Below are 72,089 nucleotides of genomic sequence, written 5' to 3'. Positions count from 1 at the left end.
TGATCATTCTATCTAAAGTAAATAAACTGTATGACTTGATTTCTCCCATACACATCAGAGGATATGACCCACCCTACTCAATTCAGCTTTTTCCAGTGTCTGCCTGAGTAGGCATCACCCCAGGGACCTCTGCCCGCCTACCAGCTACCCGTTTCCACAGGTGGAGTGAGAGTAAGAAAGAACAATTGTATGTGAGGGGGAAAAAAAAAAACTCTATTTTGTTATTTTGTATTTTCCAGCAGGCACGCATACCTGGGACATCTGCACTGAGGTGTCTCCTTTTGCCCCCAGGAAGACCATGGCCAGGGCAGAGGAGATGCTCAGCGGGGAGAAGAATACATTCCGCGAGTTGTCCTCTTCACCCAGCATTTTGAGTAAGGTGATGGCAAAAGTGCCATTTGCGTCACTGATATCATCCATCAGGAAGGTCTGAACCAAATGCAGAACAGAGGCACATCAACCAAACCCTCCTGAAGTCACACTGCCATCCATGCGCCCTCTGCAGACACTAGGTGTGCTAGGTGAATAACTGCAGCCCAAGATGCCTGAGCCCATGACGACCTCCTCTTACCTGGCAATAGGAACTTGGCAAATGTGATTTAATTGAGGATTCTGGATGTGGAGATTATCCTGGCTCAGACAGGTGAGTTGAGAGGAATCGCAGGGTTTTTATAAGAAGGAGTCAGGAGGATCAGCGTCAGAGATGAGACCTGAGGACAGGAGCAGCAGTCAGAGTGACGCAAGTCCACTGAGCAAGGAATGCAGCTGCCTCCAGAAGACGGAGAGGAAGGGGACAGATATCCCTGGGGCCTCCAGGAGGAGGGAGGGAGGGGAGAAGGAAGGGGAGAAGGGAAGGGAAGAAGAAAGTCAGGAAGGAAGGAAACAGCTCTGCGGCACCATTTTGGATTTATGACCTTTAGAACAATAAGATAATAAATTCATGTTGTTGTGGCCACTAACTTTGTAGGAAGGTGTTCTAGTGCCAATAGAAGACTAAGACACTATGGTGTGTGTGTTGGGGACAGGGGGCGTGTTCGTGTTTTCCATGAAATAGCCAATAGTGAGTGGCCCTTTCTCACTGGTACCATCCTTCAAAACAGGGCTGGGACACCCTCCAAGACCTGTGTGGTCCCTCCCTCCATGTAACAATGGTCAACAGGGGTCCTTGCGGGGCACTGCTCTCAGTGTTCCAGTGTGTCATCTTGCTGTGCCTGCCCTCTGATTCCAGAGCCTGAACCTTCATCAGTGCACAAATCCCCCTATGCCTGCTGCTTCTCTTCCAGTTCGTGGTCTCCAGCGAAATATACACAGAATCTTCTAAGAATCAAATATCTCCTTGTGAATAAAAATTGCATTTCTGTCATCATGTCTTGTGGAAATGGCTAGGTAAATTTCACCAAATTTGGAGGGTGTGTTTGGAATAACTGGACTTATAACAATGAACTACTGGGAAGATGAAAAATTTACTTTGAATCTGGGAGAGTTCAGAAAGATTCACTATTTTCCACAAGAGTTTTTAAAACTGAGTAGAGAAAGAACAGAACATAAAGAACTCAAATAAAATATAATATTATGTAATGTGAAAATATCATAATAAAATATTATATATAATAAGGAGATTTTTATAGACACACAATATGAAGCCCAAATCTCAAGTCATTGGGCAAACTGTACATTAGATATACTGATTTGGGATCTGTCTTGGCCAAGCTGACCTTAATGTTCCCCTCAGCTTGACTAAACAGTAATTAAGCTAAACTTGATTAAATAAGCACACTAGCCAATCCCCTTTCGCCTCTGGTCCCTAACATTCCTTAAAGAATTTGCTTTAGACAATCTGTAATTGTGCATCCTGTTAAGAGTTTCTTGGTTGTATGGAGGACTGACTTTCGCAAGGACCAGGATCCATCCCTTTGAAATGCAACCATTAGTGAAGGCAGGAGCCATATTCTGTGAAAGGCAGGAACCTAACTAAGTCAGGCACCTTACTCCAAAGGACAAAAACTTACTACTGGTTATTATTAGTTATTACAATTTCAGAATATTATTGTGTCCGGCATGGTTAATTTCTATTGAACCTTATCAAAATCTGGGCTATTCCATGAGATATCAAGTTCGTCCACTTGTCTCATTTCTCCTGAACTTCTTTGTTCTTACAACTAAGGAGAGTTTGGAAAAGGAAAGAACAAATCATGGCCCATGATCTCAGAACTCTACCAGCTTTCTTTTCCTGTTATACTATCCTTTTTTACATATGCATGTTTGTTTTTTACTCAAAAAAAATTTAAATCAAACAAGAAAATTAAGTCCCAGTTTGGAAGGTTAGCAGATAAGCAAAATGAAAAATACTGGAAGGTCCACCTGGAGATCCGAATCATCACAGGCACGTTCGTGTCTCTAACAGATGGGTCATCACTGGACCAAGAGGTGCCCTGGGTAGTAGCTTTGAACTTACTCCATTGGGACAGATCTTGCAGGTCTTCTGGGTCTCAGGGGCACAGAAAAAGGGGATCTAGGTGGGCGGTTCTGGGGGAAGGAGAAGAAGACCAGGTCACAGAGCATTTATACCAAAGCATCTCTAAGCTTCTCCTAAAGTATTTTTAAGAGGGATGTCTCCGGTTTTTTTTAAAGTGTGGTTGTAAGTTAGAAAGCGTAAGGTAACACTCTGTTAAGCAACAGCCCAAACCAGTACTGAGTTTTCAAGTCTGAAATAAACAGGTGAAAATGTCAACCAAGAACAGACAACGTGGCGTCCTGTGCACAACGGTGCTCTGTAGTCAGCAGGCCATTTATTGGAGAACACAAGGTCACCATTCCTCGCTGTTCTGCCATCAAGAAACTCCTGGGCACTCACGGTGAGGGCTGCAGAGTGGGGGAGGTGGTGCTGCTGCTGTGGGCAAGCCCCCAGCAAAGCAGCGTCCAGCCCCTCAGGGCCACCTCCAGCCCCGCACAGCCTCGCTTACACTTGATGACGCTTCAGAAATGAGGAGGCGGGAAGCAGTATTCTCACCGTGTAACACTGTGCCCACCAGCCATTGGCATCCAACGAATGGAAAGAGGAGAGAATTAGGTAAACTGAATGTGATAGAAATAAATTTGAACTTCATCCTACCTTAGCATGAGAGCTTTGGACTCAAGGTGAGGCAATCAAGATCTCAGGTTGGTGACTGTGTATGCATGCATGTATATATGTGTGTGTGTGATCATCTCGTTGAACAGGAAAAGGAAATGAATTAAACTATTGCAACAATCTCAAGTTTACATTTTAATTGCTCCTAATTATAAACTCCTACTAATTTTTTTTTTTTTTTTTTTTTTGCTTTGTCCTCATGATTCATTATCTGGTTGCTGAAGTAGCTTTGTCTCAGTCTTCACTGAAAACAAGCTTATGTATTTATTCATTATACCATCTTACATTTGAATAGACTTCATAGTCAATAATATATAGCCCTCCATATAGGTGCTGGTTTCAACTGATCTTATTTGATTCTACAACCATGTGACATAAATAGGACATGTATTGCTCCCCAAGTTTTATAGAGGCAGAGACCAAGACTCACAGTCCAACGTTCTTCCCTGTTTTACCTAGAGAAATTTTTCTTTATTTATAATTTTAGTTTTCTTTTTTTTTAATTGTAAACAAATGGGGTACAACTTGTTTCTCTGATAAACTCCTACTTCTGGTTTCTTCCATCTTTCCTCTTTCTTCATCGCAATTCCTCACCTCCATTCCTTCTTAACATCCAGGTGCTGGTCAGTAGTACAGCATTTCCCATCCATCTCTACCCCATAGCAGTCACAGACATACTGGCTCACCCACACACAAGTGCATGGTCCTGCTCGTGCCAACAGGTAGGCAGGTGCAGGGGCCAGGTAGCAGACTCACTTTCCTCCTCTTTTTTGGGGGTTCCAATCTCATCTGTACACTAAAGCTTTTGAAAAGGGTTGGAAACTGAAAAAAAAATGGACCTTTCCCAATACATCTAAAAGGAAGTTAATTTCAATATAATGCAAAATATTAGTCTTAAGTGCAAGTGCTACAATTAGACGGTCACAAAAACACAGCAAGGAAAAGTTTTGATTCTCAGTCAATAAAGTACACTGATATTAAGCTAGTTTTCCTTTCATAGCTGAACAAATGACAAGGATAATTACGTACTATCTACAGAAAACACAGGAAAAATGGCAGTAGACTCAGAAATAAGCCTTCTGCTTCTAAGTATGTGACATGGTTGTCCTCCTGGGACCCTTGAACACTGGAACTCTGCTCTCACAAACCCCTCCCCATCCACACATCCCACAGTGCTTGAATTCAAAAAGCACTTACATAGAAGCACCCTTGCATTCTTCGGGGGAAGGAAAAGAAACATAAAGGCAATACTCCCTGACCAGGAGCTCACAACTGAGAGGAGACACCCATACAGAAATGCAGGACTTGAAGTTGTCCATGTGCTCTCTAACTGGAAAAGTTTCCAAGTGCTTTTTGTCCCAAAAAGTGGAACAAATTCTTTATGGAAGCCTAGGAAGATTTGCAGAGAAGCTGTTCCGGATAATTGGGCAGTCGTTCTGTAGGTGGTAGAAAGGGGGATGTTGGGCTCCAAGGGTTGTAGGTGTGAAGAATGTGCAAGAAGAGCAGGGTTGTGTGGGTCCCAAAGAAGTGGATCTGCTGTGATAAAGGGAGGTGAGGCAAGGTGGACCTCCAGGCTGGGTTCAGAGTCTGAACTGGAGCTAGGGTCCGGAAAGCCACGCATGGTTTTTAAACAAATATCTTAAGGAGTAGGATGGGGTTTTAGAAAAATGACATGGCTCAATATTGAGTGTGGAAAAGGACAGGGGAACCTGGAAGACCACTACCACAGACCAGCGACTCCTGGTGAGGAGGAAACACCTATGCTGGAGAAGTGAGAGATGGAAGTACCAGCAGAGTGACTGTGCACAAAGGGAGGCGGAGCAGGAGGAGGCTAGGAGCATTTTGAGGTTCCCCACTGTTGCATTCATAGGAAGCTTACATGAGGAGACACCCTGGAATGGGGACAGCAATACATTCCACTGCAGAGGTGGGGAGCCTGCCATAGCAACTGGACCTGTAACAAGGACAGCCAGGGATGTTTGGACATACAGGTAGGACACGGTGAGAGGAGGCTGTGGTGCAAGAGGCTGGGAGTCACCAACATCCTGATTCCAGGAGTCTATGTGAATGGATGAAATTACTCCAAACTTGGTTAGTGGAGACACGAGAGGGCAAATTCACTTAATTATTTAATGGAAGGGGGGTCCGATATTTAAAGGTAGAAAAAAGAGACTGTGACCCAGCAATCAGGGATGCACCAGGAGAACTGGGAGGTGTGTCTGTGGGTGCTCCAGAACCGACAGCATCACTACACACAGCCTACTCCTAGTGGGAAGCCGGGAAGCTGCAGAGGAGGGAAAAGCAGCCTTTGGTCTCTGAGCACAGGAGTGGGGCAGAGCTAAAGGCTGAAGAGCGGCGTCCGGCAAGTGAGGAACTAACTGAAGTAACTAAAGGACTACTGAGGCTACTACCTAGGGGGAGGCAGGTGAAGAAGGATTGGGGCATGCGGTACCGGGGCTGGAACTCAGCGGTAAAGCGCTTGCCTGGTGTGCTGGTATGCACGAGGCACGAGTTCCATCCCCAATAAGTTTTTTTCAAGTAGAAGGGAAGTAATAAAGAAGATGAAAGATGGAAGGGTGGGAGGCAAGGAAGAAGGGAAGGATGGTACAACCTTTAAGTTGTAGGGCGGAGGAGACAGGCGTTTGTGCTGGAGATAGCACGGACCCAGCACCTCCCTGGAGCTGGCCCAAGGCGCCACAAAAACTGCAGGGACGCTCCCAGTCTGCGCGTAGTCCTGTGCGCGCCCGCGGCTCCTCCCACGCCTGCTGTCCCCGCCCACCCGGCCTGGGCCCAACGCCACCACTTGTGTCCCGCGCCACTCCCCGCCGCTGGCAAATCGCAGACCACCGCGTCAGCAGGAGAGGGTGGGGACACGACACTCCGGGAACAAGCAGGTGACCCGGGGCGGGTCTGCGCCCTGCGATCCCCTTGCCCGAGTTCCAGGCTCTCGGCCTCCGCCCAGCCTCAGGTTAGAGCCCGGCAGCGCGGACGCGGGTCTGCGGACCCCGGCGCGGCTGGTGCCAGGCGGACCCCTGCTGCTCCGCAGCCCGCTTCCCGGTTCCCTCCCGCCATCGATCTCCTGGAGCTGTCCTTTTCCCCATCCCTGCTCTCCCTTCGTCCCCTACCCAACTCCCACGGTCCACCGGACTCCAGGGCGTAAGGACTAGGGAAACCTGAGGATCGGAGCGCCTCCCCAGCCCGGTACCTTCGAGATTCCTGCTGCCGCTGCGGCTGCTGCTCCTACTGTGCCTGCTTTGTGGATGCTTCCCGTCCGCCTTGATCAGGGGCAAGGCTTCCGGCCCATGACTCAGAACCGATTGCATGTTGCTCAGGCCTGTGCAATCTGCCTCCGAAGGCCCCGTGCGGGACCCGGGGAGGAGCCCGCTCCGCCGGTCCCAGGCCTCGCAGATGGCTAGGGCGGTGTGGGGGGCCTGGTGCTGGGAGGGTGGCGGTGGAAGTCTTCTTCCAGCAGAGGATTGGTTTGTTTTCATGAGTTAGTACCTGCAGTATTAGTGTTTAGTGTGTGTATGCAAGAGTTAGAACTTAACTTTGAAAGTCAACCAAAACAAAACCAGAAGTTGAATTTGCTAGTCAGTGGGTTCCAAACTGGCCCAAAACACATCAACACAATGTTTGACACACACCTGATGGTTCTTCATGAATTTGAAAGTGATAATGTGCTTACTATTAATAGTATAAATGCTATAAGACACATAAACAGAAATTTAAAGCAATGAGAAAGAAAAAATATATATTTTATTACATTTTTGTACCACAAAAATTATTTTCAAATTTAATGAGAGCATTGCGATTAAATACATGTGTGCATATTGTTATCCTAGTTGAATGCTTTGAAATACACGTAATTTGCAGACCTGATATTAAGTTGACTTCTAAATTTGGAATGGTGGCCATCTTGGGAAAAACTTTTTGGGAAATGAATTTATTTCAGTGGAATAAAGGCAAAATTGGTTGTCTTTTCTAGATCTTGACACTTGATATTCGACTTATAAAATAGTTAATCAAAGAAATTTTGTTAAAGTCTAGGTAAAATCTATCCTCTTGAAAGCAAGTTGTTCTTGCAAACCAGTATTTTTAAATGTTGTATTTTTTAGGTTTTTGACAGTCTGAAGCCCACCAATTCTTTTTTGGTACTGGGAATTTAACCCAATGACACTCAACCACTGAGCCACATCCCCAGACCTTTTTATATTTTATTTTGAAACAGGGTCTAGGTAAGTTGTTTAGAGATTCACTAAGTCACTGAACCTGGCTTTGAACTTGTGATCCTCCTGCCTCAGCCTCCTAAGCAGCTAGAATTACAGGTGTGCACTACCGCACTCAGCTACCAATTCTCTTCTTTTTGGAAAGTCTTAGGAAGTCTAGAAATTCATATTTTCAAATTTTTAAGTATCCATCATTTTCTAGCAATAAAATGATGTAATCATGAAAAATATCTGAAGAGCCTGAAAATGACACTGCAGACTCTCTAAAAAGCAGTAAACTTCTCATTCAGAGATAAAATGCACCTTTACCTGGAAGGCTAAGTTATATGCAACATATATCAGTTATGTTTTCCAAAGCTATTTGCTAGATATTCTCAAAGGAATTTACCATCACAGAAAAGCTCAACATGTTGGAAACAGTAACCTTTCTAAAGAGAGAAAAAAATATATGTAAGTGTGTAATTAATTCCCTTTTTAAAGTACTCTCAGATGTGATAATAAGCATGCCTCCATGTTTTTCAAAAACTATTGTATGTGAAATGAGTACCTGTTGGCTACTTATAACAAGGTCTAAAAGTTCTGCTATTTAATGTTCTAGGTTGTTTTTAAAAGCAGCATGTATCCCTTGCAATACAAACGGCACTGTTCATTATAAAGCATGCTTCTCTGTTCCTGGATAGAGATTTAAAGAGCCAACGTACAGTTCAAACCAAGTATCCCAAATTCCAGAGTCTGTGTGACTCTGCTTCCACAGAGGAACTGGGAACCCTAACTAGGAATCAGAGGTAGACACTCAGGTTTAGAATGACACAGAACAATCTTGAAGAGCAATCCTTGCCACCACTGCCAGTGTGGTGGCTCACACCTGTAATCCCAGTGGCTTGGGGGGCTGAAGCAGGAAGATTGCAAGTTCAAAGTCCATCTCAGCAATTTAGTGAGGCCCAAAGCAACTTAGCAAGTCCCTGTATCTAAATAAAATATTTTAAAAAGGAATGGGGATGTGGCTCAGTGATTGAGCACCCCTAGGTTCAATCCCCAGTACCAATAAAATAGCCTCCTGCTTTTCAGCGGGGTCTTCCTTAGAAGCTCAGTTCTGACACATCTTTGGCAGAACACGAATGGGATACAGAGCACGCAGGCATCAGTTCTGGTCACAGAGCAGGTGGTGGCAGAAGGGAGGCCTTAACCTGAAACAGATGGCGCTCTAACCCTCTTTACTCCTCCTGTGGGGTTGTAGCCAGCAGGTCCCTTCAACATCTCCGCCCCTCTCTTCGATTTCATGGCATGATGTGGCTCCCTTAGTTGCCCTCACCCCTTTATCTTTGCTTTTGATACCTTGGACTGCTTCTCTACTTCTTTCATCGTCTGTTTGCCGGCAGGTAGTCAGGTTCCTCCAGGAAAAAAAAAAAAAATGTGAATTTACTGTTGTCTTTTTCTCACCTTCGATTCCCTCTTCACTTCACTGCATCTTGGCTTCCACCTGGCCTTCTCTGAAAATGCTCCTGATAAGGTCTCTAAACACCCACTAATTGACAAGGACAAAAGATATCTCCCAGGTCTTATTTCATTTTATTTATTGGGAGCCTTGCCTTCCGCCTCCCAGGATCTGCAGAGCACTCTTCTTGCCTGGTTTCTTGGCTTGTCTCCAGATTTCTCCTCTTTCATTCTAATCTCTCTTTTGTTCATACTACAATCTGCTCCTCTTATATGATCTCAGCTATATCCATAAACTCAAGTTCAAACTTTGATGAACCACTGGACACTCTCAGAAACCAGAGTGAGTCCTTTTCACATAAACTCCATGATCAAAAGTCCTGTGGTTTCCATCATCTGCATGTTTCTCCCATCCACTTTCTCATTCTCCACCTCCTTTGCACACGTGAGGTTCTTCTCACTGGTACTTTATGTGTCTTTGTTTCTCTCTCTTTTTAGAGCCATGGTAGAATATCTGTAGACTCTCCATATCCTCAGCGTATCTGTGTGCAAGATCTGGCCTGCTTCCTAGTCTTTCAAAATTCAGCTCAAATACTGTCTCTCCAGGGAGATTCCTGACCCCTCTAAATCAGGTTTGGTGTTTCTGCTCCTTAAAATCCCTATGCCCAGTGTGCACCCCAGATCAGAATCTCTCACCAGAGGGAAGCAGACTGCACTGTTTTCCAAAGCACTCCAGGTGTTTGCAGTGTGGCCACCTGCAAGCCAGTAAGCAGGCCTTCACCAGAAACCAAGTCTGCTGGCACCTTGACCTTGAACTTGCCAGTCTCCAACGCTGAGAAATGAACAATTATTATTTAAGACATTTAAATAACACTAAATCCATAGTATTTTGTTACAGCAGTCCCAGCAGTCTGAAACAACTTAATGCCCCACAACTGGACTTCAAACCTCTTTAAAGGTTTGATTGTCACAGGGACACACAATCTACTAGTGGCAGTAACTTGTCAGGGGTCAAAGCTAGTTTACAGAAGTTGCTGGAGAGTGTGCACAGGTGGAACTAGGCTGCAGACACAAAATGTCTGGTAGGGATAAAGTTAAGAGAGGTGGCATCTTGACCCAAAGAAATGGCCATCACATGGAGAAATCATAGCCTGAGAATGTGATGGGAACATCATCAACCAGTGGAGGCTGAGGAAAGCAGGCTTTGTAGGAACAGGCGGGAGAATGAACCCCAGTTCCTCTGGGGGGATGGGGTAGGCTTGTTTAACTGAAGTTGCAGGCTTCAAAGGGAGCCAGGCCAGAGACCAGGTGTACAGGTGGCAATTTGGGCAAGGAGCCTTTCCTGCTTGGCAGAAGGGGTGCTCACATCTGATGAGAGCAGGGGACAGCACGGCTAGGTCTTCAGGGCTCTGAGGGGCTCAGAGATGTTGAAGCAGTATGTGGGATTTCAGGCCTTACAATGCAGTAATAAAACATGCAGTAATAAGTCTTCAAAGACAACTTAACAAATAGCTAATTTGAAAACAAGTTCTTAGAGCACTATGCATATTGTCTGTGTGGTATGGTTTTCCTGGCTAAGGTCTTACTGTATCACGGGTCTATAATACATGTGAACACTACCGTTCATTTTCATAGTTCACTACGGATGTGCTCTGAAGGTCCCCAGGGAAGAGGAAGAAAGCTGCCTTTCTGCCTGAATGGGTAGAGCTCTCCCATTTACACCCTACCCTGCACATAACTGAGCTATCAGCAAGGCTGTGAAGAGGACACCCCTTTCCCAAGGAACCTGGTATCAGCCCACCGCCACTGACTGCTGTACTCAAAGGCTCTCTCTGCAGTGGAAGAAGCACTTAAACTGATTATTTGCCACCCTGAGTCCTCCCTCCAAGTCCAAGTGCTGGGAGGAGAAGGGGGAAGAAGGGGGGTGCAAAACCCAGCCATCTCTAATACTCCCTCCCTCTCCGGCCCACATTGTGAAGTCAGCATGTCCTCACAGGCCTCGGCCCCATGATCTCCCGCAGGCAGGTTGCTGGCTGGCATACAAAGGGAAAAGTGAATCAGCTACAGAATGAAAACAGGAACTGGGTCAATGAAGCTTGACGGCCCAGGACCCTACAGACTGCAAGGGGCTAGTGCTTCTCCTAGAACAGCACCTAACCAGCCCAGCGATCCCCCTTGTTGCTGAACACACAAATCACATTTCAAGCAAGTAGCACAAATGGCCACAGAAAGCTTAGCTTTATTTTTTTTTTTTGACATTTGAAATAAAACAGACATCTGATGTTTACCCACGAAGCTGCCTAAAACTACATTTCAGTGAACAAAATAGTTCTAATCATTTTTGCCTCCTGACAACTGTTTTTAAATTTTTAGAGAATATTTAGAAAATATTTTTAGAGATATTTATACATTTGAGTAGGTATGAGACCCACTAGTCCCTACAAACTATGATCAAAACAGAAATGCATGAGAGAAGTTGGATGGATTTCTCACTGGTCTGGGTTACCTGTTCTCTTAACCGCTCTGCTGGCTTCTGGAGAACTAGCAGAAAGCTAGGGAATGGGAGTGCCCTCTGCTCCCCACATCTCCTCCTGGCTCTTCATTTACTCTCTTTTCTCGTTATTAACAGGTCAAGATGTCCGTGCAACTGAGCACAGAAGAGAAGAAAGGAACATGTATCTTCTTGTGCCTGGGAGAATAGAAACATCACAAAAAGTGAAGACAGGAGTAGCTTGGCGCTTTGACAGTTGAAATGCAGGTTCATGGCGTTAGAGAGTTAGAATAACACCTAGACCCAAGCAGAGAGGTTGGGCTGAGTGTTCAGTGCCTCCTCTGCCCAAATGACCGCAAGATTCTTAGAGAATGATAATTTCAGACCCTGGGGCTGGAGTTATAGCTCAATGGTAGAGCACTTACCTAGCACACAGGAGGCCCTGGGATCAATCCTCAGATCACAAAAACAAAATAAAAATGTCAGACCTTAGAAAACATTTACATGCAAACACACACACACACACACACACACACACACACACACACACGTGCATGTCAAGGTTCTAAATGTGGAATTTTAAAATTGGGCCTCTATTATATGATGTATCACCACTGCACTGATAACATTACATTGGGCTGCAGGTACATTGTGAAGTGTTAGAGAAAAAGCAGATCAGAAAGAGAAAGACTGCTTCCAAGGTGCATTAGCATTTCCTGTGGAGAGAGGAATCGAAGAAAATGCCATCGGTTTTGCTGTGCTGCAGCCTCTGTGTCTTCCCAGTTACCTTCAAGAAAGACTTGTGCGCAACCTTGGACAAATACAGCTCTTTCTTAGATGACATTTCAGAGAAATCTGCTGCAACTCATCAAAGGCATCAGCCATGCCTAAATCACGAAGACATCTTCCATGTCACAATCTTCCTCCAGTCTGAACCTAGAGAGGAAAACCTGCACTTCTCTTTGATGTATCTTGCCAGGCCTTGTCCACTCCATGAGGTTCTCATAAGAGAATTCTTCCTCCATCTAGAAAAAGAGAGTTGGAGACTTTAAGGGCTTCTACCCTGTGCTGTGTGTCAGTGTAGCCATGAGTCCAATGTGGCTACTGAGCACTGAGAATAGTGGTTGGTGTAAAGGGAGACCTAAAGTTTTTATTTGTTTTTACTTTAAATCCATACCCACAGGTGGCCAGTGGCTGCCAGACTGCACAGCACACCCCTGGAGGAGGACACAGTCTTGCTCCACCATCCAAGCAGGAGATTGCTTTATGTTTCAATACCTTGATTCCTCAATTCCAGAAACTTAGTAAAAACCTCTGTCTGAGGGCCCAGACTTTTAAATAAAGATAGCTCGGACAGTATTTTGAGAGAATGGTTGTCCTCTTAATGTTACAGAAAGCACTTTAAGGCAGAAACTGTGACTCAGTTTCTCTCTCACTCGTATTTCCTCCCAATGAATCCACTACCATTCTTTTTTAAATTTAATTTCCAAAATTTTGCTGGTCTTCCTCTGTCTCCACTACAGCCTTTGTTCAGGCAGGCCTTGTCATGTTTGCTTGAAAGGCCACAGCTGTCTCCATCCTGATCCATCTCCAGTGCATCCATCGCAGCCACAGGGATTGGCCTTCTGAAAAGCTAACTACTAGCCTTTTAAAAGTCTCCATCAATTTCTCCACAACCTCACTACTCTGAGAATGGTCCTTGGACCAGGAACCTCAGCATCACCTGGGAGCCTGTTAGAAATGCATTCTCCAATCCCACCCCAGATCTCCTGAAACAGAACCTAATTTTAATAAGATCCCAAGATCCCCAGAGGATTCCTAGAATCCATGAAGCTTTGCCCCATGTAACTGCTTTTGGAAAGATAAAATTATGATGATTAAACAAAGTTGAAGAGGAGACAACTCACATTTGTCAATTGAAACAAGTCAATGAAACAATGTATTATACACATCATCTCCTCTAATCCTACAGCAGCTCTTATGTGTAGGCACTGTCATCATAGTCTATAGGAAGAAATAGCTGAAAGAAGAAAAAATACTAAATCGTAAAGCAGGACATTGAGCCTGATTTGCCCCCATCTAATCCTGTGACAAGATTTGTTTTCTAAAGTGCATTCAATACTCAGAATACCATCATACTATTGCTATAGTATGAAACTATAGCAATGGAAAAGGGTATATTACCCAATATGTTGGGAAAACCTTGGTGGAAGCAAATTTCTAAAGTTTGTTTCCTACAGGGCTTGTAAGACCCTTTAGTCCATATTGCATATACATTACATTTGACCATGCACATTTGACTCTTCAGATGTATATTTTGAACTGGCATTACCATTTTCAAGTCAGCATTTTTATCGGGAAGCTGGTGATCTTATCCAGCTCTTGTCTAACAGAGGGAAGCACTAGAATTTCAGTGCATATTTCTTTCACATAAAAAGAGATTTCTTAAACATCATTTGCACAGGTTTTCCTTCTATTCTATAAAGGAAGCTGGTAAACATTAAGTTGAAACACACTCTGTTTGATACTCTGGGCACATTCAACAGAGTTGACTATTTCCTGCCTTTGGATCACGCTCTTTTCTCCACCTGTCCAGTACCACATTGACCCTCTTTTACTGGCTCATCTCATTACCTTAGTTTCAAAATCCTGGGGCAATCAAGGCAGGCTCAATCCTCCACCTAAACTTCTCCTGGTGATAATCACAGGGATCAGGATATGTAGCCCACAATGCACCACTTTGGCATCAGAATTCTTTTGAGCAGAAGACACCTGAGATCCTTAATTCCCATCTGCCCCAAAGCACAGCCTCCTAAATGAACCCAAAAGAACTCAACTGTCATAAATTCCCTCCACAGGAGCAACTCTAGTGTGCTCTTCTCAGATAAATCTGCAGTACAAAAAAAAAAAAATTCTCAAATACTTCAAAATTAAACAATACACTTCTAAATAACAAGTGCATCAAAGAAGAAATCCCAAAAGGTACTTAAAAGCACTTTGAACTAAATGAAAATGAAGATTCACTGACAATACATAATGCTAGTGAAAATATGGAGCAACAGGAGTGCCCATTCATTGCAGGTGGGATACAAAAGGCTGTGTAGCCACTTTGGAAGACAGTCTGGCAGTTTCTTATAAAACTAAAAGTATCCTTATCATATGATGCAATAATCATACTTCTTTGTATTCTCCCAATGGAGTTGAAAAAGTCTGCATACAAATGGTTATAACAGCTCTATTCATATGTGTCCAAAGTGGAAACAACCAAGATGTATTTCAATAAATGAATGTGTAAGTAAACTGTGGTACATCCCAGCAATGGAATATCATTCAGCACTAACAAGGAATGAGCTAAGAAGTCATGAAAGACAAGACAGAAACATAAATGCATATTACTAAAAGAAAAAAGTCAATCGGAAAGGCTACATACTGTAACATTCCAACTGTCTGACACTCTGGAAAAGGAAAACTATAAAGGCAGTAAAAAGATCAGTAACTGCGGGGTGTTGGGGATGAGTGAGATGAACAGGCAGGAGAAAAGAGGATTTTTAAGGCATGAAAATACACTGTCTGATTCTATAATGCTTGATACATGTTATCATACATTACCCAAACTCACAGAACACACGAAAAGAGTGAATTATAATTTTAAAAAGTATAGATTATGGATGATGATGATGTGTCAATCAATTCACATCAGTTGTAACAAATATATCATTCTGGTGGGAGAGATTATTAATGGGAGAGACTATTAATACCTTGTACTTCAATTTTTTGTCATCTAAAACAAAGTTAAAAAAAATACTTTGAGATGTGGCAACCACAGAATGTTACTCTTGCAAATCAGTGAATTTGTTGAGGGAGGTTTAACACAGCACTTGCTATGGCTGCCTCTATATTTTAGAACAACAGACTAAAAATCAGTGTCTTTTTCCTGTGATGATGGAAGTGTTATAAATCTGCAATGTCCAAATGGTGTTAAAAAGGACCATTGAGCATCTGAAGTACAGCTACTGGAAACTGAGGAGCTTAAACATTAAATTTTATTTAAACTTTAATTAATTACATTGAAATTTTGATAACTACACATAGGGTCAGTGGCTACCATTCTGGATGTCTTAGACTACTATCAACTCTTGAAAAAAATTCAAACAATACTCAGTTAACCTATTCAATGAAATAATAATGATGTTAATGAACACCTATATTATGCCATATAAAAGCAGACAATTTGAGGGAAAATAAATGGATTGAAATGAGCAATTTGTTGATCATGCACTATGGAATGGCTTCCCAATCTTTCTCTCCAACTGCTTATAACTAGATTATTTAATTCCCCTTTTCAGAATTCATTTTTAAATTACAGGATTGTACACTTCTGCTTGAATATAGCATCAGAGAAGAAATACGACCAGTAGTTCTGAACACAACTTAGGAGATTTTACCAGCTCTAGGACCTTCTGGTCTCTTCCTGCCTCCATGTTCTTTGTGTGGAGTGGGGAAGGAGTAATGGCTGCCCCTCTCGGGAGTCCCTGATGAGTCACCACCACTACTACCCGTTTCTGGAACGTGACTGGAGTCTCAGTATGTTTCCAGGACTATACTAAGTGACCTGTACACATCATTTCATTCCATTCTTCCACAACTCGTGTTTTGCCAATGTGGTTATCTCTGTTTTCAATGCCTCAGAAATTTTTATAATTTCTCAATCTAAGAAAATAATGCAAAAGCAAATTGACTACCCTTATACTGATGGCTTGCTGTACCTCCAGCATCTTCCCAACTTGTAAACACATTTTAAGTTGCTAAAATAGACACTTGTTACTATTTTATGAGCTAGGACCAAACTAAATAAACATCTAATTATATATTGCTATTGGGTTCTTGAAACAATAAATAAATGAGAAAAAATTAACAAAGAAATCTCTATATCTTATATTCCAATATCAAAATAACATTCTAATTAACAATATCCACAAAAAGACAAAAAAAGAAAAGAAAATCAGGCAATTCTTTGTGTTTGATGGAAATTTGGGATAGTAACCTGGAAAGCAGATAAGATAGAAACAAAGAAAAATAGGTTGCAAAATCATGCTATCTTATATGAATCTCACCACTATTTGAACTTATGACTGATGACTTTCACTTTATACCAATTTATTCTGAAAAACTAGAACTTAAAGTGAGTTTGAAAAACAATGAAAAAATTGTATAAAATAATAGTATATATCCCAAACATATAATAACTTATAAATTATTAACAAAAAGGCACACAGCCCCATGGAAAATAGGCAAAGATTATATAAATAGGCAATTTACCCAAAAGATATAAATACTTGATATACATAAGTTCTTTGATCTGATTAATAATAATAATCAGAAAGGATAACAATAAATAGCATTGCTGATGGTGGATGAGAGTGAATACTAATACCCTGGTGAGAACATCAATGTGAAAAGCAATTTAGCAATATTTATTACATTTTCAAAGCCTCATTTTTTCCTTCCTCCCTTTTACAAATCCATCTTTGTTAGTAACATATGCACAAAATCACATACAAGAGTGTTATTGCTTGTAATGACCCTTCTGGATACAACCCTACACGCCCATTGATGGAAACTGCTTTATTATGTTACGGTACCTCCATACTTAGGCATATCAAACAACAGTTACAAAGAGGGATATTGATCCATGTGTGCTGGCATGGGTTGAATTTAAGGTAGATTATGAAGTGAAAAGAAACAAATTACCAACAATTTGTACAATATAATGATACTAGGTAGAAATAATTCCACAAAGTAAAATTTCTATATTTGAGGGAGGATACACATAAAATCCATAAAAGCTCTTTCACTGGGAACTGGGGTAATCGTGTTGGAAAGAAGTCAGTGAGGACTCTTGTTTTATCTACTTAATTTGCATTTACATTCAAGAAGTTGCTTGGATAGTTTTGCTTTATAAAAAAATGAAAGAGGTCATGAAAGTATTGCCAAAAAACACAGCCACTGCAATCAGCCAAAAATAAACCCAGAAAGATGTTCATTCCCTGAAAAACCAATCAAAATATTTACATGTGTAAAAAGCTAAGCAAGTGTCACAATGCACAAAAAATAACAATATCTGCACCACAATGACTAAAAATATTCCATTCTCATCACTACTTGGTTTGGGCTGATCATTGGACAATGCTATGTTCTGTGTTAGTTCTGTTACAAATAGCATCTCCCTGAAGCCTCAGAAAACCGTGCAAGGCCCATTTTACACATGATAAAACTGGAACAGAGGCTCTGTGAACTTTGGAGAGCTGAGTGCAGACTTGCTGTATAAATTCGCAGCCCACATTCTTCCTACCACTCCTGGTCACATCACTGTCTTCACTTCCTTACTGAAAAACGTGTGACTTACCAGGAGGAAGTCACAAGACTTTTCTCCAAAGAGCCTGCTGACCATTCTAAGCAGTTGCTGTCAGTTCTGTTAATTTCAGTGAGAAGCAACTGGAAACCTTGGTGAATACCCCACCTTCAGCTCTGACTTTACTATAAGAAGTGCATGAAATAAAAAATAAATTTTAACAAACAGAACAAAATAAATATTTTTAGTACTCCCTGACTTCAAGAAATGGGTACAACACTAAACTCAACACTCAGAACCCTACACATTATAACTGCTGTTTAAAAGATGATTCATCTAATTGAAGATGAGGCGTGTCTTAAAAAAAAAAAAAAAAAAAAAAACACTATCAGTCTGTCTTGTACTGCTATACAAGATACCTGAGACTGGGTAACTTATAGAGAACATGAATTTATCTCTCACAGTTCCAGAAGCCCAACATCAAGGTGCTGTCAGGTTCAGTGGTCTGGGGAGGGCTACATTCTCCAGAGGAGAGGAGCACTAAGTCCTCACATGTCTAAAGGCACAAGGGCAAACAAACTGAAGACTACACAAAGCACGTTAATCCCATGCATGAGGGAGAAGCCTTCATGGCCTAACGGTCTCTTAAGGAACCCACTGCTTAGTACTGTCACAGTGAAACATCTAAATCTTGGAGGAGACATATCCAAACTTTAACAGCTGCCCTACCTAGAACTCTTCCTGGCCTCCCTATAATCACTTCCTGCAGGAAACCAGAGTTCCCAGGTTTCTAATGCTTGCTATTTATGGTGACTGGCCTCATCTCGGCATACACATGCAGCTCCCAGCACCACAACCTGAAGTCTCCAGCTCCTCCCATTGGCTCTGGGCTGGCCCTGTAATTTGCCCTGAACAACAGAATGCAGGAATAGTGACACATTTCCAGGCTTAGTCTTTAAAAATTCTGGTAGCTTCCCCTTTCACTCTCTCATAACCTCACTACCATGGTGTGAGGAAGTCCAAGCTGACCCAAGAAAGGCCATGTGACAGGGCATCTTTGTTCCTTATAGAAGTGAGGCCCCAGCTTTCGGCCAGCACCAAGGTCCCGGGCATATGTGTGAGTAATGTATAAAGCCACTCCCCCGCCCACCAGGTACAACCATTTTGCCCGCCTCCCAACCACTTGTCAATCTGCACTCTGCCAGCCTCTTCCATTACAGGAATTTCCGGCCTCCCCACCGCCTGTCAATCTGCGCTCCAACCGCCTCTTACTTTACAGGAATTTCCGGCTTACTCTGCTGCCATTTTCCTGCTTCCCACGTTAGTCCTAACATGCTATTGGTTCATCAGTCAGCTTGCAAGAATTCTCCTCCGCTATTGGTTCCTTCCAGTCCCGAGATTCCAATATCTGGGAGAAGCCACACGCCATCTTTCTCTTTTGCCCCTTCTTTTTGCCCTGAGCGGACATGCCAATCATCGCATAAATAAAGTCTCTTGCGTGAGACCTCGTGTCTGCAGAGCATCTTTTCTGGGAGCTATTGGGGAGCCACAACCTAGCCAAGCAAGCGAGCGGCAGTTCAGCGGGATCCCAACCTGAGCTGCATTTTTCCCCTAACAGTGTGACAGCTACTTGGACTTCTAGTCCAGCTGCTGCAGCTCCCACGTGAGAGACCCTGGCCCATGAGAATGGCCAGCCAGTGATACCATGCTCCATCCTGCCAACTCCCCATCCTCGCCCCTGTGACAATAGCTATCTGTTAAGGGCACTTCTTTGGGATTTGAAAAGTGAAGGTCATCTCAGTTGATATACTTGCAGTAGCTCTTCTTGTCTTGAAATAACTTGAAGTACCTAGGCAATGATGTTTCTCTTTGTCCCCGTGAAGATCACCGCCAAGGCAGAGATGATACTCATGGGAGAAAAAAGTATGTTTTTCAAGTTGTTTTCACCCAGCTTTTTCAAAAGATTCAAAGCAAAGTACCATTTGCTTCTATGATGGTAAATCTGAAATAATGGATTTAAAACAACATTGCATAAATACAGGCTTCCAAGTGTTATATTTTTACTGTTTATAGTTATGATTGATACTTTTGCTCATTAAGTGTAAATATACACATGAAACACTGTGGAGTTCTCAACTTTATATTGCATGCTTTCAATATTGAAGTGAAAAAATTAATAATAATGTTTCTAATATGATCCCATTTTGTCATAAGAAAAAAAAATAGGAACCTATTTGAATACCTGTTCATAAACACAGAGAAGGTATGGAAAAATACACACATGATGAGTAACTTTACTTCTTGGAGGTGGAATTAGAAAAGAAGTTGTTATGGTTTAGATGTGAGGTGTCCCCCAAAAGCTCACATGGGAGACAGTGCAGTAAGGTTCACAGGAGAAACGATTGGGTTATAAAAGTCTTAACCTAATCAGTGAATTAATCCCTGATAGGATTAATTAAAGTGTGGCTGGAGGAGGTGGGAATTGGGGGTGTGGCTATGGGTACATATATTTCCTATCTGGGAAGTGGAGTTTCTCTGCTTCCTGATGATGCAAGATGCTTCCCTCTGCCATGCTCTTCCGCCATGATGTTCTGCCTCACCTGGAGTCCCCAGGAATGGAGCTGGCCTTCTATGGGCTTAGAACCGGCCTTCTATGGACTAAGACCTCTGAAACCATGAGCCCTCAGATGAACTTTTCCTTCTCTATAATTGTGTGGGTCAGACCATTTAGTCACAGCAGGGAAAAAGCTGACTAAAATAGAAGTTGTCTTTGGATTGCTTGGTGTGTTGCACGGGATTGCACGTATTATAATTCGAAAATAGTTCAATATGAAAAACTAAATCACAAAATTTCACAAATTTACTAAAAATAGTTAGATATGGAAAATTAAATCACTAAATTACTATATTTTTATAGTTTAAAGAGAGGACCCCAGGCTGCTGGGTGTCTCCCTGATGCAGGAACTCAGGTTCCACAGCGGGTAGGGGAAGTCACTGGGCTGGAAACACAACAGGTAGGACAGTTTGAAGTCGCGCTTTTATCGCCAGCATAGTTAGGTTCCAGAAGCGGAAATGCCAGTGTCTGCCCCGCTTTCCCTTAATTTTCCCAGTTACTTTCTGTAACTTGTTTTCCAAATTGAGCTAGAGGAGAGGTAGGAGGATAAAAGACTCCAACTCAGGTACCAGAGTGCGCGGGAATCGTGCCTTGTTCCTTCGCAGGAATGAGGGAGCTGAGGTCCGCCGCCTTTGGGACCCATAACTCCAACTCGTTCTCTGGGGCCTCAGTCCCCTCGGGCATTTTCTAGTTCTGCTTCCTCCCGAGTGCGAGGTGCGCAGAGAACCGGGTCAGACCTGGTGGTCCCCCGGCCCGGGCCCCTCCTGCTACTGCGGGTGGCGGCCGCCCCGGCCTGAGCACTGCCCGCACCCGCTTCCTGCACCGCGCCAGGCTGGGCCGCTCATCCCACCCAACACCCCGACCCCCGCTGAGCGCCCACTTTCCCAGCCGGGACCCTCAGAGTCAAGCTAGGCGCAGCCACGCCCTTTCCCTCTGGGCACCGCCGGCCACAGAGTGCAGAGGGGAGCCGGGAGAGCCGGTTAACCCGAGGCGCACGAGTGGGAGCAGCGCCTGAACCAGACACACACCCCGAGTCCTCGGCGCGGCTGCCTGACAGGCCTGGGGTGCGCTGCGGGATGGAGGCGCAGCAGCGCGGGGCGGGGCGGGTCCCGTGCGCAGTGCGGTTCCCAGGGCGCAGCCCTGCGCTTACTGCACGGAGCACCCCGGGCGCTGGGGTAGGAGGAGTCCCGGCTCCGGGGAGTTTTCTAGGGGGAAGGATTCTATTCGCCCCCTGACCACGAGTTAAGGTCTTGGTAGAGAACTGTGAATCCCAACCTCAGTGACCAGAAAAGTGCCAGTTTCTGCTACGCCGCGTTGCAGAACAGATATTTTAAATGAGGAATCGTGCGCGGTTATCTGGGGTATGAATTAGACCTGGGGTACTGACCAAGCACGCGAATGAGTGTGAGAGCCCGGCCTGCCCCCCGGGGAGCGGGGAGGTTGCCCCAGGCATCAAAGCGGGAAGTTCATCGCACCGTGTCCTTCTCTGTCTACTTCGACAGTTTTTGAGTTAAAGGACGTTTTGTTGTATACGCGTCTAACCTCCCCTGCCCTCTCTTGGTTCCGTGTAGGCGGGATGTTTTTTCCTTCCCTTCCCTTTCAGTCTATGCGTGTCCTTTTGGGTGAGGACTTTCCTGTAGGCAGCATATATCTGGGTCTCGGTTTTTGTTTTGTTGTGATTCATTCATTGACTCTATACCTTTTAACTGGAGAATTCAATCTGCTTATATGCAAGGCAATCAGTGATAAGTCAGGGCTTGCGACTGGCATTTTGTTGCTTGTATTCTAGCTTCGTAGATTGTTCCATCCTTTCTTCCTTTGTTGTTAAGTGATTTTATGTAGTTGTATGTTTTGATTCCTTGCTCTTTATTTTTAGCGTATTTATTATGAGTTTTTGCTCTGTGATTACCGTGAGGCTGGCCAAATACATCTTACAGATATAACAGGTTATATTAAACAGATAGTTTTGATTATGAAGAAAAAAAAAAGAAAAATTTAAGACCTCAGGTCCACCCCTACACTCACACTTTGAATTTTTATGTCACAATTTCCATCTTTTCATATTGCCTAGTCTTTGAAAATGTGTCGTAGTTGCAATCCTTTTAATAGTTCTTTTTGCCTTCATGTTAAGGATAAAAGTGAACTGCACTCCATGGTCACCACATGGGCGTATTCTGAATTCCTTTGTGTGGTTACCTTTGCAAGTGTAGTTTACGCCTTTAGTTCTTTGCTTGTTACATGTTAGAGAACTTTCCCAGGATCTCTTGCAGAACAGGTCTTGGGATGAATTCCCTCTGCTTTTGTTTGTCTTGGACAGTCTTCTCCCCACTTCATTTCTGAAGGACAGCCTCCCTGGGTTGGGTATTCTTGGCTGAGGTTTTTGTCCTTTGGGACTCTGAATAAATCACCCCACTGTCCTCCGGTCTCCACTGAGCCATCTGGTGTCAAATGTCTTGGGCAACCTTTATGTATTATTTACTTTTTTTTCTCCTGCTGCCTTCAGAATCCTCTCCTTTTCCCTTACCTTTAATAGCTTGATAGTTTGATAATTTTTGAGGGGTAGTGCTATTTGGATTGAAGCTGTTTGGTGTAGTTTGGATCTGGAATGTCCCCAAAGGCCCATGTGTTAAAGGTCGCTTCTTAGCCTGACACTGTAGGGAGGGGATGGAAACTTTAAGCAGTGGGCCTAGTGAAGAGTCTTCGAGTCACTGAGGACCTGCCTTTGAAAGGGATAGAGGGAACCCAGTCTTCTTCTTCGTCTGTCACTTCCCAGCCATGAAGTGAGCAGGTTTTTTTCTGTCACATCTTTTGCCATGATGTTCTAACACAGGTCCCAAACTATGAGCCAGAATAAACCTTTTTTCTTTGTAAGCTGATTATCTCAGTATTTGTTAAAGTAATGGGAAGATGACTAGCACACAGTACCTGGACACTTAATCTCTCTTGAGGTTTAAACCTTTTTCTGCTATTATTTAAAAAAAACAAATTCACCCTTTTGTCATTTTCAAGTCCCTTTATCCCATCAATGACCCCTAGGTTTACTCTTTCAATGTTGTCCCAAGGATCCTATTATTATTATTATTATTATTATTATTATTATTATTGTCTTTTTAAATTTAGAAATTTTTTTTTTATTTTTACAGACTGCATTTTGTTTCATTGTACACAAATAGGGTACTATTTTTTGTTTCTGTGGTTGTACACAATGTAGATTCATACCATTCTTGTAATGTTAGGGTAATGATGTCTGTCTCAGTCCACCATCTTTCCTTTCCCCACCCCACCCACCCCATTTCCCTCTACACAATCCAGAGTTTCTCCATTCTTCTTTTACCCCCCACCGTGTTATTAAAATAAGTTCATTAACTCTAAATTTTCAGCTCCAGAATTCGTTTCATTTTAAATTATTTTAATTTCTTTGCTCAATTTCTTCAATAAATTTTTGAATTGCTTTTGTGTGTTCTGGAGTTCACAGAGTTTCCTCTAGTCGTTTTGAATTCTTGGTTTGCAAGGTCTTCTATCTCCATCTGATGAGGACATTTGGATGCGCCTCTATGGCTTTGCGCTGAAAAAGTTAGTATTTTTTCCAATCTTCAAGGTCCAGCCTGGTTTGTGAGTGCTTTTAAAGTTCTGTCTGTCTAGTGGTTTTGTGCAGAAGGTTGGGTTCCCTTAACTCAGAGTTAATGGCTCCTTTATGGCACGAGATGGCGCCCCAAGACCATGTTGCTGCAGGGTTTGCAAATATTGTAACTTTGGCAGGATGCGCCTATTAAATGGGCCTTGAGAGGAACTTCAGGGCGCACCCAGGTTGTGGGAAGGCCGGCTTGGGGCTCCTTCCGCGAGGCAGGCAATGGAATGCCTCTAGCAGCGTGGCTGGTTACTGTGAAGCCTCTCAAATTTGGTGCTTTCCTCGGGGACCTAAGGAGCCAGCAGCCCCACTCCACTTTCTGTCCTTGGCTGGCCTGGCTAGTCCTACCTCACGTTCCAGTCTAGAAACTGCAGCTGGTCGCGCCGGGGCCAGGGACTTCGTGCATTTGGGTCAGCTCGAAGGCGGGGGTCCCGGCCAAAGGTGCGCGTTTTTCTAGCCCTCAGCTCAAGGGTTTCCGCCGCTGCGGGACCCCAGGGAAAGTCACAGCCTTTGTTTTAAACTCAGGTGTGTACCAGCTGTAATTGGTTTTCCCGGGGCAGTGACGGGAGGCCGCGGGGAGAGCAGAGGGTTGACTTCTACTGCGCCCTCTGGTGGCGCCACTCTTTACACTTCTTGCTGTTTTTAATTCTGCTCCGGCGCCTTTCCCTTTCCACTCCCGAGCTCAGCTTAGAGGACGATTTTCACACGTTGTATTATGCAAATGTAAGAGCGGTGCGTGCCATTGTAACAAAAATCGAGCAATGCCAAGTTATAAAAAGTAAAGAGTAGTGTCACTTCCTTTCTCCACCAGATGGCTTTCTGTGCATTAAAATGTGTACATGTGCAAATGTCTATATTTCACTTAAATGGGCATACCACCTATAAAAGAAGTCCTTCACAATAAATAAATAATGCCCTACAGGAACTGAGACCCTTCTCCGACGATGCCCTAAAACATTTTTGCTTGGGAACAAATGAGGTTCGCTACTGTGATTAATTATCTGCTGATCCTGAAGTTCTGCGATTCTTCTAAAAAGACAGCTATGGACATTTGCACTGAGGGAGAAGAACATGTAACGTGAGCAAACCCCTCTACTAAAGCGTCTTCACTTAAACACACCACATACACCTGCACACACACTCACATCTCCAGAATATTGCAATTTATTTTGCATCATTCTTTTCACTAACTTCCACTTTTTTTTTTCCCCATTAGAGTGTGAGCTCCTTGCCACCAGGGTACCAGCAGGTTCTGTTTTTATTCGGAAACTACTCAATGAAGACTTTTTGAATTAATGACTGCCTGAGTGACTCTTACTGATCTGAAATTTCTCTGATCAACATTTTCCTGTTATTATTGTTTGTTTGAAATATGTTGCTTTTATTATTTTCTGATTGGCAGCCTCTGAGAGAAGTGGCATGTGTGCCTCTCTTTCATCTGACTTGATTTCCAAACACATAATTCACTTGCTACTTACTAGTTCACAGTGATGTACAACATTTAACGACCTTTAATTTCCTAGAATACAAATACGGGATTGCTTTCACTGCTATTAAATGCGGGATATTAGTGATAGAAGCAAAATGTTTCATAAAGATATGATATAATATCACATATATTACAACTTTTTAGCTTTTTTTGCTAAAGCATAGAACGTCTTGTATCCTATCACACAGGACCAAGATTCCATTCAGAAAAGAGATTTTATACTAATGCTATCCATGAGATCCAATCTTTCATTTTTTTAGTTGAATAGGGAGAAAGAAACTTTGAATGATAAAAATTGGTCTCTAAAATTAGAATAACAGTTGATGAGACCACCAATAAGCAATAAGATGGGACACCAATAAAGCATAAAATAAATTATAAAAACATACCAATTTTCTGGAGATTTTAGTTTTATTAAAATATGATCTTATAAATAACAGAACACATTTATATAAATAAGAAATTCACTCTTCTAGCTCATAAAAATTTAAAATTAAGACTTAAAGTGTGACTAAATTTTACACAGTTATTTTTAAACAAATTTTTATTTTTGAATAATTTTAGATTCATAAAATAACTGCAAAAATAATAGATTGCAAAAATAATGGAATTCCCATACATTCTCAATGCAATTTCCCCTAATGCTAACATCTTATATTATCAAAGTACAGTTGTCAAAACTAAGACATCAAGATTGGTACACTGCTACTAACTAAATCATGGATTTCATCTGCATTTCACTAGGTTTCTCACTAATTTCCATATATTTAAAATAGCAGATGGGGGAACTAATTTTATGGTGGATTTTATAAGTCATCAAATTATATTCTTGACAATATCTTATTTATCAATATCATGTTGCATTTATAAACATTTTCTACATTAACCATTGAATGTAAAATGTAATTGACAGTAATACAATGATCGGGGAGTTCAAGAACTGCGAGGTATTAGATGGAATAACAGCATTTCTGCAATGTAAATAAAAATCACATTAAGACGAACTGCTGCTTCTGTGGTAAAAATTAAAAACTTCATTCTCTCTAGCTACACAGACATGACAGGATCGCCAGAACACATTATTTCAAGATTTATTTACCAACATTATTTAAAAGTGAAAAGGGTGTAGGCTACATTAAATTCCATAATAATTGTATTTTCTTTCCTATGGTTCATTTTTCACACCTAAGGTAGTCTTATGAGGTGAGAGACACAGGTTTAGGGGGAGCAAAATCTTCCATAAAAGAGAATGCTATTGGTTTTGTTGTGCCTAATGTAGAAAAGGAATGGATGGTCTGCATTGAATTCAATGTAGGGGAGTTTAATTCGAAAGCCCACCTCACTCCCAGTTCCAGCTGCAGCCTCTGACCCTTGTTCATTTAATTCCACAAAAGCCTTGTGGAAAACATTGGACAGAAACAGGTTTCTCTCCAAAGACATTCCTGAGAAATCTGCTTTGCTCTGGCTAAAGGCGTCGGTCATCCCCATCCTGCTCAGAGTGGACTTGAGATCATAAGTCTCCTCCAGCTTGAACTTGGGCAGATGCAGCTGCACTTCATACAACTCCATCATGTCTTCACTGGTCCACTCTTTCAGCTTCTCATAGGTGACCACCTTTTCCAGCTGGGGATTGGAACCAAGGTCAGGAGAGGGAAATAGGGGTGGAGGGCAACCCCTAAGGATCCCACAGGTGAATTGCAATCTCTCCCTTCACCCAGGATAACAAAACACACACAGATGTAAATCCTTTTGGTTGTGTAATGAGACCCTTGTGCTGTGGACCTGCAGAATTTTGTTTTGTAGATTAACAGCTCTCAGGACCCAGGAGAGGTAGACGTTGTTTCAAAAGGTAAGTGCTTCTAAGTGTGCAAGATATCAATTATACACACAAATACACAGCACACACTCTAGGTCAAGCTGTAGCCAGAACAAAATGTAAGTTTTCTTCAACATGGGAGAGCATTCTTTGAAACCAAAATCTGGGATAAAATAAAATTTCCATACTCTAGAAATAAGAATAATATAAAACTAATAACTATAAACTATGCCATAAAAGAAAAATAAAGAATGGAAAACTTCCAGGTCTTAGGAAAAAATTTTTATATTAAGTATGAAGGTACTTTTATCATATTTATATTCTGAATTTTTAAATAATAAATATATGTATGTATATGTACATATGTGTATTTATATATGCATATGTTTAAATTTTTAAATGATATATTTATTTGAAAAGCACACACTTTTGCTGTTTTGAGAGTTTCCAGACACATGCATTGGCTGTCAGTGACATACTTATATATGATGTACATTAATAGCATGACAGTATCTTCAGTTTGGGGCCCTGCACATCTAAGAAGAGGACATTACCTTCGGCTGTGACCCTGAGGAATACCAGTCTACACTGGTCCCTTTCCATTCTCTCCAGTTTCACACATTTTATGAAACAATTTGGAAATCTTTTCTACCTACTGGTAGGGCCATTGAAACTAACAACTGAGTCTGGCATAAATGAACAATTAGGCCCAGTGCAAAGAAAAGCCATCTGCACAAGAAACCAATGTTCATTCTCTTAGGCATGCAGTTGCTCAGAAACATGGTCTGGCCAAAATCACAACCAGCTTCATAGAAATCTGGTTGATAAACAGGTTAAAGAATATCTGAAGATGGCACTGATACAGGGTATCTCTAGTGAAAGTTTTGACTTGGAAAAAAGGTTAAAAGTTGTGGAACACACCATACATATATATACACACATCTATAAATGCGAGTGATTAGAACAATTAATCTTGGGCAGAGGGTGTAGCTCAGTGGTAGAGAACCTGTTTAGCATAGCATGTATGAGACCCTAGGCTCCATCCCCATCACCACACACACACACACACACACACACACACACACACACACACAAACACGCACAGATCTTGATTTACACAGTTTCTACTACCAAGAGACCTAGACTAACTGAAACATTTCTACGATTAGTTCACAGAGCTCTGTGCCTTGCAAAGGAAATCTGTCTCTGTTGCACATGTGGCTCTTTGTGTAACTAGCCCATGCTAGAAGTGTCTATGGATTCTTTAACCTCTCTGAGTAATAGTAATGTCAACTTTATAGGGCTTTATAAAGTTTAAATGACACTGTGAAGGTAAGGTACAGAGAGCTCAGTGCAAGTTGGCCGACTGCCTTCTTAACAGGAGTTAAGAAACAGGGAGGCTGAGTCCTTAGTTTCTCCCTGGAAGATGGGGTGAATGCGGGCACCATCTTCACCTCAGAGACACTGACACATTTACCTGCTTCAGGCCACTGTCATCATCAGGTAGTAGCACAATCAGGCTGAGGTCACGGCCCTTGTAGTAGAGTTGAAGACCTGTGGCTCGTGGACTTTCAATCTGAAAAATTTGGAACTTCTCTTTCACAGACATCATTTGCACTGGTTTGCTTGTAGTCTATAAAAAAAAAAAAATAGCCATTGAAGAGATCTTCCACCAAGTTCTTAATTCTTAACCATTATTGGTTCTCAGTTGTCTAGGACACTGGTGAAACTGACCATCCTCTGCTAAATGCCAGAGTTATCTAGACCTTGCTTTTTTGAAATTATCTTTAACAATATCACCAGTAAGGGGTGAATAGGAAGGAAACTTCCATCTCTAACACTATTACAGCAACCTCTATAAATCATAGCAAGATAGATTCTACCAAACATTTCAAAGAATACATGTTTAACTATGTAAATACCAATAATCCAGAAAATGAAAAAGGTATATTTCACATGCAAACTTTTGAGAAAGTATCATAAAAACTGAAATGCACTAAGCAGGAAAGGCAAACAATAGACTAAGAGAAAATATTTGCATAATGTATCTAACAAAGGACTGGTAGTAAAATATACAAAGAATTCCTGAAACTCAACAAAAATAAAATAAACAATCCAGTTTTAAACATTGGCAAAATATCTGAATGGGAAACTCCAGTTTATGAAAAATGCTCAGTCATATTTCTTTAGGGTATTGCAAATTAAAAGCAACTATTATAATGGCAAAAATCCAAACACTGACAATACCACATGCTGGCAAAGATATGGAACAACAAGAACTGTCATTCATCACTGGTAGGAATGTAAAATGGAACAACCATTTTGGGAGACAATTTGGCAATGTCTTACTAAGATCAACATTGCCTTTTCATATAATCCAGCAATTGTGCTTCTAGGTCTTCACTCAGATATGTTTAAAGCTTGTGTCCACACAAAAACTTGCACACAAGTGTTTATCTCAATGTTATTCAGTATTACCCAAAACTAGAAGGAAACAAAACATGTTTCAATAGGTGAACAGTTACACAAACTGTGGTTTCATCTGCACAATAGAAAATTATTTAGCAATAAAGCAAAAGGATCTATCAAGATGTAAAATTATGCAGGACCGTTGAATGCATATTGCTAAGTGAAATGAGCTGGCCAGAAAAGGCTAGAAAAGTCAGAACTCTCGAAACAATAAAATGAACAATGGTTTCCCCGGCCTCAGTGGGAGGAATGAACAGGTGGAGCACAGGACATTTGTAAAGCAGTGAAACTATTCTGAAGGATTCTACAGTGGTGGTTATGTGACATTATACATTTGTCAAAATCATAGAACAACACAACACCAAGAGTGAATCTGAAAGTATTATGAACACTAGAGAGTTAATAATAAGCTATCAAGATTAGCTAACCAGTTATAACAAATGTACCATACAAGATGTTAATAATACTGCAAATTTTATGTGTGTTGAAGGGGCAGCAAATGGAAACTTTGTACTTTCTGAAAAAATTTTCTAAACTTTTTTAAAAATGCTCTAAAATAAAGCATTTAAAAATAAAAGTCAATTGCAGAACAAAACCTTCTGCATTCCAGATGTTGTACACACGTGTTATTTATCCATTCTATATAGAGCTGAGGTCAATCCCGAGGTACCACCTTTATGCTAAGCTGGTGGCCCTGTGACCAGGGTCATTTATTGGGGACATTCCAGGATACTGTGACTATTTCCAGGGGAGCACAAGATTGACCCCAGCCAGAGTCCAGGTAGGACTCTCCATTTCTAATAGAAGAATGGAACTCGGGGGCTAAAAATGGAGCACTTACAGTCACTGGTCATTTAGATAGACTCCATCTTCAGGATCACAGAATGAGAGTGACAAACAGAGGGGAGAAGAATAGATGAGGGCAGAAGGAGGAGGTGAAAGAGACACAACTCAGATTACCTTTGAGACTCTATAGGCCCCACTCACTGGACGGCCCAATTCCTCTGAGGACATAATACTAATTCCCATTTTGATGGAGCTAGTTTGGAATGCTTTTCTGTCATTGAAACCAAACATACCTGGCGAAAATACTAACCCAGGTAACTACTCAGCTCATTTCTCATTAGCCTGTTGCATTATGTGTCCTGCCTTCCCATCCTTAGAGAATCCCTGCTGCACACATCTACAGGCTCAGCGCTAGGTCCTCAGCAGCACTGTTTGTGTCACAAGACCCACCCTGGCCCGCACAACTGTAACAAACCTTGGTCTTTCTAAAAATTCAGATGGGCTGCATCAGCCTGGCCTCTAGAAATGAGGAGGCTGTAGGTAGCCATTATGGCTACTGTGGATCAAAAAGCAGAGAAATTTATAATTCACCCTGAGAGAAGACTGACAGAGGAAATGGTGTTGAAAAGATAGAGAAAATAATCCTGATGTTTGGGACCTTGTTTCCACTCATATGCCAAGAACTGGCCACATTCTTCCTATTATCATTGGATCTTAAATAGCCCCCAAAGACCATGTGTTGAAGGCCTGGTTATCAGTTGCTGGTGCTGTTGGGAGGGGTTGGGACCATTAGGAGTTAGGGCTAACAGAAGGAACTTAGGTCATTGGGCATGCCCTTGAGGAGGGAACAACAATCCTAGACCCTTCTCTCTCTTTCCTTTCTGGCTGCTAAGTAGTAAGATCCATTACACACCCTCTCCATGATGTCTTGCCTCACCACAGTGACCATGGAAAAGTGACCAGGGGCTGAAACCAAGAGCCACAGTGACGCTTTCCCTCTTTAAAGTTGTGTCTCTAAAGTATTTTCAGAATACTCTTAATACTTTAGTTTTCTGAAGTGAGTTCCTGTTACTTGTAATAGGGACAAGCATGTTACATCTCCCATAGAAAGAAACTGAATGAAGTGCAATTTAGCATTTTTGCTGCTTTTACTTATGGAAAAGTAGGAATTTGGTAGAGGACTGCATTGGTTTAGTAGAATAAGTACAGAACTTGTAGTGAAGGGTCTTAGGTTCTGGTTCTGGACTCCTTCCATCTCATTCACGCCTCTAGTTCCTTGGCCACCCTGCATTTCTTATTTTATTTTATATGTGAATGGAGCACAACTTTTCATTACTCTGGTTGTACATGATGTAGTCATATCATTCGTGTGATCATACGAGTACCCAGGGTAATGCTGTCAATCTGATTCCATCATCTTTCCTACTCCCCTGCCTCCTCCCCTCCCCTCACTCCCCTCTGCCCAATTCAAAGTTCCTCCAGTCTTCCCTTGCCCCCACACATCATGGATCAGCATCCACATAGCAGAAAATACATTTGGCTTTTGGTTTTTTGGGATTGGCTCATTTCACTTAGCATGATATTCTCAAGCTCCATCCATTTACCTGCAAATGCCATAATTTTATCCTCCTTTAAAGCTGAGTAATATTCCATTGTGTGTGTGTGTGTGTGTGTGTGTGTGTGTGTGTATATATATATATATATCTCACACTTTCTTTATCCATTCATCTATTGAAGGGCATCCAGGTTGGTTCCATAGCTTAGCTATTGTGAATTGAGCTGCTATAAACACACCCTGCATTTCTCAACTGAGAAATAACTATAAACACACCCTACCCAGCTCATGCAGGACCAAATGATAAAATATGTACATGGCCAGGAGAAAAACACTGACAGGGAATTTCTGTGTGGGAAAGAACTAGGAACTTTTAGCCCAGTCATGCCTTCCCTAATCAGAGTTCTGGTTTAGAGGAATATATAATCAGAAAGAAGAGTGAATTTAAAATAGGGTCATCTTACAATGCCACATGACAGTGCAAGCAGATCTTTCACAAGTTCCCACCTTGTTTATTCTGAAAGGCTTTTCTGTGGTATTTTGCTCTTGGAATTGATGTTCCCAGATTCCTTTAAAGTATAGGGCGTTCACCAGAACCATCCTGGTCATGGAGTCCACAGAGTCATCAGGTAGGAGATTGAGAATCTTTCCTACAAGAGTAAAAAGACAGGTTTCAAATGACTAGTGGACATATGTCTATTTTCATTATACAATCAGACTTCCATTTTTCTGGAACCATAACATTTTCTTTAAAAGTTCTTGTTTCAGATTTTCCAGAAACAGGTCAAGTCAGGAATAAGTACTATTTCTGTTTGGAATAGCTCTGAGAAAAGAGGGAAACACTGAAGAAATAATATGCTGAGTGCCCAATAAATATTATTTCACATTAAGAATAAATTTGCATTTCAATGATAAAACTTTCCTCTAATATGAGTTGATGTGTACCTCTATTTAAAGAAGACAAATGCTGCTTCTCTCTCACTTCTGTTTATAACCACACACTGTGAACTTCTCTGGTTAATATCTGAAAGATTGTGACAGTGCCTCCTGTGGCCCCTCAAATACTGCTTTCTGCAATCGTGCACATCAGATTGATCTAGCCACTGTTTAAAGTGATCTTTGACAGGCAGCCCCTGATACATTCTGTACAAAATCCCCACTAAAGCACCATGAAAGATTTATTTAAACTGCATGAAATCAGGTTTAGAGGTTCATTAGAAAGTCAACATGTTTGATAACTGGAGATAGAACTGGATTGAAAAAATCTCCCACCTGATCCAACTTCCCCCAGAAAGAGAAACTATTCAAAGTCTTTTCAACTGTCAAAATACAGACATGGAAGAGGTTTTTTAAATTAGAAAGTATGGCTTATCGTACTTCATTTAAAAAGGTGTTACGAATGAATTTTCAGGGATATATTAACAGAAAACCCAAAAGAAAGGGAGACAAAAAAAGAAAAACAGCAAAAAGTCCCATAAATATCAAAACAACCAAGTGACTACCTCCTAGGGAATTTGAAAACCTCCTTTAAAAACAGGGAATACACTCCAGACATTAAAACAGATGGATTCTTTTAAACTTTCAAATTACTGATAGAGTTCTAACTATTAAACAGTTTCTGAGCATAAAAATGAAAAGCCCTCTCATTACTTATATCAAGCAAGCACACCCCCAATATGAAAACACAACAAAAGAAGCACAAAATTGCTACCTATAAATCAATTTCTCTTGTGAATATAAAGAAAAAATCCAAATTAAATTTAGAAAATAAATCTAATTAACATTATGTCAAAATGTAAGAAACATATATCAAGAAATCTGTTAGTAGAATGCATTGTTATGGTGTGGATATTTATGTTACTTCAAAACTCCTATGTTGTAACCTAATACTTAACCGGACAGTGTTGAGATGTGGGGCCCACGGGGAGTAAGTAGATCATGAGGGTTCTACCCTCAGAAGGGATCAGGGCTCCTGTAAGTGGAATCCAGGGATCTGCTTGTCCCTCCACTGTGTGAGGATGCATCAGGAAGGTGTCTTCTTAGGAGCAGAGTAAGCCCCCAACAGACCCAGGTATCTTGATGCTGAACCTGCCAGTCTCCAGAACCGTAAGAAATGATTTCTACTATCTACAGATTACCCAGGCAATGGTATCTTATCATAGCAGCCCAAACAAATTGTTCTGGTGGGTGATTGGAGAAAAATTATCTTGATGGATATAAAAATACTTTTGATCTATTTTCATCCACTATTTCTAATTTTTAAATTATGTCTTTGTACACTAAAAAGTAAGAGTACTTCCTAAATATGAAAAAGAATATTTTTATCCAACAAACTTCTATAATTATGCTTACCAAAAAACAATAATAATGTTCATAGCCTGCTAAGAGTACCATTATTTAACATTTTTATCAAAATGGTAAGTAATGTAATAAAGCATGAAAAGTAAATGAGATATAATCATAAAAAAAGAAGAGAAAAAATTACTATTTGCAGGTAATGTGGTAAGCATGGAGAATTAACTGAAGAGTGAAACTAACAAAGTATGTCCAGATGTTGAGTTTACTCTTACACAAATTTTCTTTTTCCTCATTTTCTAAAAATAAGCAATTAGAAAATGATAGTTACATCCTGGTGATGTGTCACATTTGTAAAAATGATGATTGCAAAATATTCCTAAAAAATAGCATTTTATTCCTTCAGAAGGTGCCTGACCAGCTGGATTTGGACAGCTTGTCTCCAGAACACAGAGAATACACCTCTTAGCCCATTCTCACCTTATTTTGAAAACTACTTAAGATCATGTAGCACACTTGATGCCACATTTTTCTTATTTATTAGTAGTTATTATTTATTTAAAGGCCACAGATACAGCAGCATTTCACGTTTCCTTCTTTGCACTTTCCTGCTTTTTACCCCTGGATGCCTCTTTGGAATTAGCAGGCTCTGATCATTCTTGTGTCTACTGGGTGAAGGAGTGACTGGGATTTTGGGTTTCAGTTGGGACTCATTGGGAAAGCTGAGGATCTAAAAAGTGTGGGAATAAACACATGTCGAAGCTCTGAATATTTAGATCACGTCCGGAGTTCTATTTAAGAAACACACATAGTTACACATGGCACAAATTCAAGTATGTAGCGAAGCTGGGACAACCCTCCACCCAGCCCTTTGGTGACAGTGTACCTTCAGTCCTATTCTCCACCCAAGAGTTGATCTCCTTCCTGGCTTGGTCAGAAGCTCCCACAAAGTTAACAGACTGTGGTTCCGCATCAAAATACATTTTCATAGCTTCTAAATATTTCTGAAAGACATAGGTAAAATCTTCTTTTATAGAGTTTGTCTAAAACTGAGAAATCAAATCTATTTAGATTATTGGGGGAAAAAAAAAAAAAAACTACAGAGATACACAATTTCAAACTCCCACCCCTTCACTCCCTCTCTCTTTCCTCACTCCCAGTTTTGGTCAAAATCTCAACACATTCCTTGTCAAGTCCATGAGTCATGCACAACACCGGGTGCAGAAGGAAGATCTGCCTCCCACAGTTCTGGGTCTTCCACAACTTCTTAGTGTCTATTTTTATTTATACCTGAACACAAGGGTAAGACGAAAAGGGAAGAAGCTATAAATCTCAGGAGTGACCCCTGCGGCCAAGGGTGCTGGGAGTTGAGCCTTTCTGTGGCAGAGAGGCCCTTTGGTCTGGCACCTGCCTCCTGTGGACTCTAAACCCCTAGGAACTTGGATGGTCCCTGAAGGAAAATACCTTCTGCCATGAAATCTGATTTGTAAGGTGGTTAAAGCTTTTATCTGGCATTCCAAGGAACCAGGGCAGGCCCCTCCCTGTGGCCCTTTGATGTCCACCTGGTGGCAATCAGCACAAGTGGGCTGTCACTGAGGTTGCTACTTTGGGGACACCTGCCTTGGGAGCATAATTCATTACTGTATACAGTTGTGGTATTCCTTCATGGAGGGCTTGAAGGAATAAGAATAGCAGGTTAATTCTGTTTATGGGAAGTGGTCTGAGATTTATGAAGTCCAAGTTTTGTAGATTTTTTTAATCAAACAAAAAGAAAACTTGACTATTCAGGAAGCACCATTCCCTGTCTTAACTCAGGGCCGTGGACATGTAAAATGATGTTTGTATATCCGTGTCCACTCATTTCCAAGTGCCCACTGAGCTCAGTTATCTCACCTACTTCCCAATCAAACAGAAGTTCATGAGACTACGGTGAATGAAACTGTCTTTAATACCCCATTTGGATGGTTTTATGTCCTTTGTAATAACAAATCCCAAGTCCTGCACTCCCAGAATTCCCTGGAGATGGACAGGGATAGTATTGCTCAAAACCACAAATAAATGTCTTTTACCTTACTGCTATCATTCTGCCCTATCTAACTTCCTTGCTCTGTGCCCTGGATGCCGGTCCTCCTGTTCCTTTCAGATCTGATGGACAGACCGAGAGAGGCACGTGGCTGCCTGGTCTGCACTAATGAGGTTTCAGCCATTAGCGAAGGAGTAAGTTAGTGTTGTGGCATGTTCCAAGTCTCCAGCACCTCGAAAGTTCTGATGTAAAAACTGCTCCCTACTCTCACTTCTGGGACTACATCCTCTTTTCAGTCCATATTTGAGACCCATTATTGGTTTCCTTCACAACTAGAAATTAAGTGGTTGGTCTAGATAATGGTTTACCAGGAAGTACTGACTACATTAAGATTGTCCCTGGGATTCCCTAGAGAAATGTGGTTCTTTCTTTTCCATTAACTTAAAATAAGCCATTTGTACTTACATCGAGAAATGGATATGCATTATGCCTGTATATTCTGTTGGCTGTTTTAAGGATATAGAAATGGCCAGATTTGATTTCTGCAACAAGTTTCTGGAAGTCAGAGTATATTTCTTCAGTCTTGCTGGATGCAAATTCCTTTAAAATAAAGGGAGTTAAAAAAGCAATCTTGAACCAGAGCTACCTATGTGTTCAACTTGTAGCTAATTGAAATGATTTGGTATTAGAAACAAACGCTGAAAATAATTCCAACATTGACCAAAATGTCTCTTCAAAGGCATCACTGTAAATTTGACTGTCAGTGGGGTCTCCTTTCCACACAAGCATTTTGCAAAGGCAGGTAAGAGCAAGTTCAAAAGCAGAGAAATGTTGAGAGAAATTGAAAAAAGAGGTAAGATAAGAGATTCTTCTAAAAAATACAATATTTTCTTTCCTGAAAAGCATTTCTATAATTTTAGCAAGTTTATAAGAAAGATTACTGATTAAAAAGTCAACCACTAAAATACATGTTCTAAAAGTACTTTCCCCTTAACTGTTAAATAGATATTAAAAGATAAATACCATTCTCCTTTTCTTTTCACTTTCAGGACAAGATTTGACATCCTGGTCTCTGTTCAATTGAAGTACCTGTAATTTCAATAAAAAGACAAGTGAGTACACTTTGCAGGGAAATAATCACATGGACTAAACATCTGTAAATATGAGTCAGCCATTCGTATAAATACAGAACGTATCATGGACTAAACAGAGGCTCTGATTTCACTTAAATAATGTGTTAATTAAACTAATAGAATAAGTCAAGAGCTGCTTTAAAAATCTAATTTACATTGCTAGTCTTTTCATTTTAATATTTTTATAGGAAATTTGGGGCAATGTTGGGAATACCCTGAAGTAAAATTCTCTCTGTTTAAGCTGGGTGCTGTGGTGCACACCTGCAATCCCAAGAGGCTGAGCGGGAAGATTGCAAGTTCCAGGCTGGCCTCAGCAATTTAGTGAGGCTTTAAACAACCTGGTGAGATCCTGTCTCCTGTCTCCGAATAAAAAATAAAAATGACTGGGGATGTGACTCAGGGGCACAGCACCTCTGAGTTCAATCCCCAGTACAAAAAAAAAAAAAGAAAGAGAAAAGAAATTCTCTTGTTTTCCATATCTTACTTTTAATCTAAGGTTGTTTTGAATATAAGTCTAGGTGTCAAGGTATGGAATCCACCAAGCTGCCTACCAACACCTGAATGGGAAATATTACATTGTGTGCATGTAATATTCCATATGCACAATTGAATATTATGCAGTCATATAAATTCAGCCATAAAAGAAAGAAAGCCTGTCATTGCAACAACACAGACAGAGATGGAGAACATTATAAGTGAGATAAACCAGGCACTCATATGTGGAAGCTGAAAAGGTAGCTGTCATGAAATGGAGATCAGATGTCATACAATAGATTGGTTCTGCTTTTGTCCACAGTGCCAACTCGCTGCTGCCACTGTGTTCTTCCCCAAGTGACTAAAATACTGTTGGGGCACTTTGGCTTGAGAAGCAGCCTCAGAAAGAGAAGTTCTCTCCCACTGACCTTCTCCTGCCCTCCTTCACAGCTGCCCTTTCTCCCACAGGCAGGCCACAGAAACTAGGATTCCTCTTCCTCCTTATGAGTCACAGAAACAAAAAACACACTCTAATCTTCCTTCACCTCTCTGTCTTTGAGCTGTCCATTAAGATATTCTCTAATCTACCTGGCCTGGCAGAGCCTGAGCCCATTTCGGAAGGGGTCTTGTCCTGTCCCTGAGGAAGGAATGCTGCAGAGAAGGGACAAGAGGAATCTCAGCAGCCAGCGTCCACTAGCAGCAGATCACATTCCTTGTCCAGTCACATTGCTACAAACTGTCCCTCCCCCACTCCGGCCTGCACAGTGAAGTCTCCATTAAAAACTCCAAAGACAAGACAGGGTTTGAAGACTTCTCACAGCTGACCACGTGGCATTTCCTGGAGGGTGGGGCATGGGTGAGGCGTGGAACCCTGTGCCCTGTCTCCACCTCTTGCCCTGTAGCCTTTGTAATATCCTTTATGATAAACCAATAAACGTCTTTCTTTGAGTTCTGAGAGCCACTCTAGCAAATTAAGTGAACCCCGAGGAGGGGGTGTGGGAACATGAATTCACAGGCTGTTCAGAAGCATAGGGGAGCAGCCAGGGCTGGTGACTGGCATCTGGATTAGGGGTGGAGGAGGCACCCTACTCCACCAGTCGGGTTGGGGACCAAGTCCTCAACCTGTGGGATCTAACACTGTCAGATTAAATGGGACCACACGCAGCTGGCGTTCACTGCCAAACTACTTGGTGTGTGTCACCACGCATCTGGTGTCAAGATTGATACAAGTTGTGAGAGTCAGTAGAGAAACTGAGCTGGAGTTCGTTTGTTCTCTATGTCCTCAGCAGAATGATGGTGACTAGATGCTTGAACTGGGGTGGGGGTGTTGGGGGTGGGAGAGTTGCATAACAGGTGCCAACACCTGGTTAGATGGAAAGTATGAGTTCTAGTGTTTTGCAGCATAGTCCATTGATGCTGGTTCACAAAAATATATTACACCTTTTAAAAAGAACTCAAAGACAGTAGTTCAAAGCTTTCCAACAGGAGAAAATCATAAATGCTTAGGAAGTACTAATTATACTGGTTTGCTCATCACACATGGTTGACGTATATAAAATTATCACAATATGTCTAAGTTCTAATGTATAATATGTGCAATGGATCATCAGCATGTATAATGGATAGACAACTAAAATATAATAACAGAAAAAAGGAGAGCTAGGTGTTCAATCGAGATCACCACTTAGGCAATTTAAGCAAAAACCATCATTGCCACAATTATCTGGAAAATTCAGGGATTTTACTTATATTTTTTCTAGATAAGTGCTTCATTTCTCATTGTCTAACACATCTTGAGATACTTAGACATAAACTTTGCGTTCACCCCAACATTTCCTTTGAAAGTTAACAGAAAGGATGTGGCCATCCCTGTTTCCCCCGAATTGTACAATAGAGAACAGAAGGCAATAGATAATTCCATCTCCCACATCCTGGGCCCCGCTCACAGGATGAAATGTATCTTCTCAAGGGTCACACCAACACTTAGTAACAGAACAAGGCCCAACTGTCTAGGAAAAGAAATGCAGGACCAATTCACTAGGCTCATTTGCAACCGAGGCTACTAATATTTAAAACAAGGACAAGTAGCACATAGGGATGTATTTACAGGGAATGTCCCCAATTTGGGAATTCACTTGAGAATAAACCTGTCACTTAATCCTTTTTAACCAGGAAGCCAATCATTACCTAGAAGTAAGCTAAGATGCTGTTGTCGTTGTTTTTAAACCACACAATATCCTGTGAGCTTCAAGAGTCAACCAGGGATCCTAGGCCAAAGTCAGGGGGATCCTACGTTCGACACACAGAACACATAACTGCCTTCCACACTAGGCACAGAGAGAACCACTTTGAGTGGAAATTCTATCACTTGTCCTTTTGATATTGTAATATTTAAGATTGAATTTATTTTTTTATTTTTAGTAACAAAATATACTTATTTATTAACAGATGCATACATGTCTATTCATATATATGTGCTTGTAAACACAAACATACAACTATTTTGCTATATATTTTGTTATCTATGGCTAGACATATGTATATACATACACATGTATATGGTTTAAAGATGCTTACATTAAATCAATAGCTTTTCATACAATAATAATGTTTCATTACTTTAATGCTGTTAGTCGGTTCTTTAGATTCATTTAGACTACCAGTAATTAAAGAAACAACCAACAAGGCATGAGGAACAGAATTATTCTTTTATTTTGTATGTCTAGGAAAGTCTTCTGAGAGTAGAAGCATGATGAATAGTTCTATTATCTAAAGTTTGACTCATTACTTCTTGAAACATTTTAGTCATCAACATGAAATTAGTTTTGGTGTTGAACTAAAATTGAAAACCTCATCATTTCTCCATTTCATTTTGCCAAAGGATACAGATTTTTAAAATGTTTTTTCTATCAACAATTTTCAAATTTATTTCCTGTGGGTCTCATTTTGTGATCTAAGATGTTTTTTAGTTGTATCTCTTGAATTGGAAGATATTGTTATAAAATGTGGGTTATTGGGTTTTCAGAAGAAAACTGAAATTAAAAGATGAAGAAAACGTATAGTTTAAGGGCATCAGGGGACGGCTGACCTTTTCCACTCACCTGGGCCATCTGAGCTTCAGTGGAGCCTCTGGTGCCCAAATACACCATGGCCAAGGAGGTGGAGATACCCCAGGGAGAAAAGAAGATATTTTTACCCTCCACAGATTCAGCAAGCTTTTTGCTAAACTCCAGAGCAAATTGGTTGATGGATGTTGCTAGAGAATCCATTGAGAAAACCTAAGAAAAATAAAGCATAAGATAAAGAACATTAGAATGTTAAATCCTTGCCATACATTTTACCTTTATAAATCTATTCTTCCATATATGTGTGTATATACATATATTCATAAGAACTTAATGAATTTTAGTAGAATTCTAATCCAGATTATTATTTTGCCACTTGGATTCTTTGACATTTATAGCACTACTGATTTTCGTGTATTTATAACTCATTTTTCTTGGTTCCAGGGGAGTAAAATCTTCTGCATATACTCCTTTGTACGTCCAACAGCACCTCGTCAAGGACTGCACAAAATAGGTACTTATAAATACAATGTTCGGTATTTGGGCATTAGTCACATTTTTAGTTCCTGAAACTGGAAATCAGGCACAATTAAGTGGAAAATGCTTATAGAGAAGTGACAAATTAAGACTAACTTGCTTTTATTCTCACTGATCTTGAATAAGGAGACTCCTGTTTTTCTCAGCTTTTTGATATGACATTCAACTACAAAATTTCACCTATTATAACCCTGATATTATGAGGTTAAATTAAAATTAAAAATTTAAAGAAATCACTATCAAAGACTTAGCAAGTTTCAATATACTGTCATTTTGTAAACAAATAATTTCTCAAATTGATTAAATGACTAAAAATAAATCAGATTCCTTGGTCTAGGAATGCTCATTAGCATAAGCGCTGTGTGGAGTTTGGTCCTGCCTTACAGCTCCTGGCTCTGAGAAACCAGGTTTTAGCCAGGCTTCTCTACAGTCAAATAATTGAATCAAGGGCGAGGTTGGCTAGAGAGTTTTGGTTTCATGACTTGGAGTTAACAATAACACTGTTGATCCCTCCCAGAGAGGCCTACACTTAACCAAACAGCTTCCCAGCCTCTAAATCACGCCCTAGGTGTGGCTTCCGCCTCCTCCCAAGGCTCCTGAGGATCACAGGCCAATAGTATTTGATTTAAAAAAAAAAATCCCTCTAGATTTGTAATAATTCCACACCCTCCTAAAATGTTGTCTTACTTTTCCTTGCCAAACAAAACACCATCTTGGAAATAACTCCTCTGCATCCTTTAAGAACATATTCATTCAAATGAGGTTTGCGGAAGCCAATATATCAAGCTTTATCTTTTTAAAATTCATGAATTACATTAACATGGAAAATGTTTGACTTTGTGACCAAACAACATTCACCATGAAGGGGAGAGAGAGTAATATTTTAGGGCCTGGAATTTTTATCTTTCTACTTAAGATTTATGGTTTTTCTAGAGTGATTCACCTTTGACAAATTCCTGATAACAATACGGCTCTCTAATGAAAGAGCCAACTTCTTATGAGTTTATCTCCAGTTTTCCTTATCCTCACTAATAACCTCAATAACGTCATCATTCATGTATCAGGTGCAGCCCAAAACATACAAGAGCAACAATCCCTGCTTCTTTTTTGTTTTTTAAGAAATTTAGGAAATAATAAGCCAAACTTCTAATTCAACAATCTAAAGCACTTTCTGAAAGGTGCATAATTTTGTGATTAGATTTTGTCAGAAAGAGTTTATCAAGATCAAAACCTGTGTCATTTTCAAAGTGAATGGTTCCTTTTTCTTTTATAGTTTTCAGTAGCTGTAAATTGACTATACATGCGCACGCACATGCGCACGCACACACACAGGCTGAGGAGGAATAAGACGGTAAGACAAGAAGAGTGTCGCTCATCAAACGTCTCATTGTAGATAAACAGACTTCTAACATATCAGAGTTAGAAAGAACCTTAAAGTCCCTAACATATTCCCATTTATTCACTAAGAAACTCAGGACCAGAGAGGCTGAATGAGTAGGCTAAGGATGCAGAGTCAACTAACAGGGAGCCAAAACTGCACCCTCCACTCCCCCATTTTTTCTTTCTTTGTTTTTTTTAACCAATACAGCTCGTTGCCTTTAAGATTTAAATGGTAAGAGAGATTGGGCCATGAAAAGGGACTAACAGGAAGAGAAAGAAGATCAGAAGGGGAGGGAGAGGCTGGGGTGGGAAGGATGTTCTTGTCCTTCGTTCCAGGAGGAATACCCGACCTCTTGACTTGCTGATGATAAGGCTGGTGCTGCTGCCAACCTCATGGAGTTGAACATACAGTCAATACACCTCCTCCTGCCCCAGCAGCACTCCTCTGCTCCCCTAGAGCCTTTCTCTGAGGGAGGTGCTATTTGGGGCAATTTTGAAGAGCACCTCATCCAAGGTAGGATCAGGAACTTAGATATTCCCTGTTGGCCCATGCAGTGTGGCCGGCAGGAGGCTGCGTGTCTGGAGGTGAACAGTTAAGCAAGTCACATCTTTCCTTCCATGAACGGCCAGGATAGAAATTCCTGTTGCCACGCCTGCTCTTCTGAAGAGTTACAAGAGTCCCGGCCCAGGCTGGGGAATCACACTCTATTTCTCTTTACTTCAGCTGAAAGGTGCAGAGGTTGCAAATCCAGATGTGATGGGAGGACACCCAGTTGATGGCTTCGCAATTCCTAGTAAAACAATTTAACCAACCACACTGACAATGAACACTCTTTCCCCTCAGTCTTTTTTCCAGAACCGACTCTGAACCAGCTCAAGGTTAAGACTCTGACTTGGTTAAGACTCTGACTTGTACAGAAAAACTCTGAGGGGATGGAGCCTTACTGATTATTTCTGGACTTTTCTGGGGGATGCGAAGAGAGTTGGGATGGTCTTGATCCTGTTATTTAAGCCCTGTGACAAAGAAGAAAAACACATACAAACATTTTTAACCCCAGAAATATGTACAGTACCTTATTTTCTTCTGCCAGAGCAGAATTGGCAAGTTGTTCCGTTAGTAAGATTGTGGCTGAAGAATCAGGGAACTTTTAACTGAAGAAATTCTTTTTGAAAATTGCCACACCTCCCACTTCTTAGCCCCACCCTTTGATTCGCTTTCACAAACCAGTGTACTCTTCCTTTGGGGCTTATCTTAGCAGGAAGTTTAAATAAAAAGACAAAGAGAGAGTTGAGGCCTTGCCTGAATTATTTAATTACCTACATTTTCCATGCAGTTCGCATGTAGAGACCTGAGTCCTGATAAATTTCCTGTGTCAACTGCCAAATGAGGACAATGAACATGGTTTCCCCGGGTAGACTTAAAAAAATAAAAATAATAACAGAAGCGTTCAAATTAGTTGACTAGCGATGAGTAATGAAATGGAAAATATTAACCATGAATTGTTCCCCTGTTAGTCTGTTAAAGTTGCGCTTACAACAGGAAATTTCTCCGTTTGTACCTGAGAGGTTGGTGTGGAATCCGGAGTGGGATTCCAGTGAGTAGGGGTTAATTCTCCCACCAGCAGCCAGGAACCAGGGGGTTGTGCCAGTGTGGTGGGCACAGCTATTGGGTGTGCGTTTGTATTTATGACAAGGGAAAAACAATAGACAGTTGTTGGATTTGCATGTGCATGAAGAACTTGTGAGGGGAGAGAAGACAGGGACCAGGGTTCCTGAAGGCACAAGGGGGAGAAGGACCCTTTCTATCTATGATACATTGGTGCCAATTCTGTTTTGTGGTTTCCATTTTCTCTCTTCACAGGAGCACACAGACCTGGCAAACTGGCTCCAAGTTTAGTATTTGAAAGTTGGTGTAGAGTCCAGTGGAGGGTTGCTCTGGCTTTCACAGGGGAATGAACCCTGTGGGAGGAAATCCAGGATGTCTGCTTGGCTCAGGGGGGGCAGATACGAGCGTGCACGGGTGGCCCCAGCACTATTCTTAGCTGGAAGTGTCATGTGGAGGCTCCAGATAGAGGGCCTGTTTGCCTTGACCACAGCAGCTCAGCAGAGCTGCCTGAGCTCCATGGTTGCTCAGCAAGGAGGCTGCAGAGTTCTTAGGTGACACTAAACACATCACGGTGGATTCTGCCTAATCGGCCAAGAAACTGTTTCCTCTCCTTACAGTCACAGACAGTTTTACTCACATTTCCCCCCAACCCCTTTCTAGATTCCTTTCCCTCTTACTTCTTGATTCAACCCCTATTTATAGAAATACTACCTATGTCACATTTGTATGTTATTTTGTTACTTGTTAGGGGGCAGAAAAAGAGGAAGAGGTGATCAGTCCTCTGTTAAGCTTGTATTGGCAGCATTATGTACTTATGTCGCCAGTAGGGAGAGAGAGAACACTAAGTGAAGGAGGAATAGGGGTGGGAAGGAGAGATTCGCACTAGTGTTTTTATGATATTGACGCATTGGATGGTGTGGATTTATAAGGTATCCCAAAAACAGTAGAGAGAAGAGTTCCAGGTGCATTAAATCATTCTATAGAAGAAGAGGATAGACAGTGGGGCAGTGACCACGACGTAGATGCAGGCTGTCTTAGTCTGTGCAGGTTGCTGTAGCTGAATTCCACTGGCTGGGCAACTTCACCAGCAAGCATTTACTCTCCCACAGGATCATGTGCTCACACACATGCATGATCTTCTTGATACAGGCAGATCCACATCCATGCATCCACGTCACAGAACTCCAGCAGTTTTCTTGCCAAATAAATCTATTCTCGTTTATGAGAGCTGCAAGTCTGGGTCGGTTGCCAGCATGGGCGGTGCCTGCGCAGGCCCCGCTCCTGTCTGCAGGCAGCTACCTTCCTAGTGCATGCTCACGGGGCAGAGAAAAGCCTCTGACCCCTTCGTCTCCTTGTGAGAGCTCCAGCCCCATCGCAGGACTTTGCCCAAATGCCCCCGCCTAACTAATCACCTACCAAAGTCCCCCTTCCTTCACACATCATCATGTTAGGGGGATTAGAGTTTCAATACATGAATTTCCAGCATTGCGGGGTGCAAGCATTGAGTCCAAAGCAATGACTGAAGGCTCCTGAGAACTGAAGCAAGAGTCAGGTTTACAGGTGCAAAAACCTGCTGGTGAGAGGAACAGGATAACTTGAAAAGCAAAGCAACCCTACATCAATTGAAGACAATACTCTTAATGCAATTAAATCCCAAAAGATAAAAAAAGAAAACAAGAACCAGAAAGGACCTTATAAGAAGTACCAGGTACCAGAACCACCTTGACATAAACTCCCTCACCAGCACCTTGACAACCAGAAGATCATTGCATCAAATCCTCAAAGTGTTGAAAAGTTTTGGACCTCAAATCCTGCGCTTGGATTCTGTTTTCAGTAATGGTAGTGAAAGATGGATCTTTTAACACTCATCAAAACTATTCAGAAAGCAAGCACTACCACTTTTCTGAATTAATTATTAAAATACATAGAAAAAAATGGATAATAAAATACATTGGAGAAGCCAGAGACAGTGGCACACTCCTGTAATCCCAGTGATTTGGGACATAGGAGGATCATAAGTTAGAGGACAGCCTCGACAACTTAGCAAGACCTTACTTCAAAATAAAGAAGATAAAAAAGGACTGGGAATATAGCTCAGTGGGGATATAGCTCATCCCTGGGTTCAATCCCCAGTACCACTCCAAACATATAGATATATCAGGTTCAAAGACAGTCTCAGCAACTTAGCAAGGCTCTAAGCAACTTAGAAAGACCCTGTCTCAAAATAAAAAGTACAATGAGCTGGGGATGTGGGAATGCCATTCAGTGATTAAGTGCCCCTGGGTTCAATCCCTAGGAATAAAAAAACAAAAAGAAAAATTCATTGAACAACTTTCTGGAATTCTGTGACTGTGTTTAATCAGCCACACATAGTTATAAAGGCAACAATTATCATAATCATTATTATTTATTAAATGTGTATTTCATATTTATGAAACACTACATATGCCAAATCTATTGTAATTGCATAATATGTATGCACTTATTTAATTATGAGTTCATATCAACCTCATGAAAAACATTTATAGTGAAAGAAAACCAAAGTGAGAAGACACACCACACTTGTCGCATGGTTACAGTTGTCGTAGGTGTTAGAACTGGGGTTTGGATGCAGACTGTCAGGGTCTCAAGGCGCCTTCCTCAACCACCACGCCTCATGGGTCAACATCACAAGGAGTGGAGCCAGGAATACGCTTCCACAAATCCCGCCACTTCTGCAGCCAGGCTCTGCCGCCCATCAGGCGTCCCCAAACCTACGATTTGTCTTAGTTCCCAGGTGCTGAATTAAGCTCTGCTCTGCCCTGCCCTCCTCAGAGCATCCAGTGCCCTTCCAGACAAACACCCACAGGAGGAGCCACTCACGTTTCCCTCCTGCTTACACCCAGCCCATCTCCTCTGCTCTGAACTCTCAGCTCAGTCACCGTGACCTCGATTCTGTGTCTGGAGCATCGGACCTGGTGGTTGTGCCTGGTATCACTGAGTTTAGACATTGGTGCCACCAAAGGACTTTGACCCAGACCATTCTTCTCAGTTTGCTGCTCTGAGAAGCTCTGAGGCATTTTTCACAGGACCTATCCCCTCACCCTCAACACCATCTTTCTGCAGGATGGCTGGTTATGTCCTTGGCTCCTTTATCCTACCTATGCCTGCTGGGTTCTTTCAAAGGAGTCATGATGCTCAACTCCTGAGAATCAAGGTGCTATAGTGTGGATCTGGAATGTCCCCCAAGGGTCCATGTATTAAAGGCTTGGTTAGCTTAGAAACCAACTTGGTGGTAGAAGCCTTTAAAAGATGGAGCCACTGGGAGGTTTTAGGTGATTAGAGATATGCACTCAAAGGGGATTACAGGATGCTGTTTTCTTCTTTCTCTTTTGCATCCTGACCTTACAACAGTGTTGCTTGTTTGTTTGTTTTGTGGTGCTGGGGATGGAACCCAGGGCCTTTTGTGTACTAGGCAGGTGCTCTACCCTTGAACTACATCCCATCCTGGCTTAAATGAGCACCTCCACTCTACCACACACTCCCCACCATAATGTACTGCCTTACCACAGGCCCAAAACCAACAGGGCCACAAACCGTGGACTAAAACCTCTGAAACTGGGAACTCAAATAAACCTTTCCCCTTTTAAAGTGGATTACACAAGTATATTGTCACAGTAATGGAATGCTTACTGACGTGCAAGGTATAACAGGTCTTATGATCTGCAGACCTAATGGAATGACAACAAATGGATAGTTGAGCATAAACATGTTTATTTATTGCGTGTTTGTATTTTTACATGAGCTGCACATGCACATGTGTGATACATAATGCTAGAAATGTGCATAACATACATCTGCCTTTTGTTCAATGATTTCTTCCAGATATTTCTATGGAAGAGCATGGTAGAACACATACTCATCCTTCATTATAAAAACAAGTGAGTGCATTTCTTTAGATAGATGACCACTTGCTTCTGTAACTTTATCAGTTACATTAAATAGACAGTGGACAATAATTTAAAAACCACTATTATATAAAATAATAAATAACAGAAAAAGCTACCTCTGTGATATAAACTAACAACAGGGAAGAACTTAATGTGTATCATCTCATTTTAGGAGATCAAATGATGAAGAGAATTGTAATGTTATGACTGACAGTCATGTAATGATTTCTGAGTTTGTATTTAGCGTGTTGCGGAAGTTGTTCAGAAGAATAGAAATATTAAGAAAAAGTCTCTAAACTTTTGGCATTTGATGTAGCAATTCTGAAACCGATAGCTCATGCCACAAAATCCTGTGTCAAAGCAGAATTTTTCAATTTTAAGGTGAGGAGAACCTGCCAAAAAATAGGATGCTCTTGGTTATTTTGTGCATGATAAAGAAAAGGAAAGGATGGTCTGCTACAAACTGTGGGCCACCATGACCAGTCCTCCCTGTCATAATGGCCCCAGTGCCAGCTGCTGCTTCCGTGCCCTCCTCGTTGACATCCACCGTGGCTTGATGGAACACCTCAGAAAGGTAGAGGTCATTCCCCTCTGACATTCCTGAGAAATTGGCCCGGTGCTTGTTGAAGGCATCCTCCAGGCCCATGCTCCTCAGAATGGATTTGAGCCTGTAGCGCTCTTCCAGTTTGAACTGGGGCATGTAGACCTCAACGTCGTCTGCAGCCATGGTGTCCTTGCCAGTCCACTTGCTGAGTGTGTCATAGGTTAGCTCACTTTCCAGCTGCAAAACAGAACAAAACAAACAAAAAGACACAGTGAGTTGGAGACGGGAAGGAAAACAGTGCTAAGTCTAATGTTAAAATCAGTGACTTTGCCACATTGTGGGTAATGTAAAAATTTAAGAGATTAGTCAAATTTTTTCAATAAAGTAACATGTATAACATATGATGAAGGCTTTGAATGAAACTTCAAGATGTGCCACAGGGACTAGCAACCAATTCACAGATTTCTGTGAGAAACTGCACATCAGTTTGTTTTATCTGTAGATTTTCTACTTTTTATCTCACAAAGTATAAGTTCAGCTTCAGAAGTTTAAAACGATTGACATTGTAAAGCCTCACCAACTCTAGGCCAGTGGACACATTGGCAACTTCATCTGGGAGCAACAGGAACATGCTGACATCCCCAGCATATGGGAGTTCTAGAATCTGAGCCTTCAAGTCCGCTATGTACCCAATATTCAGCTTCTCGTGCAGGTACATCATCTGTACAGGTACATGCTGAGTCTGAAATTATTCAAAAGTGAAAGGTGAAAGTGAATTCTAAGATGCCAAGAGATTTACACATAGATATAAAAGGGAGCGTAACCTCCTCTAGTGTTGAAGAAATATAGCTTTAAAAAACAAGTTATTTGTGTACCCTTCAGTGGGTATTTATTTTTTCAAGATTATGTTCTTATTCAGTAAGATAAACAACAATAGCAATGACAACAATAATAATACCCAATAATACTAATAAATGACTGTTTTCTGTGTGTTATGGCACACATCTATAATTCCAGCAACTGAGGCAAGAAGATTGCAAGTTTGAGGCCAACCTCACTAACTTAATGAAGACCTAAGCAATTTAGCAAGACCCTGTCTCAAAATAAATATAAAAAGGGTTGGGAATGTAGCTTAGTGGTAAAGTCCCTCTGGGTTCAATCCCCAGTACCAAAAACAGAAAAGAAAAAAAATTTCTATCTGTTCAGTACCTACCACTCTGCTAAGTCTCAGTGAATATTTACAACAACCTTTTACATTGAAATTATATTATCCTTGTTTTATAAGCCAACCAGGGAATGCATAAAAGACCAACCATGGAATGCACAGCTGGTAAGTGGGAGAGCCAGCATTTGAGTTCAGGAATGTGTGACTGGAAAATCCATGGTCCTCACCTCTACTAATACCACCTCTTAGGAAATTATTGAATGATGCTCAGTAACTCGAAAAAGTCAGTATCTGACATGCATGAGTTGTAACCAGCAAGTCATGGAGGAGAATCAATGAGTTGTCTCTAATTTTTTGTCTTTGTTTTATCTGAAGCCCTAAAATATGTGATTAGAGAAGTGCATCCTGTTTTCTCATACCGAGTTCACACGGAAAGGATAAAGCCCATTTAGTTTCTTCTCGAATGGAGTTTTCCACTTTCCTTTGAAGTAGACTGCATTCACCAGAACCATCCTGGTCTCCACATCTACAGAACCTTCAGGTAACAGGTTTGGGATTCTGCCTACAGAAAACACAACGCAGGATTAGGATTTGTAATCAAGAACCGTGAACATAGGATTTCTTGACCCTTTCAAGAATCTGTCACATTGGGTATCCACAGCTGTCAAACTCTGCAGAGACGTTGATCTTCACGCTCAACTCTTTTTTCTCTAAATTTACTCAAAGCTCAGAAGATTTATGAAATCCAAGAGAAAATGAAAGAATAATGCATTTCAAGTATAAAAGTACTATCAACTTTGGAAAGGAGATTTTCACTTCCCTTTATATTAAGTGTTTGCTCAATGTTTCATGGTTTTCTGACAGTTATTGGACCCAGAAGGAAGTGAAAGAGGCTCCAGTGAACGTTAACAGTGGCCACCTGTGGTGTGCCACTTTGTCCTTCTAGACCTGCTCCAGTCTTGAGTCTGAAAGGTGAACAGGTTTTCCAAAACGTTTTTAAGTTGTGGTGGAGATGAAGTAGGAGGAGTACAGTGATGAGAAAGGAAGAAGCATTCTGAAGAGGTTCGAGTGCTGGAAGAGACATTCAAAACCAGTTATGAAATAGTGTAAAGATGCTGAAAAAGGCTTAAAGGAGTGAGCCAGAGAAGGTTCTAGACACAACAGCTTCTGAGCGCAATCTTTAAAAACACAGTGTAAGAAGCAGTCCATTTATTGAGCACCTGCTCCAAAGTCTTCCCACCATTCAAAGTCATTCTGTCACTCAACCTCACAACTGCTCCATGATGGCTGGTTTACCATTTTTATCCTCATCTCCACGTGCAGGGCCTGCCTGGTACATACTATGTGTTACATAAATATTTATTGACTTCACAAATGAATTCGATAACAACGAATGAATGACCTAATTAAGTTTGAGTCCTTGTGAAAATGCAAAGGGAAGCCGGAGCCTATGAAAAGAATCAAGGACGTGCATTAAAATGCTATAGGTGGCTTAGAAAACAAGAGGAGATGAAGCGGAGACCAAAGAACTCGACAATGAACTGGTTTTGCATGGTGAAGGAAGAAAGCGTAGAAAGAATTTCATGGCCCTTCCCTGCAGCGTGGCCAGAGTTCTTCACAGCTCACACCAGCTCCTCCCCTGAGGGACAAGTCCTTATTTTTTTGTTTTTGTGCACAGTGACCCAGAGCCACAATTATTTCAATTCTAATTTTTCCTGCTTGAAACTTTTGTGTCTTCTTATATTTTATACTCTGGTAATATCTACAAGCAAAATATTTAAGTATTGAACATGTCTTCTATTATTGGACCTCATTTCTTTTTTTCTTAAAACCTCATTGAGCTAAACATGAGTAAAGTTACTTAACAAAGTGACTTAAGTTGGACAAATGTTCAGGGAATGAAGGATAAGTTCAAGAATGATTTTAAAAGATAGATCAAATTTTTCTAAGTGGAAAGAAGAAAATATTTCGTAAGTTTTACCTTTGGTCTGAGTCTTGACCCAGGAATTAATCTTTTTTCTGGATTCTTCTGCACATTCCAGGAAGTCTACTGCCTGGGGTTCCATTGAGTAATATTTCTTACAGAATTGCAAGTATTCCTTTAATGCAGAAAATGCCAAAGTTTACATAGAATATATATTGAACAAGCCAGGGTGTGATTTTGAATTATGGGTTTCCTGACAAGACTGGGAGGCCGAGGGGAGGAGCTGGGGTGGAAGTTGGCTGGAGGGGTGCTGAAGGAAGACATAGCTCAGATTACAAGTTCTCCCTTAGCCCTCTCCTCACGCTCTAGCACAAACTCTGCATTCTTCACATAATAGACAATAAATAAAAGCAGAGAGGTTTAGTGCGGGGAACAGTGACTCTGGAAAGCAGTTGGTTTCATCCTCCTGATTTATTACATTGCAAAAGGGACATTTGTGATAGATAGGGGGAAAATCTGACAAAGGAAACAGGAGGGACAGTGGATATGTGAGGCCAGCCTCAGGGAGCTGGTGTGGAACCCTGACTCTGTATGAGTTGCACACAGGGACCTGGACAGAACCTTTATGCTGGTTTGGGACCCGTCATCCTGGTCACAGGCTTCACTTACTTCCTTGAATCTCGCAGACTTCTCGCCAAACAGCTTACTGACACTTTCCAATAAGTAATCCCCCGTGGTTGCGTTGATGGCCGAGCTGAGGGAGTGGAAGGAGGAGTGGACTTTGTCCCTCACCTGTGCCTTAAACACAAGAAAGAGATTTTCTTCTTACAACATGGGACTACTAAGCAAGATATTTCTTAAGCAATGATAGCTTTTCTCAACATAGTAATAAGACACCAAAATTGTGCATAATTTTTTTGGTCCTTTAGAGGAATCTCGAAGTGGTTTTCATAAGGATGTGGTTCATAAAGTCAATGAGATAAAATTAAATTTGCTTCAAATTTTATTCTTTTTATAGATTGGATTCAACCAGGAGTCACAAACAACCTCCAAGAAAGGTGGATTCCTTTCTAGTTTCTAAACTTCAGGTTCTGTAAGGAATTTTCATTATATTTATAAAATGAGTAAGTTCTGAGGATTTAAAGTATAACATGCTGATTATAGTTTAAAATGCCATATTGTTCCCTTAACAGTTTGTGAATAGAGTATATTTTAAATGTCCTTACTCCCCCATACACACATGGTAACTAGTTGTGATGGTGCATTAATTTGTGATAATCATCTCACAATGTCCGGGGATATCAAATCATGACATCGCATAACTAGAGTGTATACAATTTTTGTCACATTTGTCAGTTGCAAAGCTCTTGATAAACCTAGAGGGAACATGTTACCTTGGTAATGATCTAACAAGGTTCGTATGGCTTCTATAGTTACCCATTTTATAGGGTAGCCTACACAGTGGAAAATCTGGGTTTTAGAAAACCATGAAAGTGATTGGGAACTCCAGTGCCCAACCTACAGTTGTAGGCACTGTGACAGACATGGTGCTCAGTCACAGCAGCAGCTGGGACTGCAGCAGAGAAGGAGCCCTCCAGATGGACTTCCAGATGTTGCAGGACACTTGGTGAAAGCTCCAGGTTTAGGTGCCTTCTCCACCTCCTCTAGCCCATAATGCCCTATGTGATAGATGGGTGGATGGAGCATCACCATGTCCAGGAAGGAAGCTATGGGAGACACCTCCTCATGGTCTATCTCATAGCCATAAGCATGGAAGCTGGTTACCAATAGGAGCACATCGCTACCAGTTCCTAGAATGTAGCCAGACAGCTGAGGATCTTTAAGGAACTGGATAATTGAGAAAAGTTAATACTACCATAGATGATAGATAGATAGATAGATAGATAGATAGATAGATAGACAGACATATAGACACATAGATCCCTGAAAGTCAGTGGCCTCTCACACCCTACATGGGCATGGCCTTTACCATTGAACTATTGTCACCCCCACACCCTCTCTCCTCTGGAAATTTCCATCTACATGTGTATTCTAGATGTCTCTACAATAGTAGAGAATAGTTTGAAAATAAATTACCTATAAATAATTAATGGCAGAGAGATATGGTAGAATTTAGAAACCACCTTGACCTAAGGTCTGGAATCTACCCTGGCCCTGCCCTTGGTTACTAGTTGACCTTGGGATATTTACTTCATGACTCTGAGTGGCTGGGGGAAATTGCTCTAGGTCCCTTCCCAGCCTAACACTCTGATTTTGAGAAAACAAGATCCTAGAAATAGAATACAAAAGAAAGATGAAGAAATGAGTCAGTTACCTGCAAAATAGCATCAGGATAATTTCCCTTCTGTGTCTGCTGCATGGAGTTACAACCAGTGAGATTCTGCCAGGCCCCTGGGGCGACGCTGTAGTCTCCAACTTTGTCAAACTGAAGTACCTGCGATCAGAAACGGGGGATGATGACACTCCCCTGCTGGACTCAAGTGTCTCTGGCTCCCTGCCTGGCGTGTGGGAGCCTCCGTATACCCCTGCTGTGTGATCTGGAAGGGTCAGCAATTTAATTTCCCTTCAAGGAAACCACCTGAGGGGGTTGTATTAACTCACACACTGGCCACTTTGGAAATGTTTGTTATTATGAGAGGATTTATGACCCTTTCCCTAAATTATCTAGATTATCACTCAGCCCATAAATTGCCTTGAAAAAAATGTTAGCATTTTAGAGAAAACAACTAACTCAGAACCTTTTACCTCCCTCTTATCATTCTCTCGCTCATCTGTCAAAAACGGAGAATAAAAATAAGCTTACACATAGAAACAGATTGTCAGTAGTAAACAGGGATCATCCAAAATCTTAGTACATATCATATGTACATAGAGAGAAATTATAGTCCATGCAGGGGAAAAATTACAGGGATCTGATAACAAGATGGATCCACAGTGTAAGTGGGCAGTTGAGATCCCACAGTGAAGCTGGCAGGTGAAGACAGGCCTTCCACGGAGCTGCTCAGGTCCCCTCTCCAGGGCACTCTTGCATGTCCAGCTTGTCAGTCTCAGTACCTGCAAGGCCCTCACCCCAAGACCTGCTGCACTTCCTTGCTGGGCCCGTGGTAAGAAGCCAATTCTGTAAATGGACGGATGATTGGGGCTTTGCTAATGAAGAAGGGCTGCCACGCCCGGCCAGTTGGTGAATTCTTGGACTGGAGTGAGCAGTGTTAGCACTTTAGGGACCTTAAACTGCCCCCCAATGACATATGTCCTACATTTTGCCACACTCTCTGAAAAGAAGTCGTCCCCCTCTGTACCCACGCGAGAGAAGAATATTTCCTGCAGTGGCTTCTCTGGTTTCCTCCCTTCCAAGACAATTGACCCTTATTCACTGCAAAGTCACTCAGGCAATGCCCTTGCAAAAGTGGGGATGTGAGGTGACCCTGGGCCACCCTGAGGCAGCTTGGCCTGGACAGATCCTTGGTCCATGGCCTCATCCTAAGATAAGAGCTGCAGAAACCTTCCTCACTGGCACCCTGATCTCATGTGGACCTGCTCTCCAGGAGTTTCCTTCATTTCATCTACGCTACCTCTTCCAGCTCCCAATTGGGTGGTTTCTCCTGCCCTAATTTCCTCATGTGCAAAATGTAAAATCACAGCAACTACCTCATAGAATTTTGAAGACATTCTTAGAGAGGTGTCTGGCTATGACACTCACCAGTATGAACTATTATTACAACAAGTGTGGCTAGGTGCTTTACATGTTCTCTCTAATCTTTTCAGCAGTCTTACAAGTTATCCATTTTCATTACCATTTTATAGATGAGAAAACTGCAGCTCAGAGGGTTTCCAGGCCTGTACACAGGTAGTAAGTGGTACAGCCAGGACGCAAACACTTACGGACCTGTCCCTGAAGTCCATGGCTTTCTCCTCCAAGCCAAGGAACTGCACATTCTTTTTATTCAGGAGGCAATCAAATAAGCACTAGAATTTGAAAATTTGCACATGCAACAGAGTTATAAGAAGATTACATAAAATCTTTGCACAGTTCCAATTTCTGAAAACACTTGATATACAGAAAAGGTGTCTTGAGGCCGGGGTGACCAATGCATTCATTTTTCCTTTAGCATCAAAACCAAGTTTTTTACTTTAACAACCCAGAGCATCTTACTTAGCATTTGCCCTCAAATGTATTGCTTCTGATTCCTTTACATTAAAAAATGTAAAACCTCGATGTCTTTAAAGGTTTTCAATGCAGTTTACTATTTATATTTTTCCAGGGGTGAAAGAAAATAAAGGGGAAGGAATGTTGCCAAATCCTGCTGGTACCAGAGTTGAGCAACTGGATTTTGTCATAAGTCTTGATGTTTAACTGCCATAAGCACAGAGTGATAGGTCCTTTCCTCTCCTTCTGCAGCAGGACTGGCCAATGTGCTCTCTGTGAAACCATACTTCTAAGGAGGCCCACCCTAAATGGGTCACCATGTTCCTGAGAGGGATGTATTTGTACTCAGGTACAATTCTCATGAGAATCCAGAAACCAGCCAGTGGCATTTTGGTGTGACTGAAAGCACAATGCCTGCTTGTATTTAAAGCATTCAATTTTAATGTTAGTACGGATGTTAACACAAAGGAATTTTAATGACATGATGACCATGTCCAGATCGCTGATCTAGGAAAAACAGGATCATGAGAATCTTAAATATGCTGAATGAATCCCTTAAGTCTATGGTCATGGGCAATTGAAGCAGTTCAGCAAATTAAGGGCTCAGCCACAGTGGAAAGGGTACCCTGCCTGGATCTGTGTCCTGGGAAGGAAAGCAGAGGCCTTGACAAAGAGGATCTGGCAATGCTGTTGCACACTTGTCCACCTCGATTTGAAGGCCGGCCATACACAATGGCAGGCCCCATGGTTCACAGGCTGGATAACATGATGAGATCCTCTGCAGCCACCTCTACCTAGGTGTCTCTGTGAGTGCAGTGACCACTCTTCTGGTGCATTTCCTTTCTCTCTGTGACTCTCCTGAAGCCATTAGGACTTCTTCACAGGTATGGAGAACAGATGCTCCACAGTGGCAGAGCAATGGAAGGAGCCTGAACTAGGAGTTAGAATACCATGGATGACCTTGGGATAGGTTCTTCATTCACACTGCCGATGTTGTTATCTATAAAATGATACTTACCTTAAAACCAAGTGAGAGAATGTGTGCAAAACACTCACTATGAATACTATGAATGCTGTATTATTAAAATGAAAGATGTCACTGTTAACTCTTTTAGTCTTGCAGGCTATAAACTCTGATATGCCTTCTGCTATCTATGGTTGAGGGGTTTCCTGCTTGCTTTGTTCATTTAAGTCTAAGGAACCCAAGTTGTAAGGGCTGGTGACTTGTTAGCATGCACGATCGCTGTCTTCTTAGAGTCAAAGACCTGAACACAGAACACAAGCAATTCTACAATTCAGTTCAGGAATCACTCAGACCCAATGGGAAGCTTCAATGCAAACTGACCTTGGCCATCTGGTCTTCAGTGTTGCCCCTGGAACCCAGGTAGACCATGGCCATGGTGGAGGAGATGCTCCAAGGAGAGAAGAAGACATTCTGGGTGGCATTCACTTTTGCTAGATGCTTGAAGAAATTGAGGGCAAAGATGGTGTTTGCCACATAAAGTTCTTCCATTGCTTCAATCTAGAAGGAAAATAAAGATGGAAAAAAAAAAAAACTCTAAAAAATGGTGCAGCATTTTGGGTGTGGTCAACAGATGTTCCCTACATAGGGTAGGATTTCCCTCTCTGTTCTTCCTCCATGGAATAATATGAGGGCGCACAAGGACAACTTCAAAGTCATGTGACCTGTGCGGTCACAAAGGGCCCATGCTGGTGCAAGACTGATCTGTGCCCATCTTGGAAAAACTTTAAAACCCCCTGCAGTTTCACTTTTCACCGGATCCTGTAAATGATGTTATGATTCTGAGACAGTGAACAACTTTATGATAAGCAGTGATGCTTTATATTACTCTGTATAAGAATATTGATAATAATAGCAGTCATAATAAATAGCATTCATCGAGTTCTTGTCTAACAGGTGAGTTCGGAACACTTTACCTGTCCTAATCTTGTCATTGTCACTGAGATCCTATGGGAAGGCACTGCTACTTCTTTTTACAAAGGAAATGCAGATATTAAGTGACCTCTGTCATTCAGCTGTATATGGCAAGAATAGGAATTGGAACCAAGTAGGTGCTGCAGGGTGATGCTACACTGCACCCACATGCACCCCATGCACACACACACACGCACACACAGGCAAATTCACACACACTCAAATATATGCCACATGCACACTCTTGTTGGCTCCAGTTGAGATATTCAGCACTCTTTCAGGTCCCCTGCTCCTAGGAGTGGCTTATGTGTGAGAGTCTGTACTTCACCCAGCTCCTACAAATCCGCCCCCTCCAACACACATAACCACAGCTTTGCCTTAAAAGCAGTTCCTATGCTGGGGAGTTGATTACTGGAAGCACAGAAAGGGCTCCTTTTTGTTGTTCCCCAACCGCCAGGTGGAAAGCCGACCAGGCAGGAAGGCAGGGATAATCCCAGGTGTACGAAAACACACGTACACTCGATTTATCACCCACCTGAAAATAAACAACAGACACACCTCCATGGCCTAAGGTTCTGTGTGCAACTGAATGCTTGGAAACTCCCAAGGGGTGTGTGTGTGTGTGTGTGTGTGTGTGTGTGTGTGTTCAGAGGGACAATCATCTTTCTAGTTGCCTTTCTTTCATCACAGTTTATAGCACACCCTATAATTACCAAAATCCATAAATATACCAAGCAACGCTGACACAACCTCTCTGGGGAAACTTTCTTGTGACAACTTCCTAGAACTGAGAGGGGCCCAGTAGGTGCCCGCGATGATCCATGTCTGCAGCTGTCCCCTTGCCTACCAGGGCTCCCAACGGGACCCGTCATCCCTTGTCTCTCTAATCCATGTGTGTCTCATATCAACCCTTAATTGATAAGTTCTTCTTTTTTAAGAAAGTAATTGAAATTTGTATCAAAATTTCTCATTTGAAATATGATCCAGTCCTGGTTTTGTCAAGACAAAATGGTAAATTAAGTAAAAACTTGTCCTCTCCTCTGATCTCCTTTTTCAACCTTTACAGTCTCCACATGAGGTAATCGTACCCCTCGTGTCTGGATCACGTGCTGATGCTCATAGAGGTTGATAACTCGGGTAAGGTCACACAGCTTGTCTGTAACGGGGCAGGGCTCCAAGCCCAGGCTGCACTCAGAAAGCCACCCTTTCCAGGGCCCCTCGCTTGCTGGTGCACACCTCCACTGTGACACGTCAGAGCTAGACAAGTCACAGCTTGAGAAATGCTGGAAAGAGGAAATAAAAACAGGAAAGCAGCAAATCTGCAAAGCTCCTAGAAAGTTCATCGAGTTTAAAAAAGCACTAATTCTCTTCTCTTGCTTTGTCACCTAGACTAGATTGATATGGAGAGCTCAGTGGTTCATTTCTTCTTCCTTGTACTAATTAAAAAGTTTTATAGCTAGACTTAGATAGACGTTTTCTAGATGAATTATCCTCAACACCTTCTGGAAACAAGCTGGGTCTTAAAAACATAAATAAAATATTTCTCTATTTCCATGTGAAAATTTAAATAAGAGACCAGAACAAGAAAAGTAGTTCTTTGTAATAATCTGCTCAGCCAATCATTTTGACATTAGTAAAATTTAAGTGTTGAGACAAACTATCAGAAAGGGCAGTTTATTCTAAGTTAGGATTTCAGATAAATTGATAAAGAACAAAATGTTAATAAGAATAGAATCAAATTGTCCTAGATTCATTTACTTCTCTAAAAACCCTTCTGAATTCTATTTCTAAATTAGGTTCCATTTATCATATTTAACATAGAAATAATATTTTATGCTAGGTGCAATGAAGCCATTGCACCTACAATTCCAGCTCTTTGGGAGGCTGAGGGAAAAGGATTGGAAGTTGAAAACCAGACTGAGAAATTTAATGAGACCCCATCTCAAAATTAAAAAAGTAAAAAGAACTGGGGATGTAATTCAGTGATAAAGTACCACTGAGCTCAAACCCCAGGTCTGCAAAATAAAATAAAATGGAAATAAATAATAATATTTTATGTCTATGTTGCAGTTACCTAATTTCTTCAGCTACTTTTTCTGTTTAATTTATACAATTACTTGCCCGGTAAAGTTTAGGAATACTGTTAAATTAATGAAAACGTAACGATGCAGATTGCACAGCCACTTGGTTCCAGAGCCAGGCTGACCTAGTCTTCTGATTACAAATCTAGTGACTTCCCTACAAACTTCTCAAGTAAGATTTGAGAGGCTCACAATTTAGAAACCTAGGACGGCATCTGCATACCCGGTTTCCTGACTCTCAGACAAGCCCACACCTTATGTTTAGATGGAAATCTGCCAAGGCAATGCAAAATGGAAATCATGGAATGATCTCAGTTACAGAGCCTCCCAGAACAGGTAGCCTCTTGTGAACTGCTTGACAGTGGAGTAAGTCACACCACATCATCAACTTCCAAACACATACTCCCGTCAATGTTTAATATTGCCGTTGGGATGAATGAATGGAAATTATGGGCAGGGCCGGGCTTCCTGATGTTTGTGTTAGTTCCTGAAATGCAGGTTGCCAACTGCACCACTGAAACTTGGCAGAGGTGATAAAGAATCTGGCAGGTGCCACAGGCACACGACACAGTCCCCCTGCTCACCAAGTCTGGGTGTTAGTTTGCTGCAGCATTTTAAACATTTTTTTTGCATGACTACCTAATGCAAATATTTTGAAATTGACCACAAAAAACAATTAAAAACAAAAAAAATAATAATAGTTAAGAAGAAACAACCCATCAAAAATTACCACTTATTTTCCCCACAAATTGAAAGCAGTTTCTGTTGGTTGACAATTTTCGTGATGAATAATTATCTGTTTGTAGGTATGAAATTGCCTACTTAGTCAACCCAACAACTTGTTTAGCTCAATTTTCTCTTTCACAAAACTGATCCATTATTGAACTAAATTCAGGAAACATATTCTGATGTTGAATTGAATCAGCTCAAATCTCTGCCTTATTTCTATAGTTTCTGGCAGTTAATTTTAGAAGGAAACAGAACCCTCTTTTCCTTTTATTTCTTTAAAAATATTTTCATTGCTTAAGTGAAAATATTTTAATTTATGTAGCTATTTCCATCTGATTCAGTATCACCATAATAGCCCATGCAGAATACGCATATTCTAACCAGTGCAGTAAAGTTGACATCACAACTTGAATGAAGGTACATTTTGGTTTGGTTAATGCTACATAGGCATTTGGTGGCTTCTGAGATTCAAAGTCAAATGTTATTATAAATTTTTAATCCAGATCTTGAACTAATATATTTTCAGTTAAACAAACAACTAATCAATACAACAGGACTCTATTTTTCAAATCTAACCCTCTGGAAACATCCTACATCTGAATTCTCAATATATGAACAATACAGTCCTAGGAAGAAAATAGTGAAACCACGTAGCCCATAGAGATGGCCATGGAGGTGACTGAAATACCTTGTTCTCTGAGCTGCCGTCAGACTGGGAGTGTTCCTTGGAGAGTTGTCACAGCTTAGACACAGTAATGACTGGTTTTATAAGGCTCTGCCCCTCCCATACAGCGTTTTGGTTTTTTTTTTTTTCTTTAATGTGTATCTTTCGTGTGATTCAACATTTTACTCGGATTTCATTGGAATAGAAATGCTTTTTGTAAAAGACACAGCTGAAGAAACTTACTAGGAGAATGACATCACTGAGAAATGTCAGAATTTAGCAACATCTACAGGAGCCTGTCAAAATTGGCTTAAACCTTCCTCCCACCCCACCACAGTTTTTCCTCTCTGCTCATTCTGAGTATCAAATCCCACAGTTCTCCTTCCACCTTCAGAAAATCGTGATTCATGAGCTCTTTGAAATAGATAGCAACAATACCATCTTTCTTTTGAGTCTAGGCAGAACCAAGTGACACTTCGGACAGGAAAAGAAAGAGAAAGTCACAACTTTTCCTTCTTAGAACTGTCACACTCTTACATTTTCTCAAACTATAATATCCTAAATATTTCTGGGTTCTACCTTAATCTCCTGTCACGAGCCACACCCAAAGAACTTTCCCTTAATTAAATCATAGATCTCATCCTGTTGCAAACAGTGACAATCCACTGCTCACGTTGATTTATAATTCTAGACAAATCATACATGTTGATTGGAAATGAGGATCTTGAAAACTCGATTGAGAAAATCACCAGGTTTTTAGATTCGACGAAAGGAATTTTGGAATGAAAATAGATTAAGAAAATGATGGATAAGTAAATATAATCATAAATCTGAAAACGTTCATCTTGCTAGAATCAGCAACACCTTGTAAAAAAAGTTTCTCTTCTCTGGGCTTTACTGGGTGTGCAGGGTAGAAAAGCAGTAATATCGCCATGCTCCTCAGCTGGCATGGCAGGCTCCTGCCTGTTCCTGGAGAGCGGCATGACACTGAAGTGTCCCTGAGGCCAAGACTGGGTTTGAGCCCTGCGTGAGCACTTCAGCTTGGCTTTGGTCCACAGCACCAGATACTACCCTTAAGTGAGTCTCTGATCACAAAGGCATGGGATAACTTAATTCAAACCCTTTTATTATTTGAAGAACAGCTGGATAGGATAGGCGTATTCTTCAAAATCTACTTGGCACTCAAGAACCAAATTATTTGTGGGCGTTTTGTTTTGTTTTTTTCAGTACTAGGGCTGGAACCCAGTGACCCTCTACCACAGAACCATATTTTCAGTTATTTTTTTCATTTTTAGACCCCTAGGTATTCCAGGCTGGCCTTGAACTTGCAATCCTCTTGCCTCAACCCCTGAGGAACCAGGTCCAGGTGTGTGATAACATATGTGTCTCATTTGATTTTTAATTTCTGGAAGATTTTTTCCATTTCTTAAATTGATCCATTAGCCCAAAGGAAACTCTTAGGGAGCTACTGATTCTTTTGCAAGATTTATCATCCCTCGGTACTCAGTTCTCTCCTCCAGGGAGCTAGGCAGATATTACTGCTTGGTGGTCTGTTTCCCTTTTCAACCTCAGCCCTGAGGTGTGTGTGACCAACGTGGTCAACTGCTCTTTAACCATGTGCTGGTAGCCCCGTGGTTTGCTGCAGATCCCACCAACGCAGCCAGAGCACAGCCACCCTTTGCTCCAGCCACTCTTCAGGGGTGCCGCTTCCCCCCTGGTTGCTCTCACTCCAGCCATCCTTCTCCCCGCTCCTCCAAATCTGTGAGGCTCTCTGTACCCCATGGCTCCCATGGAATCTGCTCTGACTGGTAGCCCTCAGCGAGCTCCTTCCACATAGAAACACAGCACCAATCACTGTGTTTCCAATGTAATAATCTCATGGACCCTAGCTGCGTCACCTGAGTTAGGTTGTATCCCTAACTAGGTAATACACTTGGTTCCCCTTCAGTAGCAAGAACAAAGATAAGGACCAACTGCGTTCTTGCTAAATGGTTTTTAGTGAATTGAGTAAGATGCTAAAAACCCTCTGGAGAGGCTGTTCAGTGTGGTGAGTAAGGACTGGGATTCTGAAATACTTGGAAATGTCTGATTTCAATCCTCTGTTCTGTCGCTTACAAGTCAGATAATCTCGCACATATTCATCAGCCTCTCTAAACTTGAATTTCCTAATACCTTCTATACAGCGGGTACTGTTGATTGCCTACACCAAATAATCTCATGCTGCAACCCATCTATCTGGTTTTGTTCTGACATTATTCAGAGATGCCATGATCTCTGAATAATAGACTGGTAAACCCAGTTCTGGGAAATTATTTATGGGAGAATTTTATTGGGGGAAATTAGGGGAATTTTTCCCTCCTGATAAGAAGGGAGTATGCAAGAACTTCCACATCCTACACCATCCCCCTTGCACTTTGAGCATGCTTGTGTGAAGATGTGACCCAAGAAGGTGCTACAGCCATGTTACAATCATGGAGGAAGGCTGAGAAATTTTCAGAGATGCCCAACCAGAGTCCTGACATCAGAGAGCTCTTAAGACAATGCCAGAAATTACTCACCTCCAGTTTCTGTTCCTCCTGTTATGTGAGATAATAATAAGTCTATGTTGGTTAAGCATTATCAGGCACCCTGATCCTTGGTCATTTGTAGGCAGGGCATTCCTCAGTGACACAGGGTTTTGTGAGGAACCCACAAGGTCTCCTTCCAGTACTCAGGGTACTGTCCTTTTTATGGTAAGTGCACCATATTGTTAGCCAGATAACCAAGTAGCTCTTGGTGATCAGGTTTGGGAGTTGCCTTCCTGCCTAAATTAGAGTGATTTCACAAGCTTGGAATAAGAAGGCAAGAATTTCACACACCTAACAACTAGAGAAAGTTGTAAAAGACAATATAGAACTAAGAGCCAAACTGACTGGTATCCTGGGAGAGAGGGAGGGAAGGATTTAAAATGTTGTTCAGGGACTTGAGGGAAGGATGGAGATATATGAAGAAGAAAAGAGAGAACGGAAAAGGCACTAAAATTACCAAAACGGGAAGCGTAAGTCATTGAATACCTTCTTGAGGTCTATCAGGAGCTGAGTTGGTGTTAACAGGGCAAGGAAGGAGAAAAAGAAATATCTTACAGAGGAGCCTCTGATTGCAGCAGTGTTAAGATCTAATCTAAAGACAGACAACTGAAAGTGATGGAGATGGGAAGTGACTTGTAAAAAGTGGTGTTTTTAAAACTGCCTGGAAGGGAAAGAATTCCGAGGTGGGAGACTTACTAGGTCACAGCAGCAACCCAGCTAGTATGTCAGTAGGAGAAGGAGTGGAGTCACCCCAAGGGTTCTCTACCACTATAAAATAAATAAGATTAGGATTCCCCAAGTAATGTGGACTGTCTGCCTCATGGTAGGCCAGATCACTTTTAGAGAAACTGAGACTAGCAACACAGTAAGACTCTCATCTTTATTTTCCAATTTCCTAGGAAAAAGCACATGAGACAATGATAAGAGGAGAAAGGGTATAAAACTACATTTGCAGTTTGACCTCCACTATGTGAATAAAATAGGTGCAGAAATTTGACTTGAGGGAAATACAGCACAAGGTACACAGTGTTTATCTCTGGGTGGTGACTTTGTAGATATTGCACGGGGCACAGTGTTGTGAGACTTGGGAAGTCGAGGCAGGAAGACGCAAGTTTGAGGGCAGGCTGGAAAAGTCACTGAGTCTGTCTCAAAATTTAAAAATTAAAATAAAAAGGACTGGGGACATAGCTCAGAGGTAGAGGGACCCTCAATTCAATCCCCAGTATTGGAAAAAAAATTGTTTCCACATGTTCCCTAATAAATACACATTACTTTTAAAAATCAGAAAGACGTTATCAACACCTATTATTGTTTGTGTTCTTGATAATAACCATTCTAACTGGAGTAAGATGAAATCGTAGGGTGGTTTTAATTTGCATTTCTCTAATTACTAGAGATGTTGAACACTTTTTCATATATTTGTTAATCACCTGTATATCTTCTTCTATAGTGTCTGTCTAGTTCCTTGGCCCATTTGTTGATTGGGTTCTTTGTATTTTTAATGAAAAGTTTTTAAAGTTCTTTTTAAATTTTGGAGATTAGTGTTCTATCTGAAGTGTGTGTGGCAAAGATTTTCTCCCACTCTCTTTTCACATTATTGATTGTATCCTTTGCTGAGAAAAGTGTTTTAGTTTGAATCCATCCCATTTATTGATTTTAGCTTTCATTTCTTGCTCTTTAGGAGTCTTATTAAGGAAGTCTGATCTTGAGCCAACATAATGAAGATTTGGGCCTACTTTTTCTTCTATTTGAACACAAGCAATAGTAGATGTTGGTTGGTGTGGAGGTGTTGTACATTGCTGGTGTAGTTGCTAATTGGTGCAGCCACTCTGGAAAGCAGTGTGGAGATTCCTCAGAAAACTTGGAATGACCCACCTTTTGACCCAGTTATCCCACTCCTAGGTTTATAACCAAAGGACTTAAAATCAGCATACTACAGTGACACAGCCACATCAATGTTTATAGTTGCTCAATTCACAATAGCTAGATTGTAGAAGCAACCTAGATGCCCTTCAATAGATGAATGGTTAAGGAAACTGTGGTATATATACACAATGGAATATTATTCAGCCATAAACAAGAATAATATGGCATTTGCAGAAAAATGGATGGAAATGGAGAATATCGTACTAAGTGAAGTAAGCCAATCCCCAAAACCCAAAGACAAAATGTTTTCTCTGATAAGTGGATGATGATACACAATGAGGGTGGGTGGGTGGGGGCAGTGAGAGAAGAATGGAGGAATTTTGAATTACATAAAGGGAAATGAGAAAGGGGAGGGGGCTGGGGCATGAAAGATGGTGGAATGGGACAGACATCACTACCCTATGTACAGGTATGATTACACAAATGGTGTGAATCTACATCATGTACAACCACAGAAACAAAAAGTTGTATCTCATTTGTGTAAAGTGAATCAAACTGCAGTCTGTAAAAATATAAAAATAAATACATTATCAAAGTATATTTTTTATGATATTTATCAAAGTGTCATGTTTTGAAATTATCCAAATATGATACATTTGTCAGTCAAAAAGGAAGTACATAAACCAGGTCTGGTGGCACACACCTGGGATCCCAGTGACTCAGGAAGTTGAAGGATCCCAAGTTGGAGGCCAGCCCGGGCAATTTAGCAAGACCCTTTCTCAGAATAAAAAATAAAAAAGACTGGGGATCTACCTTGGTAGTAGGACACCCCTGAGTTCAATCCCCAGTACCACAAAAAAGAAAAAAAAAAAGAAGTACATAAAATTCCATACAATAATCTTATTTTACTGATGACGTTCAGTTAGATATATGGAAACACTGTTAATTTATAACAAAGATCATGAATAATGTGTTACGTTTAGCATTTATATAGCATGGTTTATTCTGGAAATTTAAGAAGTTATGACTGGAAGTTGGACTAGGGAAGGCAGTTGCCTCTATGTTTCGGGGGGCCTTGGCTAAAACACCTTCACTATATACTTAAAATATCTTTATCTGAGCAGAGACATCTACTTTCACATGACCAACAGAACAGCATGTTAATGACTCTGGGAGAAATGTTACATGGATCTGAATTCCTACAGAGAGAGCTTGGGTGGGGACAAGTGGTCAGGCAAGGAGTTTCTGGGCGTGTGAAGAGATTAAGAATGAGAAGGCTTTGCATGCAGGTGAGCCCAGGCCACAGAGAGGGAACTTCCCAAAATCCAGGGCAACAGAAAGCACACCTTAACTGTTTTAAGATAGACATAGCCCTAGGTCAGCCAGGAGTGTGAGAAAGTGTGCATGACAAACAAGCGTCATTAGGGAGGGTAACACTCTGAGGGAGCTATTTATCTTGTTACCAAGTGATAACCCCAACAGAGACACCGTGGTAAGCGGTGGGAACACAGATCCAGGATTCATATGATTCAGCTATTTGAGAAAAGCCAATAAAGGTCCTGACTTGTCAGATCAAAAGCATGCAAAGGAGACTGCCATTTCCAGAGCAGCCTTAGTACATACCGTGGACCACTCATTGGCTATACCTCGTGAAACCGGGTACTTACAACCAAGTTTTTCCTTAAGGGTCTGATGATATGGTGTCAGACGCAGAGAGCCTTAACTGCGTGCCTCACTCAACACTTCACTGTCTTTGTGGATTGCTTATGGTTAAATGGATTATTTATATTAGTTAATTAACAAGGTCTAATTTAATCTCTGTCCCATCTAGCATGTTTCTAGTTCCTCCCATCATGCTTAGGGAAAGTAGCACATTTCAATGTTAAAAACAGCACATTTCAATGTTAACTTTCATAAAACATACTCAGAAGATAAACATGTAATCAAATAATACCAGTATACCAACCAAATTCAGATGTCAATTACTTTAGTTTGATCTTTTTGTGGCTTTCTGTCTCTCTTTTTTATTAAGGGGAGATAAAAGACCAGACTACTCAATGTTTGCTACTGAAATACAAACATGACACACACACAGATTTTGGATTTGGTCCTCTATAAAGTCACTGGGGGAATCCCTTGATTTCTAGGAAGGAAATGCCAAAGATAAATCTTAATGAATTGTGAGGCAGTCATGCATTTTATTTCAGGGTTGGACCAGAGAATTTGCACCTCCTTCCAATCACTACAGCCTTATTTAGACTTGAGTGAAAATGAGGAGGGAGAATAAACGATTGCTCAGCTTTTCCCCTATTGATTAGTCACCACGCACTGAGTACGTAGGCAGGAAGATGAGTGGGGGTGGAGGAAGGAAGGAAAGGCTCCGCACTCTGCTGCTCTATCCCCAGCCTAGACCTCGCCCGCCATCTTGAACCTCCTCAAGGAGTCTCCTCTTACCTTTCCCATGGTGCTCCAGTTCTCACTGGTCCAAGCTGGACACATCATGTCTCCAGCATTTTCCCAGACCTATTTCTCCTCATCTACTTCTCATCCATCAACCAGTCACTCAAGCTAAAATCAAAGTGACTTACTTGGTAGGTGGAGACAGGAGGATCAAAAGTTTGAAGATAGGCTGGGCCTCAAAATAAAAATAAAAAAGGAGAGGGCTGAGGATGGAACTCAGTGGTAAAGCACTCCTGATTTCAATTACCAGTGAAAAATGAAATGATATAAAAAAAAATCAAGGCAACAATCTTCACAATTTTAATACACTTTAATATCTGCTATTATTTATCAAGTCCCACTGCTTTTTATTTCAAATATGTTTTAAGTCCATGTACTCCTCTTTTTGTGTCTAATATTATTTTCCTGGCCCTAGTCTTCATCATCTTGGGCTTGGTCTGCAGGTCTCTAGAGTCTTGTCCCTTAATGAATAAATTCAATTTATTTACAGTGCAAATATAACACAGTTCTGACTTATTAATATTCTTTCATATGGCCTCATTAAACACAGGGCGAAGTCTTAATTGGGTTCATATGAATCCAAGGCAATCTGTGAACTCACCTTACTCCAATCTCATTAACTACTTCATATAATCTAAAGTCTTTATCATAATATCTGGTACATAGTCAACACTCAAAAATTGTTAGCCTTAATGATTACTATTACTTTTACCTCTATTAATATACTTAGAAAACTGTATCCAAGTTTTGCTTTTACCTATTTATTTCTTCTGTAAGGCTTTTAGGAGCAGAATCTGTGTATTTCATGTTTAATGATCAAAGACCTAACACACTATGGCTCACTGGACATGCCTGCTTAATGTTTTTTGAACTAAACTAAAAACAAATTTTTGCATCCCAGTTTTGATGCTCCCTAGCACTACTGAGTTAGTCTCACAGCACGGCCTTCCTGATCTTCTGCTTTGCTGTGAGGATAGAGGAATCTCTTCTTAGGACAGGAAACAGTTAAGGAGGGGTCCCATGAACCAGTTGTGAGATGAACATTGAGATCTTGAGTCCAGGAGGTTCAGGGAACAGCAGGGGCAAGTTCTGGGTAGGACTTCTCTGCAAAGGAACAGAAGCCTTGATCATGGCTTACTGAAACAGGCATGAAGGCTCCAGTTAGCAGTGAGGACCCCAATAATTCTAAGCAGTGAGCAAGTCCTAAGGAAGGAGGCAGAGGTGTTGATGGCAAGGGTTAAAGGCTGTCAGAGGAGCTGACTGCTCTGAGGCGCTTCCATTTGCCTTCATTTTCTAAGTTTTTTTTTTAATTGAACATGTGGCTACAAGCAGAAGTAAAAACACTTTTTATAGGAAAATAAGGTTGAAAATGCTGCTAAACATCAGATACCAGGTAATAGATTACATAGGATTTGTAAGAGCATTAGCCTAGGAGAAAGAAATTGTGCAAATGATTTATGTGTTTGACATTGAAGTGATGAGTTAATGAGATCATGCAAAGATCAGAACATCTCAGATTCCAATCAGGTCAGGACTTGTGACAACTTTTTCTTTTTTCTTTTCATTTGGTTCTAGATACTTAATCTGTCCCTTCAAAGCTCTTGTTTGCCTGAAGTCTGAATCAAACCAATGACTATCCTCAATGTGTATTATTTCTCAGTGAAAATATCACTTTTAGCATCCTTGAAACTCTGTTTCAACCCTATTTCTGGGTGATTTCAGTATCCACACCCATACGCCTATGCCTTGTGAAATTGCTTCTCCCTCTTTTCACACACAGGCAAGGCACAGTACTGATATGATAATTCAACATTTTTGAAGCAGTGACTTTGTGTTCAAGGCCTCTGACTCATCAGAACTGACTACACGTTGTATTAATTTCACATATTTTCAAGCAGTGCTAAGAGTCCTAAATGAGTAGAGAGATGGAAAGTAATCAAAAGTTAGCTCCAGATGGGATGTAGATGTCCCCAGTGCTCAAGTCTGTATATCCTTGTGACCATCTCTTTTAGTTATAGATGCCTAACCACCCTGACCCCACAACGAATTCTGTTTCCTTTGACTTGAGTGCAATAAAACCCACTTCAATTTTTTTTTTTTTTCCCCCAGAAGACTTCAGCTTAAATGAAGAACCTAATGAAGTGTCATGGTCCCTTCCTCTGTGTCTGTGACTCAAACTGAAATAGCATTGCCCAATTCCTAAGATGGCATCATAATACTGAAGTAAGATCCTCTTTCTTCTTATCTAATTGATAACAGAAAGTTAAGCTTGCATTCTGCATTTCCAAAACTTCTGATATAGTTTCTTAAAATATAACAGTGATCTTGAATTCCAGCGCTCTGGATAAAATAATGGAGAAGGACAGATGAGAAAAGAGTCTTACCCTACACATGTAAAAGTGAAGAGTTGTTGTTATAAATGAAGTAATATAGGTACAGTGTTAATCAGAATATCTAATCATAATAAGCACTTGATATTATTACTTGCCTTAAGTATTTCTGTAGTTACTTCCACTAAAGTGTTACACCGACATCTGGTAATAGCCATATACAGTCTTAGGGAGGTCATTTCACTTCTTTGAGTTTCCTTTCTTTCCATTGTAACAGTCCCCTAAAGTTTATAAAACACTCCAATGTACATTATCTTATTTAATCTTCTCAACAATCATGTGAGTAATATAAATGAATGTTGTACCAGGTTAAAAAAAAAAAAAAAAGATAGTCGAAGGATTTGGCTAACTGGAAATGAATGGTGAAAGATCAGATTAAACCCGACTACTTGAGGTCAACATTATTTTCACTGACATTACCTTTGATGCTCTTTCCAGTTTAGAAATGCATTCTTCTCTTTCTGTAATTGCTTAAGGAATGCTAAAACCTCCATAACAGAAAAAATCATACTCCTGATTTTCCCAGAGCCTAGCAGTGAAATTAACAAGTGGCAGGCCCTCGGTACGTGTGCTAAGTTGGATCTTCCTGTGCATTTGGCGCCTCAGCCTAGGCATTATTTAACGCCCCACCCCCACTATGGAAGAGCTTGCTATAGATCAGGGAGCTGCCAGAAAGTGGGGGTAATTCTTTAATTGGTATCTCAATATACATCATCCCCAAGGATGGCAGACTACAAGGAGGACAGAGTTATAAATGGAAGAGAAGTAGTGTTAATTATTTTTGAGAGACAGTAGATGTTTGGTATTATATGGGAAGGACAGTGAACTTGCTTTTATCTGTACTTAGACAAGATTATGGAATGAACTTATTTGTGATCATTGAATAAACTTGTCTGAGGTTGGTATTCTCTGACATGGTTTTAGTCTAACAGGAGAATAATTAATGTAGCCTGGTTTTTGAATGGCAAGAGCTGCTCTCTCTCTCTCTCTCAACCAACAAACAGTACTTATTTCTGGAGCAACAAACTTCTTATATATCCAAGGATTATGAAGCATGATGAAGGGGTCACAAAAGTGGTACCTCATCCTCATTGGTTCATGTGTTTAAATTAATTTCTTTTAAGGGAAGGGCCAATTCCAGGTAATACCATATTTTCTTGGTT

At 41.2% G+C, this 72,089-nt stretch overlaps 3 protein-coding genes across 12 annotated transcripts in view; all 3 read right to left on the bottom strand.

Moving 5' to 3' along the window:
- Serpinb8 (serpin family B member 8) overlaps positions 1-6,483 on the bottom strand; it is a 17,695-nt gene extending 11,212 nt beyond the window's left edge. The window contains exons 1-4 of one of the 10 annotated variants that reach the window (XM_047526822.1): positions 6,336-6,402; positions 2,456-2,526; positions 572-710; positions 253-429 (exon numbers count right to left, since the gene is read on the bottom strand). In XM_047526822.1, coding sequence (XP_047382778.1) covers positions 253-420 — 168 coding nt within the window. In that variant the 5' untranslated portion in view covers positions 421-429; positions 572-710; positions 2,456-2,526; positions 6,336-6,402. Of the gene's footprint in view, positions 1-252; positions 430-571; positions 711-2,361; positions 2,527-3,112; positions 3,183-5,741; positions 5,824-6,335 lie in introns of those variants that run through there. The other 9 variants (XM_047526824.1, XM_047526826.1, XM_047526827.1 and 6 more) reach the window with 9 other exon arrangements.
- Positions 6,484-25,752: 19,269 nt separating this feature from the next.
- On the bottom strand, positions 25,753-44,095 carry Serpinb10 (serpin family B member 10). Its single transcript, XM_047526555.1, has 8 exons — positions 43,971-44,095; positions 41,017-41,193; positions 37,332-37,397; positions 36,774-36,908; positions 35,172-35,289; positions 32,498-32,640; positions 28,658-28,813; positions 25,753-26,987 (listed from the first exon to the last, which is right to left on the bottom strand). The coding sequence occupies exons 2-8, from the start codon at positions 41,182-41,184 to the stop codon at positions 26,583-26,585; spliced, it is 1,191 nt and encodes a 396-aa protein (XP_047382511.1). The 5' UTR covers positions 41,185-41,193; positions 43,971-44,095; the 3' UTR covers positions 25,753-26,582.
- A 4,149-nt stretch (positions 44,096-48,244) lies between these two features.
- On the bottom strand, positions 48,245-61,715 carry Serpinb2 (serpin family B member 2). Its single transcript, XM_047526575.1, has 8 exons — positions 61,668-61,715; positions 57,579-57,755; positions 54,401-54,520; positions 52,735-52,863; positions 52,123-52,240; positions 50,561-50,703; positions 49,554-49,718; positions 48,245-49,213 (listed from the first exon to the last, which is right to left on the bottom strand). Exons 2-8 carry the CDS (start codon positions 57,744-57,746, stop codon positions 48,809-48,811), a joined length of 1,248 nt encoding a protein of 415 aa, XP_047382531.1. The 5' UTR covers positions 57,747-57,755; positions 61,668-61,715; the 3' UTR covers positions 48,245-48,808.
- Between the last annotated feature and the right edge of the window lie 10,374 nt (positions 61,716-72,089).

This window comes from Sciurus carolinensis, chromosome 15 (assembly GCF_902686445.1).
Source record: "Sciurus carolinensis chromosome 15, mSciCar1.2, whole genome shotgun sequence".
Taxonomy (NCBI): Eukaryota; Metazoa; Chordata; class Mammalia; order Rodentia; family Sciuridae; genus Sciurus; species Sciurus carolinensis.
This window is presented reverse-complemented; position numbering and strand designations above follow the sequence as displayed.

Excerpts from the sequence above, each read along its gene's own strand:
- Serpinb2 (XM_047526575.1), bottom strand. The coding sequence starts at position 57,746 with ATGGAAGAACTTTATGTGGCAAACACCATCTTTGCCCTCAATTTCTTC. Across the intron at positions 52,864-54,400 it reads ATCCTGATGCTATTTTGCAG|GCACAGGTGAGGGACAAAGT; the intron begins GTAACTGACTCA and ends CTTGTGTTTAAG. Across the intron at positions 49,214-49,553 it reads TGTCCACTGGCCTAGAGTTG|CTGGAAAGTGAGCTAACCTA; the intron begins GTGAGGCTTTAC and ends TCTGTTTTGCAG.
- Serpinb10 (XM_047526555.1), bottom strand. The coding sequence starts at position 41,184 with ATGGATTCTCTAGCAACATCCATCAACCAATTTGCTCTGGAGTTTAGC. Across the intron at positions 37,398-41,016 it reads CTGAAGCTCAGATGGCCCAG|GTACTTCAATTGAACAGAGA; the intron begins GTGAGTGGAAAA and ends TTGAAATTACAG. Across the intron at positions 26,988-28,657 it reads ATGACAGTGGCCTGAAGCAG|CTGGAAAAGGTGGTCACCTA; the intron begins GTAAATGTGTCA and ends TCCAATCCCCAG.